The 72,089-nt window shown below is 38.0% G+C and overlaps 2 protein-coding genes across 2 annotated transcripts; both read left to right on the top strand.

Annotated features, from left to right (window-relative positions):
* The first annotated feature begins 22,609 nt into the window (after positions 1 to 22,609).
* On the top strand, positions 22,610 to 37,152 carry LOC139743429 (sodium-dependent serotonin transporter-like). The gene is made up of 12 exons (XM_071653914.1): positions 22,610 to 23,243; positions 28,496 to 28,630; positions 29,271 to 29,481; positions 30,229 to 30,367; positions 31,689 to 31,823; positions 32,492 to 32,595; positions 33,607 to 33,731; positions 34,380 to 34,492; positions 34,800 to 34,931; positions 35,692 to 35,892; positions 36,420 to 36,587; positions 37,084 to 37,152. The coding sequence occupies exons 1-12, from the start codon at positions 22,610 to 22,612 to the stop codon at positions 37,150 to 37,152; spliced, it is 2,166 nt and encodes a 721-aa protein (XP_071510015.1).
* Positions 37,153 to 50,881: 13,729 nt separating this feature from the next.
* LOC139743425 (pescadillo homolog) lies at positions 50,882 to 68,990 on the top strand. The gene is made up of 14 exons (XM_071653910.1): positions 50,882 to 50,902; positions 52,324 to 52,403; positions 53,839 to 53,992; positions 54,734 to 54,843; positions 55,817 to 55,988; positions 56,755 to 56,844; positions 57,367 to 57,483; positions 58,041 to 58,229; positions 58,630 to 58,763; positions 60,515 to 60,640; positions 61,217 to 61,389; positions 61,861 to 62,087; positions 67,263 to 67,430; positions 68,910 to 68,990. Exons 1-14 carry the CDS (start codon positions 50,882 to 50,884, stop codon positions 68,988 to 68,990), a joined length of 1,842 nt encoding a protein of 613 aa, XP_071510011.1.
* Positions 68,991 to 72,089: the final 3,099 nt, after the last annotated feature.

The following is a 72,089-nucleotide window of genomic DNA, read 5'->3' as shown; positions in this document are numbered from 1 at the left end:
GCACCAAATATCAATGTTCTGACATTTTGAGGTCATTGGCCTCATCATAGGTCATCTGAGGTCATCAGAGGTCAAAGGTAGAAATCTGACTCGAAAGGCTCAGTGGAACATTGAGGCAATTCCTCTTACAAAAATTAGTTTTTAGTACATAATTATCGTGTTTCAGTTATGAGTGACGCATTAAAATATCAATTTTTTGACATTTTGAGGTCATTGACCTCTGAAGGTCATCAGAGGTCAAAGATAGAAACCTGTCAGGGCTCTGTGGAATATAAAGACAATTTCACTGTGACAAAAATTAAGTTTTAGTACATCATTACTGTGTTTTATCATTAACCAATGATGCAAAATATCAATTTTCTGACATTTTGAGGTCATTGACCTCTGGAGGTCATCAGAGGTCAAAGGTAGAAACCTGTCAGGGCTCTGTGGAACATAAAGACAATTTCACTGTGACAAATATTAAGTTTTAGTACATCATTACTGTGTTTATCATTAACCAATGACGCAAAATATCAATTTTTTTAGATTTTGAGGTCATTGACCTCTAGAGGTCATCAGAGGTCAATTCAGACTTACCTCCCGATCTTAAAATTAATCTTATAGCATGTACTAACAATGGTGAAAGTTTCATGCTTTAGTCAAATTTTGCACAATTCTTCGGCTTATCTGCTCTACTATGAACAGAATTTTAAAAAGAAAAAAAAAGATGTCATCCGCAAGAGAGTACAGTTAAAATATGTTAGCAATAAGGGAGGGGTGAATTGCCAAAATGTCTAAAATCAGTTTTTATAAATTTCGATCAAAATACTTTAGAAGAGATATGGGACGATGATGATAAACATCGCTTAATAAGACCTCCATTATGCACGTGCAATTGACAAATCAATTTGTTTTGTAAAATGTGTCAAACTTGAAGAAAAAGGAAAGAATCTAAGTGCCTTATCTTACTTTCATTTTTTTTTTCATAAGGCTCTCACTATTTTGTTTGGCTTTAGCTCACTCCATCAAAGTCTGTCCTATAGCATGGAGTAAGGATTCCCTCTTACCATTTTTTAAAATCAAACAATGGGTTCATGATAAATCTAGGTCGCTCTGAGTTGATTCTTTAAAAAGAAAAAAAAGATGTCAGTTGAGACGTTTGTCTTGAAAATGTTGATTCTAATCATGTTTGATGTTTTCCTGAATGCATAACATGTTTACCCATAATAGCTAAACACATGTTCTTGGGTTGCGCTATAACGTCTCTGTGTCGAACGGAATTTCCATCAAATAACATGGTACTAGTGTTTGCAGCTGTATAGTGATGGTCGTCTGGGTTGAGTCAGAGAAGGAATATAATAGTTTTCGATTTCACAGCATAATGTTCCCTTTTAGTCTGATATCCCATAGCGTTTCCCATTCACTATCACTATTTCTAATAAAAGCAACGTTGCACTGAAATGGTTCTTTGCAACACATCACAATAGTAAATACTTTAAGAGCAAATTGTGTTCAAATAAATGCAAGGATAATTCAGGCAGTTCTCACAATCATAGGGTATGCAGAAGACTGAAGGACACACGCACTGAATGACTTTCCTGCAAATTTATTCCATTATAACAATTCCATTGTAAATATGTTTAATCCCCACCCCACCTGCACAACACACACGCATTCTTCGAATTTACTTCAAATGTATACGTAAGTGTACACTACACAATTCATACTCAGATGGGACGTTTTTATAATTGTCACAAAAAGAGGAAATTTAGTTATCGTCGTGACAAGCGAGGTCGTATGGCTGGCATAAGGTCCTCATATTGACATCAAAATGGCAATCACGTCTTTGATGCTTATAAAAACGCCAACAAAAAACCAAGCACGACATGACACGAGTAACACGAAGGGAAATCCCACCACAAACTCATCCCTCTACCAGCTCCAACGTTCGACCCCGATGGTCAGTGCAGACATAATTACAATAGTCCAGCGGATATAGAGCACATATAGGGTGAATCATGCACATTATGGTAAAAGCACCATACTTGGTACACATGTACATGATGCCAATACAAGTCATTTCTGATATGGAAGCCATTCTGATTCTGCCTGTGGCGGCCGTGGCGGCCATTTTTCAAAATGGCCGCCATGTGATATAGCAATGATGTGTATTTTGGAAACTTCAAGTCCGATTGTCGTGATTCTTGTACCAATGTATAGGTTTTGAGGGTCAAGGATTCCAATAAAACAATTTGTGAGAGGATAAAACCATGGTAACCTACTTATTAGCGGCCATTTTGAAAAAAGGCATGGCTGCCTCTCTACATTCTATTCATATATCTTTAAAACCAATGGATGCATCTTCATGATTCTGGTACAAAAATATGTTTTTGAGGTTCAATTATTTATATGGATACATCTTTTCGTGTATACAACCATCACATCCGATATGTTTTGGCTGCCATTTTAAAACATGGCCACCGCAATACTATACTGTACGTCTTTGAAACTAATTGGGTCAATGATTTTGAACAAGCATTTGCTGATCTGAATAGAACTAACACATCTCGTTTTCAGGTCCATTTTGATAAATATGACTGCGACACTACATCGAGTATATACACACACACACACACACACACACGCACACACACACACATTATATACAGTGTGGCATAGAATTAATGGAAACGCAAGTTTTCGCAAATAATTTGCACATTTGCATTACTTTATGCAAAAATGAATGACATAAAGTTATAGAGAATTTATCTAGAAGAAGAATGACACCAAAATCATCCGATTTGGTTGAGTAGTATTTATTCTACAGATGTTTTTGTAAAGACGGGTTGAGCGTAAATTTCTTAGCTCAATTCAACAAATTTCAGCGTCGAACAAAAGCCACTGCCTTGGGAGACTAACAAAGAATTGAGGCCGCACATCACAATGTGGAATGCTTGAATAGGATTATTGTCGAAAATTCACCTTCAATTGTTGGGTAGTCTCCGTTGCTGAACTTTGATAAAATAAAGTAAAAAATTAATGATCAACAAAAACATGTCTAGAAAGAAAAGAACTCAACCAAATTGGACAATTTCGTTTTGCTTTCGAAAAAAACATTCCTTTCCGTTTTCTGAGGGGCCACCATATATAATTATTATTATATATATATATATATATATACACCCTCACTTGCCATATGTATTGTCCCATTGACAAGAATCGTTCACCTTTTATTGGTAAATGAACCTCCTTTGTTGTTGCGACGTTTAGTTCTTTATTTTTCATTGATTGTTGTTGATTGATCATACCTCTATCACATTCACTATTCAAGTATAGGTATTGAACATCACATAAGTACAATTGTTACATAACTGGAATACTATAAAGATAATTATGTTGAATATCAGTTAGGTAGAGTAAATGGTGAGAATGGAATAGAAGACTTTCCCCCCAATTTTGGATGCATAGACAGGAGAGCACAATAAGTGTAATGTCATAGTTTCCAGCCACAAAAACATGATTATTGCAGTCTAATAAGACCTATTGATTTCTAAAGTTCTCAGGTCTTTTTCATTATTTCATAGTATGACCTTGTCAAAACTGTTACACAAAATTATAAGGAATCACATTAAGGAATCGAATGAGCTCTGACAATCCAAAACAATTATTGTTCCTGATCATCCATTGATGAGCAGTGATGAACGTTAATGCATAATTATGTAGATGCAGGTGCGCTTTGGAGAATGTCTTCAGTATTTCTACTGGTGCTGATGGTAAGTAGAAAGATCGATATACTGAATATTTCATTCTGCAGTTTTATCTTCCAATAATTATGAATCCCAACATTTGTATTTCTTTGAGGTTTTCCTTAAATTCATAGATTAGCATAATTTTTTTTTGTAGTTTATATTTTGGATGGGTGCTGTTATGTTATAAAATTGCGTTGAAACGCCCACTGTCCATTTACCTGAAGAAGTTGCTTTTGAATTATGAAACCTTAATCCTTATTCCATATGAGAATGGCAAATGCATGAAATATATATTTGTATAGTTTCTTTGGGGTTAGGGTAGGGTGAAATTCAGTTCAAGAGGCTAAAATCATTGATAAAAATTAATGCATATAGATCAACTATAACAAGTAATGTATTCAGAGTAGAACTACACACAGAAACAGATGATTTGATTTTTCCTTGTTCTTGTTCTTTACAAATTACTGTACATCAAAAGGTAAAATTCACAACCACAAATCCATTTAACGAAAATGTTTGTCACATTTCTAGAAAAAATGTACACATAATTTTTTTGCTTTACGTCTGTGAAGCACATTTACATAAAATGTTATCTTTTTAAGTAATTGGTAATTGGGTTTATTTGTAGAATAACATGGCTTCAAAAGCAAAGCTCATTTCAACCGAGACAAACCAGCTCCCAGGAAAGAAACAGATTGGACCAAGTACATCATATTCATATGTCAAGATGATGACACAAAAAACCTATCATGTCCAGCTTTGTCTAAAAGAAATGATGTTGGTATAGGATACAAAACTTTGGCAGAAGATCTGATTTGTTTTCATGAGGCTGATTCTTTACCCACTACGCTGCAAATTACAATTAGATGTAAACCTATAAAGATGTATTGTATACTACCTATTGTATTTACTTTATCGTTTGATGTATAAGATTCAGTGTAGTTGTAAGTATCAGAACAGCCTGGTCAATCATGAATTTTACAGGCATACATAATTGTAGTATGTTTACATTTTATGTAAGTGACCCAATAAGCTTTAGAAGTTTTCTCACACTTAGTGTCATATTTCCAAAGGAAACAGATGTACTATATTGGTTGGAAACTATGATTTTCATTCCATGGTCCAGGGACCAGAGAAAGCGAGAGTCTATATTTCTAGAAACTGTATAGTCGTGAGAAATATGTACTTCAGGCAGGAAATTGTGAAGATCACAGGCATACATAATTGTAGTGTGTTTACATTTTATGTAAGTGACCCAATAAGCTTTAGAAGTTTTCTCACACTTAGTGTCATATTTCCAAAGGAAACAGATGTACTATATTGGTTGGAAACTATGATTTTCATTCCATGGTCCAGGGACCAGAGAAAGCGAGAGTCTATATTTCTAGAAACTGTATAATCGTGAGAAATATGTACTTCAGACATGAAATTGTGAAGATCATGTTTTTCACATACACTGTACACACATAAATCCTATAAAGGAAGTTGAGCATATTTTCCAAAATGCTTCCAAAGTTAACTATGCCCAGATGTTCCACATTAGAATACTTAAAATGAGTGAATAAGTAATTGTTGAACTCTAAAACAAACGTTTACACCAGAATCAATCCACAATGGATATCCCGCTTTCATAACACTCGTACGCTATATAACTGGAGGGAGGCCATATTTATCAAATGGCCGCCAAAACAAAGGATGTGATGAACCTATTCACTTTGCTAAAACATCATTAAATTGAAAACCTTCACCCCAAAACTATACTTTTACACTTGAATCGTGATTATATATGTTTTGAGTTCGAAGGTATACAATATTCATTTTCTGTTGTATGGCAGCCATATGCATTGAAATGGCCGCCAAAACGTAGGATGAAGCGATTCATATTCACTTACAGTTGAATTTATGGGAGTCCTTGACCCCAAAAACATATAAGTTGGTACCAGAGTCATGACCCTTTGTCCATACGTTTTAAGGATATGTTTTTATCTAACATGGTGGCCATATTTTTTTCAAAATGGCCACCAATAAGTAGGTTGCCATGGTTTTATCCTCTCAAAAATTATTTTATTGGAATCCTTGACCCTCAAAACCTATACTTTGGTACAAGAATCACGACAATCGGACTTATAGTTTCCAAAATACACATCATTGCTATATCACATGGCGGCCATTTTGAAAAATGGCCGCCACGGCCGCCAAAGGGAGAATCAGAGTGGCTTCCATATCAGAAATGACTTATATTGGCATCATGTACATGTGTACCAAGTATGGTGCTTTTACCATAAAGTGCATGATTTTTTCTATATCCGCTGGACTACAATGGCAAAAGAAATCCCCAGGTCTTTATGCAAAAATGGGTATCATACAATACCATACATTAATGATTAGGACAGGTTCTTGAGAAGAGAAATGCTGCAGAGACTGCATGCTCTGGAAGGTTCATAGTTGTTATGATTGCTGTTTTCAGTAATACTGTTATTGTTGATATTGATACTGTTATAAGTTGTTTTATTATTATCATTATTATTATCATTATTATTATTATTATTATTATTATTATTATTATCATTATTATTATCATTATTATCATTATTATTATCATTATTATCATTATTATTATTATTATTATTATTATTATTATCATCATCATTGATATTATCAATATCATTATTGCTGTTATTATTTCTATCATTTTTATTATTGCTTCAATACTATCAAAATAATTGTTATTATTGTTACCATTGATGTTGGCATTTTAACTGTACTAACTGTACTAAGTGAGATGTCAGGTGTATAATCTTCCTCAATCTCATTCTACTCTACAAGCGATAACTGATTGACATTGAAAATCCTTAAAAACTTTTGAGAGAAAATTAATGTTTCCGATAACAATCGAAAAAAAAAAACACCCTTACAAATGCCAGAACTTACAACCAAGAAGTTTGTTATCTTTATTATCTGTTTATTTGTTCTTTCTTTCTGTTAATCATAGCATGTATGTGTGTTGTCATTGGAGGTTCTAAACTTTGCATACAAGTCCAGCGCCAGGCAGCGATACGTTGGTTTCTTTTGACGTCACAAGGTCTTCGTGGCTTTTTCGGAAGTTGTAAATTGGCAACACTAGCCAAACAGTATTTGCTTTCTGGCAAGGAACTTACATTCCGTTTTAATTGCTTCCTTTCCGTCAGCATAGGAAATTGCCTTCACTGAATTGAATTCATGATAAAACATTGAATGAATTAATGAATTGCGACTCCTTCATCAACGTTTAGACCCAGCATTTATGAGTCTCTTCCGACTTGGCTCACTTAATCATAAACTTAATCTGCTAAAGTCATGTAGAAGTTTGGCGGCTTTTCTGTGAGACCCGGAACTAACATTTACCGGTATAACTTGCAAAAGTTGCTGTGAGGAAGGTAAATGAGTGGCAGTCGGTATGACGATTGAAGAGTTGACGTTATGATGTGAATAAGTACTCACTGAGATGATACTGTTGAATGTCGTAAGAGGACGCCTGTAATCATTTCTTGTCTGTCTTTGTTTTTCTTTGTTGTTTTTTTTTCTTTGTGGGAGCTGGGCGCCTTTGAATGTTTCTACAGATAAATGGCGCTATACAAATGCTGTTTCATCATCATCATCATCATCATCATGTTCGCTGGGGGTTCGTATGTGTGTGTGTGTGTGTGTTTTGTTTTGTTTTGTTTTGTTCCTTCTTTTTGCTTTTCAGTTTAGGTCTTTCAGAAATAATGATACGGCAGGAGGGGGTTTAAAGGTGGACCTATACCTATACGCAATCATTAAGGAACTTCGGAACTGCCATTTCGCCTCTTTTCTCTCTATATCCATTTCTTATACCTCTCTCCCTCATTATCTCTCTCCTCTCCCCCCCCCCCCCCCCCACTCTCTCATTCTCTCTCTCACTCTCTCTCTCTTCATCTCTTTCTCCTTCCTCCTAGTTTTCCTTTCCTCCTTCCTTTTCTCTGTCTTTCTCGTCATCCCTCTCTCACACCCTCTTTACTCTCCAGGACAACGAAGTTCATCGAGAGAAAGCGGCCGACCTTGGAGGTGAGGGAGCCTCTGAGACGATGAAAGATGCCGGAACTGGCCCGTCTCTGCTCCGAGGAGGACCTGGCAAGAACACTGCAGCCTCCTCAATACGAAACACAATACTTCCATCTCAGAGAACTGCGCGCGCGTTTTTTCGCCGAAAGATCATTGTACAAGACATTCCGCGAGTACTAGTACTATAGTACTACTCTTGGGCACAAACGTTCTTCCAGACCAAAACAAAAATAAACGGAAAAGAAATCAGCCAAACGTCGAACCTAGGATATGAAGTACGTTTTCAAGAAGTACAACTCCTATGACAATTCCTTGTATTGCAGAATTATCATGAGCAATTTATGAGTTGAACATCTTCAGCTTTCTGCGATGATAAACTATTCAATGCTGATGACTGAGTTCATGACACAGGATGTTGGCATGTGCTCACTGTGTGTATTCGGTCAATTGTGAGTAAATTTTCCACATTGTTTAAACATGTTCAATGTGTAATATCCTTTCCCAGCAATTGTTCATTTCTCTCTTTTTTGCCATTCTATCAGATGTGGAAATAATCAAAATAAAAGTGAATGACGTGAGTGATAGAATTAATAGCCGCAGTATAGTAATAATGATTATTGCACTCATAATCATCATCATTAACGATACTATCACAAGTTCGCATAATCATTGTAGTTCTCTTTAGTATAATGTTCTCACTGTATTTCTCATTAATGTTTTTTTTTTTTCAAATCAAAAGACACTTTCCCCCTGTTTCTCTTCTTTCTTTATTTTTTTTTGCGAGCGAGTCTCTTGGAGCACTATGCTTTCCTATGTTCATATATAATCATAATCATCATCATCATCATCATCATCATCATCATCATCATCATCATCACTAACATCACCACCACACTGTTAAAACAGGATATAAATGTCAATCAGGTGAAACCTCATCATTATTATCATTCTACACTATACAAAATAATTCCTGTAATTTCCAAACGTGGCATTCCGTGCGATGATTTTAACATTATTACTGTTTCGTAGTCATTATCATTTTACTTTTGATTTCTTCATTTGTATTTTGAAGTAAACAAAAACAAAGAAAACGGTTTTTCGAGTCTCCCTAATATTCCTTTGATATTCACATGCCCACTGGTTGCCGTTTGCAATCTGTGAGTGGGGGAAAACATCACACGAAATTCAATATGGCAAGGGTATGAGAAATACATGACAAAGTGTACATACCTTGGGGACCGAAGACTTCGTTTACTGTCAAATTTGTTGATAATGACAACCCTTGATGTTGGGCACAGGGAATGTATGTTTATTCCAAGGAGAGTGTGGGGGTCCAAGCCGGATCTCCGCAGAAATAGTCCATCAAAAGAACGAAGACTATAGGGGTAATGTACCATAATTCTTTCAGATCATTATCGAATATACAAGGAGCATCTTCACCGACTCCGTAGCGGGAAAAGTGCGTGCAAGTCGTATAATATGTTTGTGCGTAACGCTTGATATGACCCAACGCTGTGTGGTTGATAACAGGTGACACTAACCATACTAACCATTGCTTCCCTTCACAATCCTACCCCCCCCCCCCCACCGCCACCACTGTCCAGTAAATATTATGTAATAACCAATATAAAGAGTGATTATCTCGCGTCGACGAACATTGCGGAGATTTTTTTTTTGTCACATTTTCTTCAAGATGTAAATTCAGTTCAATTCAATTTAATTTCGGGTTTATTGCAAATCAAAAGAGAACATAACAGTAAGTACGCAGACTTAGAGCGCCATGCGTACAGAGTAGAAATACATGTATGATTACAGAACATTCACAGTTAAAGAAAAATCAAAATGCAAAACAAACCAAAAAATCAAAATGTTAAAAAAAATCAATTCATACCAATCTCATAATAGTTTAACATATTTTTCCTTATCCGCCTTAACAAAAGTCATTTGATATTTCCTAAGATCACCTTTACACCCTTTTTACTTTAATTTCAATTCGGTCGACTGAGAGCATCCCTTGCTTACACTGTAAAAACATCGGTGTTAGATTTAACACCACAGGTGTTAAGTCTAACACCGATCAAACTTCAATAAAGGACCACACCCACAGGTGTTAAAAATGCACTGTGATGGTGTTGAAAAGTGTTCACCTGACACTTCGTGGTGTTAATTTGACACTGTACCTGGTGTTATTTTGACACTGTACTGGTGTTAATTAAAAAATGACACCACATGGTGTTGATTTGATATTTGTTGGTGTTAATATCTATGGTTTAACACCCGTCCAGCTTCAATAAGAGACCACACCAGCTGGTGTTACTTTGGTGTAAATTTATTTTCACATTTTTTTCAAAAATCTAGTATTTTAATGTAAAATTCTTGATCGTCTTGTTTAAATTAAAGATCAACAAGAAGTGCAGTTACTAAGAAACTCTTCAAAAAACAGTTAGAATTTGGAAATGACACCTGGAGGTGTTAATTTAACACCATAAATGAGCACCGAAAATTTAACACCAGCTCGGTGTTCACTATTTAACACCGGACTTTTTGCAGTGTATATTCCGATTATTTGCACCAAACTGTTTAAAAACTATCCAAACTTGCTGAGATGAAGGGATATCAGTCAGTTCCTTCCCTTCCTCCGCAGCAGTAATTCAATTGGCATGAGAAGTACAGAAACGGCGAGCTATTTTGATTTCCCTTTTTCTAGTCTGACGATAGAGAGCAGCAGACTGGACGACGTGCCGCTCGGAAGTGAACGTCTGGATGCATGGCCAAAGGCAAACTTGTGGTAACCCCTGGCAACTGCGCAAATTCTTCGTGCAGAAAAGTGTTTGAGCGGTAGCACTGGATTTCTGTGGATCCCGAAGAAGAAAAAAAAAAGAAAAGAAAAATACATTAACCACAGCTCATGGCATTCCAAGAAGCAAGCATTATTTTGTGTTGTTGTTGTTGTTGTTGTTGTTGTTGTTGTTGTTGTTGTTGTTGTTGTTGTTGTTGTTACTGGTGCTGCTGCTGCTGTTGCTGGTGATATATTCTTTATTCTTTTAACGTGACAATTAATGTTAGAGTCAGCTTTTTTGTTTGTTTGTTTGTTTGTTTGTTTGTTTGTTGGAAACGTGGTCAGGAAAGTATGATTAAAAATATATGTTATATATATATATAGCGAAAACTTTCCTTCCTTGTTTCAATATAATATATATATATATGTATATGTATACATATATATATATATATATATATATATATATATATATATATATATATATATATATATATATATATATATATATATATACTAGCAATAAATTTAATGCCTGGTCGTTTCAAGTCTCGCGTAGCGCCAAACCTATATCTCACAGTGGATATTCCTCCCAGAATGAAAAGTTCTGCTGCACCCATAATAATTTGCGCCCAATAACCTTCGTAGGAAGAAGTCCGCTGTGGTATTGTAATATTCATAACTTTGTTCCATATCCATGAAGTTTATCGAGAGAGATTCAAGACGTTGCCATTAGCGAACATAGAGGGCGATCTCCTATTACGACCGAGTTGTTGCATGTCATAACAGAAGTGAAATATGTATATTCCATGCAGAGACTTGTGTAAGCTGACACAAAAGTGATGATAACAAAGAGCTTCTACAATAAACAGATTTTTTTTTTTTTTTGATGATGATCAAACTGATGAGCGTCACAGCAGATTTTGTGACTGGTTGTCTGTTCATACTTTTGACGGTTTAAATATTTGAGACTCTTTAATCACTATCTCCTTATCTCAAAGGTAACTTAATAGATTGTCAAAAGTTTAGTGTTCTCTTTTAATCTTAAACCCAACTGGCTGTTGCTTGGAATCAAGGCAGGAACAGGTCTAACAAACCGATACGAATTGAAAGCAAGGATGCCCAGCGTATTTGTTCGGGAGGGAATTTGAACCAGAACCTATCAAAAGAAAACCAGGTTGGACGGAAGAACAATCACAGATACCGGATACCAGGAAAAGTCGGTCGAGGTTTTAAGAATACAAAGGTTCAACGAACGTCTAATCCAGCCCTTTTATACCTTTAAAATTGTTAGGCGAAAGTTTTTCAAAAAGCAATTCTTTATCAATTTTGCCGGACCCTGGTCAAAATTTAGGATGTATCCTGATGAATCAGATGAGTTCATCGAATGTGCGACTCAGTTTTCAAGGCAAACATACGACTCACTGTTACTCCCCTTTGTTTCGACCAACAGGTGCAGATAGGGGTGAGAAGAATAGTGTGAAAGATGTTGCAGGGCATCGAACACTGTCGAATACACAGGCTTGACAGGTGAATTAGAGATTATTTTCATGTCACACTCGTGAGCCAAGCAGTTATGCAAACACATACACACATCATCTACACGCACACATCATCTACACACACACACACACACACACACACACACACACACACACACACACACACACACACACACACACACACACACACACACACACCATAGTACACACACACATGACAACACAAGCACACACAGAAACAAAAAACGCACACAGTGATGATAGTACACGCATACCACAATACAATCTGTCAGTGTCGAAAGCAATTATCAGTTTCTTTCTCTTACTTTTTAATTGTCGTTCCTTCGATTTGATTCCGGTGACACTTTCAAGACTGACCGCTGTCTACGTTTTTATTTGTTTTTCAACGAAAACATACAAAACAGAAACAATTCTGACCGGAAGTGAACAGCTCAACAAAATGACAACAAAGAGACAGACGAGACCTCGACCCTAACCTTGAACCGGAAGTAGACGGACGCCGTCACGTCCTCTAGGTGTAAAAGGTCATCTGCCTTGACCTTGTGACTGAGTTCATCGCTCCTTCCACTTTCAACGTACCTTAGTTTTTATTCATCAATTCGTTTCCGCCATGTTTTTACTCGGGACCTGATGAAACTGATATAAATCTACTGATAAGTCCGTTATTCCGACAGATTACTACTTATGCTTGGAATCTTTGGAGCAGAGGAAAAATTCTTCTCATCGACTGAATTCAAGGACACTTCGCAGGGAGAAATCTAAACAGACGATGAGGATTACAGCGAATCTCAACAGACTATCACCTTTTTTCCCCACCAGAGGTGTGTTGTAAGTAATAATGCAATTTGCATTAATTTTGCATTTCTTTTACTTTTCATTCCTATTACCAGGGCTCCACACTAACTTTTTTTTTGGTGGCCCGATGGGGCCACAATAATCATCAATTTCAAATTTTTGGTGGCCCGAGAGAAAAATTTGGTGGCCCGAAAAAAACATTAAAAAACATTAAATGTCCTGTTTGTTTGTTTTTAATGAGTCACACACTCACTGCATGCATTTATGCATTTCCGGCGCAAAAAGTTACGAATTTGTTGATATACTTTTCAAAAAATGTTGGTGGCCCGAGGCGGGCCACCAGATATGCCCTTTTTTGAAATTTGGTGGCCCGACTTTCATTTTTGGTGGCCCCGGGCCACCGGGCCACCGTTAGTGTCGAGCCCTGCTATTACATTGCTTTTGTATATTTTTTCAGTGACAATTTCTCATTGTAAAGGAAGGTAAAGTTTGTATATTTTGTTTCGTTTGTTTTCATCATTCGCAATAGTTACTGAAAGAATGAAGATTATTTTCTTATTGCTTTCCAGTAAGTGTTGGTTATTCTACCCAATGATTACTCACTTTGATTGATACTTTCACTGACTGATTTTTTGTTTTGTTTACTCATGTATTCGTTTGTCGTTGCTGTTAGTGTTGTTGTTGTTGTTGCTGCTGTTGTCGTTGTTGTTGTTGCCGTTCTTTGAATAATATCCCTATACGGTATAATGGGTCAAAGTATTCGCGAACCATATTTTTTTTTCTCCTGTTCCATAATAATAAGTATGGCTTCTTCATTAAATCTGGTGTTACAAGACCAGCGTAGCTCAGAATAATGCTTGAAGTAGCATTTGATATTCCTTTTTCGCAATCAAAATTTTTTGGAGTTTGGTATTTCCAGATAACACAGAAATCATCTAGACGATTCATGGGAAATCAATAGCGTTCATGCATTGGGCTTCTCAAAACTTATTCTGTAGAGATTCTATCATTTATATACGGTTTCTTTCCCTCTGCGGGCGTGAATGTGTGTGTGCGTGCGTGTGCGTGTGCGTGTGTGTGTGTGTGTGTGTGTGTGTGTGTGTGTGTGTGTGTGTGTGTGTGTGTTTCATTGATTATGATAAGAGAAATAAATTCCTATTTTAATGGGTTTAATAAACAGCGTATTTCACGGCTGAAAAAGAAAATAATGAGAGTGTCGGCGTACTTCACACTCCAAAACCTATAAACGATATTTACGTTATGATAGTCACTTTGTTATAGTGACAAATTTTTATTAACAATAAGTCAAATAAACTGTTTCTTCTTTCGTTTGAATGAAGAAAAGTTTGTTAGTGCACGCAACAAACATGCCCAAGATTTCAAGACACGTGAACAATGTTTTCGCTCGTTCCCAAGAGTCTTGTGTTGAAATAGATATCAAAATTATGGTTGCCCAGGCACCGCTATTGTGCACCACCGAGCCAATCACGCGTTTCGTTTAGAACAGCTATATGTTATTTCATAGCCACATAAATCATGTGTATTGTAAAATGATTCATTCTCGATACTAAACGAGATGAAGACAGCATTATAGTAGCTGGCTGTGCGACACACCCCTCATGCTTGAGCATTTTGCGACTCGAGGAAGAAAACGACGGGAATTTCCACTTTATGGGGCAGCATTCTTTCATTTATTGCGGCTGGTCGTTACAAGGTAAAATAAAGCGAACTTTCATTTTCGTATAATTGTTGATGGTCCTCAAGAATCACAAGCGCAGTGTACTCTATAGAAGAACATATAGGACAGATATCATCTACTACTAGTATACAATGATAATAAGGCAGCATTGATAACTCGGACTCTTTCCGTTTCAAGCGGCTTGATCACGTCGGCTTAATTCAAGGTAATGAATGCTTTGTCATATATTTCGCCTGCACTAGGCTAGAAAGTTCGATCTGATGTTTGTCAGAAATTCTTAATCAGTTTCTTAGGCTCTTTCCTTTTTTTTTTCCTTGTACGGCTTCCTTCCTCGTCCTGTTTGTGCATTGATTGGCCAAATGCGAATACTGAAACACTCTTTTTAAGCAGTAATCATTGTCACCACTGTGGTTTAAAATCATCAATACTGCTGCTCTTATACAGTTTGTATATTTTGTGCTCTGTTTGCAGTTCCGTTGTTCGTTTGCTTGATTGTGTATGTTCATGTTATTGGAGTACTTTACATGCGAAAATACCCATACGCGGGATCGATCAAACTTTCTTGTCTACATTAGATGCGAACGAAAAAAGTCCCGATGTGAATATGAATATTAGTTCTCATTGCTGTTAATTTAGCTCTTGTTGTTGCTGTTGTACACCATATTAACCATTTGCTCTGAGAATCCCTTAGACATTACAGCCGTGAAAACTTATATCAGCAATTTGTTTTCCAAATTCCAAAGCCCGAAAATTATTTCAAATTCGAAACGTTTCTGATTTAAAAGGTCATCATTCTTACAACGTGATTTTTTTTCTCTTTTCTTTTTGTGCAATAGGATTGTGTTTAAATGCTTTATCTCCATTTGACCAGTTGAATCTCGAGTTACAATTCGATTTATTCAATACTTTGATTTTATGGAGGCCTCCATTCAATTCAATTCTATTTATTTTCATTCTTTTTTTCCAACAAAACATAACATAGGATAAATCCTCATTTGCCTGTTATTTCCCAATTTTGTCCCCCTCCCTTTTCATGTGTGTAATTTTGTTTTCGTTTTTTTCTTGGTTATTATTATGTGTTTGTTTGTCTGCCTGTTCGTTTGCTTTGTGTGTGTGTGTGTGTGTGTGTGTGTGTGTGTGTGTGCATGTGTGTGTGCGTGTGTGTGTGTGTGTGTGTGTGTGTGTGTATGTGCGTGTGTGTGTGTGTGTGTGTGTGTGTGTGTGTGTGTGTGTGCGTGTGTGTGTGTTTATAAGGGTGGATAAAGTGGGATGAATAGCATATCATTTTGACAGTTTAAAGCTGTTTGAATTTGGTAATGCCGAAATCTGTAACATCAGCGTTTGGATCACTCTATATTATAGGCCTTTCAAGGTGACGGGTCGTATCAAATAGAACGTTCGGTTATTTTGTGATAGTTTTTGGTCCGTGTTATCCCATGTGACTGCGCAAAGACTCTGGCATTTGCTCGCATCAATTAGAAGATGACAGAGGAGTTGACACGTATCTTAGGTTCCGGCCATCAACTCTGGCTATCTTTGTCACCAAAAATTGACAGTTCCGCCATGTTTTCTGTTATGACGGGGAGAGAGCATTTCCTTCAAATTATACAAGGTGTTATGTCAGAGTAAGTGACTAGATACATGTACCTCACAGCATAATACCATATGAACGCACTCGATACTGAACAGTTGATACCAAGAGTTCCCTAAGCTTTTATCTTGCAGTAATTTTAGTCGACGTTTTTTTTTTCCGTACGCGTTGTGCAAAAGCATAAGAACCTCCGTCCTTCACGGTAACTTCTATTTTGTGCTCCCTCCAACGTGAGTCTGTTCTCGACTCTTTCTGGACAGATCAGTATTCGCAAACACATGAAATACCCCTATCTTTCTATCGCTTATCTTTTTTTTTTCTCTCTCTCGCTCTCTTGTTTGTTTTTTATTAAAATGCTTAAACTGAAAACTTGCTCTATTTCATGTATAGCCTCTTGTAGATTGTGCTTTGTAAGATACTGTCTAGTCATAGCGATAAGTCATTATGACGTAACATTGCAGGGTAAATTGTATTCACAGCACCATACTTCCTTAATCATTCGCTGATGTGTTATGATACACACTAAGACATGCGATTTCAGGGGAAAGAATCGAGTTCAGTGATCACCTATATCAGAGAGCCATCCGTCATAGGACCCTGATATTTCGGTTTAAGAAGTGAATGAATTTACTTTAGCTTCGAATGCTTGATATCAGAGTCTAGTATGAATACCAGTGCAATCAACATTATCTTTTAGATAGACCTGGAAAGCAAGTGTAACGGATATTACTTTCCTCTTGTTTTTCGATTTATCATGCATGGTTCTCTTTAATTGTCGCGTCAACTTCCCACCGGCGTTTTCCAAATTGCTTTGTGAAGCGGTTGTGATCCTCTCTTGTTGCCAATTTGAACTGAGAGAAAAGATTATTTTCTGGCTCTTGGTTGTGAAAACATATTTGATTATTCGTTTATGTTTATCTATTTTTTGAGTTTGATCTGCATACTATTTTCTTGTTCCCTTACAATAAAAAAAAAACCGTACGTGCCCTATGATTATGGATTCGTGATAAAGCGTTGCCGCTGCTTTATGTACCCGTTGTCACTGTTAGTATTTGTTCAGGCATATAGGGATGATGTTATGTTATGCTATAATAATTTTGTTATGTTGGCGAGTGTACAAATCACACTCTGAGTATATTAGTGAGTCATCAAAACAGTTATAGAATAAGTTCGTTGCCCTTACTTCAACCAGGCCTCCCCTTTCTCGATCACAGAAGACGATTTCCTCTCCACTGCAGACAGCAACAAAAAGTAACAGCTGCCGTTATACGATTTAAATTGGCAAGACAATTCAATTTTGGTAAAACCCCCTCCCGCTTCCACTCCCCCTCTATCTATCTATCTGTCTATCTCTTTATCTATCTGTCTATCTATTTATCTATCTGTCTATCTATCTATCTATCTATCTATTTATCTATCTGTCTGTCTATCTATCTATCTATCTATCTGTTTATCTATTTGTCTATCTGTCTATCTATCTATCTATCTATCTATCTGTCTATTATCCATCTGTCTATCTATTTATCTGTCTGTCTATCTATTTATCTATCTGTCTATCTATTTATCTATCTGTCTATCTATCTATCTATCTGTCTATCTATTTATCTATCTGTCTATCTATCTGTCTATCTATTTACTGGTATCTATCTGTCTATCTATCTATCTATCTATCTGTCTATCTATTTATCTATCTGTATATCTATCTTTCTATCTGTCTATTTATCTATCTGTCAACCTATTTATCTATCTGTCTATCTATTTATCTATCTGTCTATCTATTTATCTATCTGTCTATCTATTCATCTATCTGTCTATCTATATATCAATCTGTCTATTTATCTATCTGTCTATCTCTTTATCTATCTATTTATCTATCTGTCTATCTATCTATCTGTATATCTATTTATCTATCTGTCTATCTATTTATCTATCTGTCTATCTATTTATCTATCAGTCTATTTATCTATCTGTCTATTTATCTATCTATCTGTCTATCTATTTATCTATCTATTTATCTATTTATCTATCTGTCTATTTATCTATCCGTCTATCTATTTATCTATCTGTCTATTTATCTATCTATCTGTATATCTATTCATCTATCTATTTATTCATCTGTCTATTTATCTATCTGTCTATTTATCTATCTGTCTATCTATTTATCTATCTGTATATCTATTTATCTATCTGTATATCTATTTATCTATCTGTCTATCTATCTATCTGTCTATCTATTTATCTATCTGTATATCTATTTATCTATCTGTCTATTTATCTATCTGTCTACCTATTTATCTATCTGTCTATCTATTTATCTATCTGTCTATTTATCTATTTATCTGTCTATCTATTTATCAGTCTATCCATTTATCTATCTGTCTATCTATTTATCTATCTGTCTATCTATTTATCTATTTATCTATCTATCTATCTGTCTATCTATTTATCTATCTGTCTATCTATTTATCTATCAGTCTATCTATTTATCTATCTGTCTATTTATCTATCTATCTGTCTATCTATTTATCTATCTGTCTATTTATCTATCTGTCTATCTATTTATCTGTCTATCTATTTATCTATCTGTCTATCTATTTATCTATCTGTCTATTTATCTATCTTTCTATCTATTTATCTATCTGTCTATCTATTTATCTATCTGTCTATCTATTTATCTATCTATCTATATATTTATCTATCTGCCTATCTATTTATCTATCTGTCTATTATTTATTTTTTTGTCTATTAATTTTATCCCTGTTTCTGACTTCTACGAACTAGACCCCAACACTTGGTACTACTGAATGTATATCTCCTAATGATTCATAGGTATACAGTAATTACTGCCGATATTAAGGAAGAGCTCTAATCCAGTATTACCTCCAACAACTTTGATGCATATACCTCTCTCTACAAGACAATTGAATGATCTACCTCTCACTTGAATTTCGTTCAACCGGCTATTTCTTTGTCATGAAATCATCACAATTTGTAAAAACTGCGGAAGTGGTTGAAACGAAGAATGCCAGAATTCCACACGAGAGATCACCAAGAAATCCTCTTACTCACTGGGTGGAAAGCTTCTTTTATAGGATAATATAAAAGAAGCTTTAAGTTTTTACACATTTTAAAGTTAAAGAATCATCTAAAAACTTCGTACGCAGCATAATTCATTTTCCTTTTTTTTTTTTACTTTTGATTTTCAAAGTTGTTGTTGCTTCGTTATTCTCACTACTCTTTCTTCATCAGCGAGCCCGTGCTTCTGTGCCTCCAGTGCCCTGGTTATGACCCACCATTTTCCTCTCCTCTCCCCTCCTCCCCCCCCCCCCCCCCCTTGTCCACCTTGGACTTACTACCTTCTTCACTACTATATCTTTCTATCCTCCTTAATTTTTTCCTTACAAGAGAGCCGCCATGTGTTTGTTAATGTGCGTCCGTATGCGTGCTTATATGTGTGTATTACTCTTGTCTGTTTTTTTGTGTTTTTTTTTGCTACCACTTAAGGAAATTTGTTGTTGCTTTTTTGCATTTTTTTTTCTTTATGAGGGGACTGCATTCTACAAGCTCTGCTTTTTAGCAGTCCCCTCCATTTCCAGCAATGCATGCATTGCATCCATCCATTATGCATTTACCACAGTGACGTTACAGATATTTGTATCTCTGTTGATAATTTACTATTTTTCTTACAATGTTATTCTGTTCATCGTATTGTGGTACTGATTTCATGACGTCTGTGTATATGAGTGTTTCTTTGTATTTCTTATTTGTTTGTTGGAAGTGAAATAAAATCAACCTGAAAGACAGGGTCGTTTTCCCCATTCACTCAGATGTTGAATAGTAAACGCATTCATTAATTGTTGTGGCACTACTCAGATATTTAATGTGGACAGTAGAGATGGGAAAGCAAAAGGTATTGCTTGTAGACGCGAGTGGAAACTTTGGGCAAAATCAGACTTACACAAAAGGGGAAATTCCTCCCTTTTCCTCTATCAACAGTCTGAAAATATTGTTATACATCTCAGACCGAAATGCCCGGTTCTAAAGCTCTACGATACGCCTGAAGAAGAATTCTGATGTTGTCGTCGTAGTTTATGTGCCATATACCTGAGAATGACATGTTTTCTGTGGTTGATGATATTCTCAAATCATCATTGTTATTTTTGTTATCATTATTGTTATCATTATTATTATCATCATCATTATTGTTATTATCATTGTTATTATTCTTATTATCATTATCATTATTATTATTATTATCTTTATTATTATTATCATCATTATTATCATTATCAACGTTTAATCTAAGTAGTTATATGGGTTATACACGAACAATTTTTAGTATTTTAGAAAACCCCCTACTTCTCAGAGCCTTTGACGAGGAGATGGCTGACGCATTGAAACAGGTGAGAAGATCTGTAATTTGATGTTCCGTTAATCACATGACTGACCATTTTCTTGCTATTTGTCAACATGCTTGTATGATACATTCGGAATGTCATGCGTCGAATTCATCAAATTATATATACTTCTTGTCTTTAACCGTCTAATTTCTTTTAATTTCTTTTTTCGGCAGAATTCTGACTCTTGTTGGCATCAGTTGCGGATTCCTTTATTCTGCATGGGGACAACAGACATGGATCATTATACACTAAATGTTACCATACCAGGTTATGGCATATGGTCGGAAGGAAATCACATTTTGTTCATGGGTCCTCTCAAAATATCCTCGTGGGTATTATTTTTCTTTTCTTTTCTATCCTTCAAAACAAAGGACGCCATAATGTATCCATTTTACAAACGCAAAGTTATAGATTAACATTCGTTGTCACACAAAGCAATGGGAAGTGATCTGCAAATACATATTAATTATACTCTCAATAACATGATTCCGAATTAAATGATTCAAATGCCCATAGAACGCCATGTGAATTGCCAGAGGCAGTCGAACATCCGTATCATTTGTTATGACTTACCCTTTTTGAAAAAAATGTTAATAACATGACAACGATTGATAAGTATATTCTCTTAGCTATATGCCATCTGTTGTCGATATTATATTTTGAGAAATTAGATTATTTTCTAGTGGAGAAATTGTAATGTCACTGCAAATTATTCTTTAACGGAAACTCCGCAAATTTATGTGCAAAACGAGTATCATAGTACTCAATCTGAAGACCAAGTTATTGTCGTCGTTCAGTGTGGAAAGCCAACAGGTGTCATTGGGAGGCCGTCATCCGTAACACGCATAATGCACTATCACAGTCGATGAATATACACCCCTGCAAAAGGATTTTACTAAAGGTTGATACGCATGGCATTGTTCCAGTTTAACTAATCATGTCTAAGTTTTGAGTGGCGCAAAAGACAGTCGGGCCATTTTGACACTAGCCAATATTGTAACCCTGGCCTTAATTTCGAATGTGTTGTGGGATGGAATGCTCTGTCACTAACTAGAGAAATGCCAGTAAGGCATTTGATGAGCGTCAACATTTGCACATGAGCTGTACAGATGGCAAGCTTGCCAAAAAATGATTCAGCAATTCGAACCCCATCTATACTCCATGTCTTTTTGCATCTTGAAAACCACAGAATCTTTCTTCTCTCTTTACGATATCTCTCTCTCTCCCTTTCCCCTTTCCCTTCCTCCCTGTCTTTCATTCTGTCATACGTCATGTGGTATTCGCGTTAATTAGGCCTACCAACTTACAAGATCTGTAGTCATTTCCTCTGCCCTAATCAAACAAATGTCCTCTTTTCTTGGTAACGGAAAATATTTCGCAGCTTGTCGGTCAAGAAGTGAAAAGCTCGAACAGGCGCGTTGTGTTGCATTTCGGCTGCTCAGCTCTGCCCAGGCAAGTGAAGTATTCATGAGATTCGTTGTGTCATTCGTTCGGCCACAATCTCATCATTAATTTGTGGCAAAGTGAAGTCGAACAAAAGTCAAACGGGATCTAGACACGCAGGCAATGTGACCATCGCATGTCACCCCCATCGCATGGTTGGTTAGTAAGTTGTCATTGCCTAGTAAGTACGAACGTTTTTTTTTTCCCCACTTTTTGTACCTCTAAGTCCCTTTCAAGTTCTTAACGTCGATATCAAGACTTGTTCATCGATAAGAAGATAGGAGAATATCTCTAATTGGTCATTAGTAAAATGAAGCACGGGGAAAATTACAACGGTATATAGATGAAGAAGAGAATGTACTCCCGGCTTCTGCGTATCGGGTTGCGAAATAACAATCAATGAAACCATTAGAGATCCTCTCTTTTTCCCTCTTTCCCTCTCTCTCTTTCTAACTCGATGCAGTACTACTTATTTTATTTCATTTTTTACAGGACACGCAAAAACGCCCCCGCGGAGTCATCATCAACATTCTCTTCTCGTCCATTCAGATTATCTAATTGGTGGATGAGTCTTCTCCTCGGTATCATGGATAACAAGGCTTTTCAAGTAGATCGTCATGGCAACTCCGAGAGGACAAAAAGAGGAAAGGTGTGGCCAGAGCAAGCGTACAGACCTTGGGATGTCACCGCGTCGTCGACAGCAAGACTATCATCAGCGCGTGTCGCAGACGACACTTCATTAACCAAAGGCGCGAACTTTGCCACTTCTGCAGCAGTGAGCTCGAAATCGACCTCGCCGGGCCCCCAGTCAATCAAGTTGGTGAAGATGGAGACGATGGAGACACCTCTGTGCTCGCCCAGCGAGTCGACGAGCCCTTTCCAATTCGACCACGCCAACGGTGGAAGTATGACGGGGAAAAACTGGCCGCAGACGCGCAAGGAAAAGCAAGTGTTAGTCGCCGAGATCCCGGCCTCCGATTTGGAGCCGGACGACTCGCCGAAACACGCCCGCGGGAATGGCCACTGTGTGCGTGTTGCCAACGGGAAGGCGAGCAGCGGGAATGCCGTACAGAGTCCACAAGCACGCCAGGACCAGGACAAGGACCAGGAGCGAGAGACTTGGAGCTCTAAAACCGATTTCTTGCTCTCCGTCGTTGGCTTTGCAGTGGACTTGGGCAACATTTGGAGATTTCCCTACATCTGTTACAAAAATGGCGGAGGTAAGAAAGCTTCACAGTCAGATTAATGAACATTAGTAACTTCCCTTACAGTAAAGTGAGACGTTAGTTCTTATTGGTTTTCGAGTTAAGGCTATTTTTCGGCAATGAAAATAATTTTACTTCGCATTAAATCGATAAACCAAAAGCAACATTGCACTGAAAATTTCAAGGGTATGCGTTTCATGGGTTTGGGTGATGTTAAATATACGTGAAGAATGTCACAAACTGTTGATTTTTACGGTGAAAATCAAAAGGACATTCCGCATGTGACGTCACGTGTGTGTTCTTTTTGGACATAAAGAATTCACCAATTTGCCTCTTTGCAACAAAAGAGAATATACACAGTTCGATAACTCGCAATTTTCGAAAATAAAAAAGAGGTTAAGAAGAAGAAAAATAACCGATTTTGAAAAATTTTGTGTGCCTAAAATAAAAGAATAGGCATGTAACACGAGAGACAACATTATTATTGTACGGAACAAAACGATGGCTACCTTCTGATTTTGATTTTCTTAGAATTCTTTGATGCTATAGTGGATGATTGACGGTCGAGATGTCAATACGTTCTCACCAATCGTCCCATGTATTTGTTTGCTTTTGTCTGTCGGGTTTTTTTTTCAAGGGATTTCATCTCCTGGAGTAATCAGTTCTTTGTATGAAAGGACAGATGATAGAAACATTTATTCAAGCAACTGGAATTGAAACAGATACTGAAATTTATCGATATCTGATTTAAAATTGTCACTGTGTCAGTTGTTTTCCTCCGCAATTCACAATTCAAGTTTATGTATCAAGAAATCAGTATAAATGTAAAGTTTAATACCACTCGAATTTTTGACGTCTATTACATTATTGTCTGCCGGTTGAAATCTTTTCATAGGCAGCTTTTATGATTGATCATAAATGTATTAGTTCAAGCTATCAAGGAGTTTGTTTTCGGATTTTGGCAACACAGAATAACAGTTTCGAAAGAGAAAAGTCATTTGTACAGTAGGTATTAGTGTGGAGAATACACTTTCATATCAAACAAGTTTTTTTTTTTTTTTGGTTTTTGTTTTTGTTTTCGTTTTTTGTTTTTTGTTTTTTGCTAGAAGTTACATTTTCCATGTGCGTGATTAAAATACCTCCTACGGCACTGAGACCTGCTTTCCAGAAACAACCACCTGATTAATGTGAATGTTGCATAATATACCGCGGTCAACAAGAAACAGGTTCACGAGTTTGGTTGAAGATTAGCTGGGGTGACTTTGAATCTCTTTCCACTGTAGTAACCTTCGCGCGTGCCAAACGCAATGATGAATAGGAGCATTTTGAGAAACACATTCTTCATCGATTTGACATAAGTGCCACAATAAGCAACAGTGCCAATCATATCATTGGCTTTCTCCCTTTTAGCGAGAAGAATGATAGAAGTGCAGTAGTTAGTCATGTAATTCTTCTTGCTCTACATGACAAAGTAAAACAAAGCTAATTGGCGAAGTAATTCGAAAAGTTGCTGCTTCCTTCATGAAGCATGTAGCAGTGAAATAAAGTATTTCGAAATTCCACTTTGCGCATTTGATAGCGAAACCGTAATAAAAAGTCAGAAAATTTTGCCGTAACAGGCATGTAGGTTATCAAATTCACTGAGATAATCATATATGATACAATGATTATTCACGTAATCCGTACAATAGTGCTTGCCAACGCAGCTGACAGCAATAAGATGTGCATTAAAGCTATAGTATTTGGCAATAATGACACTCTTTGAATACATTAAATGGCAAAGCAATAAATGGATGGTCCCCGTGCACTGGTCACCTACTGGTTTACGAAAGTGTATTCTTTGCTTAAACATGAATTCTATAAACTGTTACATCGGGCAAGCCTATACATAATGTCGCTTTTGAAATGAGTGAAGTGCCTAACGAACTGAGTAAAAGAAAGGTAAATTTTCCGAAATGTGCACGTGTGTTAATCAAGAAATTGCCTATTCTATAAGATTATGACAATATGGAGAAAGCGCAAACTTATTATACAGGTTTTCCTTTTTAATATGATCCATGCAGAACATGCTATAATCATATTAATGTGTCTGACCCGTTTTAAGTTGCACAGTCACGCGTGCTGTTACTCTGTTTCGGATTTCCCCGCTCTTTATCTCGATGTATTATGAGAACTTCAAAATTGTTATCGTCACTTCTCAAAGAATCACAAATACATGCCAATTGCATGGTATCACATGGTGTCATATGGTATGCCAGTTGTGTGAAGATCATTCGATTATAAATCTATTTAACAAGATTGTCTAAAAGACATGTTAATGGGAGTGCATCCATCAGCATACGGGGTCTGCATATGGGCCTATTCAAATCTTGCAGGATACAGATATCTTCTTTGGAGGACAGAAAAATCCCGTTTCCGGTGTTTTTTTTTTTTTCGAAACTGTGTGATTAGATTGCGAGAAATTCAAAATGAATTTAATTCTAAAAGAATAGGCCGTCGCAAAATGTTGAAAGTTATTGTCTTAATATTGGTGTTTATATGTATACAATCATCATTGAAACTTGGAACGATGTTTTCTGTTTCAAACTTTCCGAACTCACCACATGGATAATAGCAGGGTGGAATGCTCTTTGTATTATCTTTAACCTGTTGAATGGGCTGCTCCTATCATCTCGTAGTTTTTTAATGTTTTATTTTTATTGGCTTTTACCCAATGTACCGACAGAAATCGGCAATGTCGTGTACTATTATACTCGCAGAGATATAGGCCTACTGACTCGGGAGATTTACATATTATAGTGTGGAGGCATTGAAATAAAGAGAGTGTTCGTGTTGAAATAGATCTGACAATGACCAGGCAAACCCTAGATTGCTTGAACATGCAAGGGTCCACAGCTCGGATTACAGTGATATTTTATTAGCAGGAGGATTAAATTTTTATTTTTCAGCCTTCTATCGTATAAATATGCCCACTTTGCAGCACACCTTTCGCAAGAGGTTGTCCATACACAAACTTAAGGGGTATTTTATAAATTTGACAAAAAGTGCGCAAATCAGAATAGGACATTCTATTTATCTTGTTTGTCATGCAAGGAAAACACGTTAAGCAAAATGGTGACTGAAAACAAATAAATTAAGTTTTCAATAAATCAGCATTTCTTCATCAGCCATCATGCACCGATTAAAGTCAATCTTGCAATTAGCGTCCCTTTCAATTATGTATCTTCATCGTCACTGTAATGATGTTGATAGTTGGTGTTATATATAGTACATGATGCTGTAGCTAACTGAGCTTTCATCTGGCTTACGCTCAATGTCGAAATTGCGTGTAGTTTCCACGAAGGGGTATTCATTGATTATCCCTTGTGGGATACGAGTAGGCCTACTGTCCGTGGTAATGACACGATAAGTTACGCTATCATGCGTTACGGAGCGACGGAGATTCTGTATGAGTCCTGAATAATGATAACATATAGTAAGAAAATCCCGGGGGATTAATAACTGTCTTCTTTTTGCAAACACTTTGGTAATGATACTGGGAAAGCCGGATTAAACACCGACACAAGCACGATCGATTCGACCCAACAGTAATGACTTCTGTTCTTCTGTTCTATGTGAACGCATAATTCAGCTGTATGCCAGTTAGACATGAGCCTTGCAATCAACACAATCGTGCCATTAAGCCATCCGATCATTCAATTGATCCATTAATGCTGGTATGTGGGTGTCCCTTCCATGAGGTTTTCATAAAAAACACGCATTTTCAAATGATTGCCTCTTATTTGGTGCATAAAATGTACAATACCAAGTTTATTCAATGCATAACGCCATAAATTATGCGTACTTTCTAAATAATCATTAATCTTATTCCTTGGCTTTTCATAGGAGGGAAAAGCTCTCAGGAAAAAAAAAAGATAAAGAAGAAACGTGAATTATATAATTCAGAATTAATCTTAGTGATAAGTATCAGAATGGACTGTGAGGCCCACTTTTGTTTGTTGATTCCACAGTATAAGGAATATTTAAAATTAAAACTGTCAAACTGATATTGTATCCCCTCCAGCATTATGCGATTGTATTCGTTCATTAGTTTTCAAAGGATGACCATTTTGCTCAGCTTGATTGAAAAAAAAAAAGGTGGATTTATTTAGGTAAGAGCGTCATGAATACTTGTTTACATGACACACACAAACTTTAAAAATCGCATAATCTGTAGACCAAACTTGAAATATCCTCAAGCAAATGCACAGTTGAAATTAAGTACCTCTTTGTTATTTGTGTTAATGAATGTATGGTTTTCTAGGAACTCACGAAAACACATTTTACATATCATATAGAGGGAGTCAAAAAGCAGAGAACAGGTATAGGTCTAATAGCAAGAAGCTGATACCAATACTTACGTTATCATGATGTTCACAACACCATGGATTTTGCCTGTTGCACTTCGTAATTTTTTTTTTGTCAAATCTAATTCAGTGGTTTGTCTATTTCCATCAAAAAAAAATACATGATACAAAGCTGTACATTTGTCAGTGTGACTTGCATCCAGCTGGGAAGGACAGTTCATTTAGCACAATAAAATTATAAAACTGATTATGCACGAATTGAATTGTAACACACACAAAAAGAGGACACAATGCCCACTTTGTCATTGTAACAAAAAAGAAGAAGTAATCATAACGATGGAAAAGAGTTTTCTGTCCTGAAAAGAAAACAACAGCAATACCAATAAGATGTATTTATGTTAATGAAGAAGGTTCGTGATTCCAAATTTTTGACAATCCGACATTGAAATACGATTCGTCATTCCGAATGTTTGTTCAATCGGAAAATGAAATAATGTTCACTATTCCGAAGGTTCGTTAATTGAAAAATGAAATAAGTGTTATGATTCCGAAGGTAAGTTATTTCGCACCTTTTCCTCAGTATAGGACCTATATACGAACCTTATTTCAAAAATATAAAAGCACCTTCGGAATACCGTCACACATGTTCAGAGACATGGTGCATGTTCCATTGGAGATGGGATACTATTGGATGAAAACTCATGTTTTGATACATGTTAGAATAATTTGTATCGATTTAAATAGGGTTCGAAATTTCGAACCCTATTCAAATTTGGAATTATCAAAAATCTTGGTATAAGGAATTTGCGTCTTTTGGCATGACGAATCTGGGTTTATATTCGGATCAACGAATCTTCGGAATAACGAATATCACCCTATTTGCCTGCTCATCGTATACTTCTTGTGGGGCATTGTTGGCAGGTGCATTTCTGATACCCTACACCTTGATGGCAGTCTTCGGCGGGATTCCGCTTCTCTACATGGAGATGGCCCTCGGCCAATACCAGAGGACTGGCTGCATCACCGTTTGGAGGAGAATCTGTCCGATCATGGAAGGTAAAAAAATCAATGCCGATTATGACGAGTTGTATGACAAACCCACTGGGGGGGGGGGGGGGGCAAAGCGATGGTCTAACGAAACCTAGTTCTAACAAGGCCAATGCCAATCTTATAAAAGTAATACGAAATGAAAATCGACTGATATACGTCTTGGTATGTATTAAGGTCTATAATACCGGCTTATCATTTTATTGTTCTCATTCAAAAACGTATATAGTTCAATCCCTTTTGACCAAAGTGTCATTTCAAATAGAAGAAGATATTTATGTGGTCAGTTATTAACAATAAGCATAATTTTGCATAATTGCATGTTTACCATTCTCACTACCTATGCTGCCACAAGTTGACTAGGACGAGAATGTATAAATCCTCAAACTATTATACTTTCAGGTGTTTTCTTCGGAATTCAACTTGTCAGCATGATGTGAAATAACACCCAGATCATAATCATGTCCTGAAGTTTTGTGTTAATAACTTTTATTTGTATATTTATTTATTTATTTATCTATCTATTTATTTATCTATTTATTTATTTATTTATTTATTTATTTATTCATTCATTCATTCATTCATTCATTCATTCATTCATTCATTCATTTATTCATTCATTTATTTTCTTGGTATGTGATACTGGAAGGACTGGGTTATGCAATCTGTATCATGAATTTCTTCGTGGGTCTTTACTACTCGACCATCATTGCTTGGGCGGTGTACTATCTCATCGCCTCGTTCGCCCGTACCCTGCCATGGACCACGTGTGGTAACCCGTGGAACACGGATTCCTGCGCCGACCCGTTCGGCGGAAATTACACCAACAAGAGCGTCACACCAGCCACTGAATTCTTCGAGTAAGTGACTTGCGCATTATGAAATGCATTCGTATGAGCATAAGTATGTTTGTTTAACCTCCTAAGTGCCACATTTTTCCTGTCCACAGACATGTATGCGAAATTTGCGCAGATTTAACTCATCAGCACAGAAATGGTTAAACAACAACGCAAATCCCATGAGGCATAAATACTCAATGTACCAGGAAAGGGGCAGATTTGGCAGAGATGGTTTAAATCAAGTGTTCAGTGAGACGCAATTATCCTGGAAAGGGAAACTGATAATGAAACTTAATCAAATTTTATTAAATCGCATAGAAGAACAATCAAAGTCAAATTTAATCAAATCAATTCGACCAGATTCGAGCCAAACTAAATCAGATCAAGTGGAATTCGATCGGCCGAAAATAAAGACTATTCATATCAGATCGAAACAAATCGAATCAAATCGAGTCGACAAAACTGAATCAAATTTTATCAAATCGCATAGAAAAACAACCAAAGTCAAATATAATCAAATCAATTCGACCAGATTCGAGCCAAACTAAATCAGATCAAATGGAATTCGATGGGCCAAAAATAAAAACTATTCATATCAAATCGAATCAAATTGAGTCGACCCAAATTATTTGTGATTACATTAACTCATATTTGACAAACTGCAATGAAGCGGAATGTAATGCCAATGCAATATCTGTCTGGTCTCGTCAATGCATTATGGTGCCATGCTCTCCTATAGTCCCAGTTTTCGGTTGTCTCTCTGCCTAGGCGTCGGGTTCTGGGTTTCCACCAGTCGACCGGGATCGATGACGTCGGTGGAGTCAAGTGGGACTTGGCTCTCTGTCTCCTGCTCCTCTTCATCGTCGTCTTCTTCAGCATTCTGAAGGGGATCAAAGCCTCCGGAAAGGTATCTTGCCCTCATCATCACCATCGTAGAATAATAATTACGAAAGCAAAATAGTGGCTGTGTCGTGAATTTGCTTTGTTAGTTTCTTTTCTCTGAGGGTAGCAATGATATTATTGTCAAGTCTTTACGTTCACAATTCTTCTACGCCAGGTGGGAGAGAGGATTCAAATCCCTGGTCAAATCATTGTCAAATAAATCAGAAATCTTGAGGAGAAAGATAATTCAATGATACCCTTATCCCCCATATACAGCCTACACTAACACTCCCACCCCCCTGCGCGCGCACACACACACACATAATTTCTCAGATAATTATTTGGAAAATTGGTAATACGATTTATAATTTGTTAATGAAATTAATTTACACATCGATTGTCCTTCTTTGAATCATGTACTTGTAATCTGCTTACTGATATTCCATGTGATATTACTGAAAATAATTTTGATTTATGTACGAAATTGTGTTGGAAGAAAAATAAATCAAACAAACAAACAAACAAACAAACACACGCACGCACACACACGCACACACACTCAAACACATGCACACTCAAACACACATATAAACATATATACATAATCATCATTTCTAAGGGATATTCGTTTCAGTTTAAGTCTAGCTGATTATGTTTGTGCTGTAGCATGGGATATAGGAAAATGTGGCTACAAACTTTGAGGACTTAAAGGACAAGTTCACCTTCATAAACATAAGGATTGAGAGAATGTAGCAATATTAGTAGAACACATTGAAAGTTTGAGGAAAATCAGACAATCCGTTCAAAAGTTATGAATTTTTGAAGTTTTTGTGCAGTACCCGCTGGATGAGAAGACTACTGCAGTGTATGAATAACTTAGATGTCACATGCGTACAACAATATAAGGAAAATATAAAGAGAATTTCACAAAATTCCATCTTTTGAAAAAAGTACACATTCCCCTGACTCGTTACCGATAAATGTTATGGGTAATATTATTCCCCCTGCCTTTAGAAAGAGGCAAGTCAAGTGCTCTTTTATTATGCGAAAAAAGTGAAAATATGTTGAATTTTCTTTTATATTTTCTTTATACTAATGTACGCATATGACTCACAAGCTGTAGTAGTCTCCTCATCCAGCGGTTCCAACACAAAAATTTAAAAAATTCATAACTTTTGCATCGATTGTCCAATTTTCCTCAAACTTTCACTGATGTGTTCTACTAATATTGTTGCATTTTCTCAATCCTTATGTTTATGAAGGTGAACTTGTCCTTTAATCCTTCAAGAGATAAAGGTTTTATACTTTACCTTGTTTGCGCATTATGTGTTGTCTAATTCATACAGGTTGTCTGGGTTACAGCCACTCTGCCTTACATCTGTCTTCTCGTCCTCCTGATACGCGGTGCGTCGCTAGAGGGCTCATTTCGCGGTATCGTCTTCTATCTCACTCCGCGGTGGCATCTGTTGCGTAATGCGAACGTGAGTGTTCAAATTACACTTCCACGCATGCGTAAAAGATATCATATCATGCCGCTGAATGTTTCTGATGAATATCTATCATTTTACCTGGCCTGAATTTATTTTCCGCTTTGTTAAAAATCGTCAGCATCTAATTTGCCGATTTTGCAAGGCTTAGAACTTTTCTTCTTTAAATTTATTTTGCCTCTATTGCACTCAAAAGACAAGGTCTCAAACAAAAACAGTCAAATCAATGTCCAATCTTCTGTAGTGGAATGTAAGCAATACCGATAAAAGACGCATCATCTTTTTTTAAGAGCATTAACATCAGAGTCATCAGAACATTTTATCATTTCGGAGGAACTCGATGTAAACAGGTCCTTGAGACAACAAGATTTAATCACTGCATACAGTGAACTCCCGTTATAACGAAGTCCTCGGGACAGGCAGTTTTCTTTTGTTTTATCGAAATTTCGTTATAACCGAACAAATTCAATAAATAATAAAGAACAAAGAGCGGACAATTTTGAGGCCTGAATTTTTACTTCGTTGTAACCGAAATTTCCTTATAACTATGTTCGTTATAACCGGAGTGCACTGTATAGATATTTTGTCTTGAGAGAAACTCCCCTTTTATTTATCGAGTCTCAGTGGAGTACTTCCTTTTTATACTTTGCTCTGGACTATAGGTTTGGGGAGACGCAGCAGCGCAAGTCTTTTTCTCCCTCGGTCCTGGTTTCGGCGTCATTCTTGCCTTCTCCAGCTACAACAAACTTCAAAATAACTGCTTCAAGTAAGCCTTAACATTTAACATTTACCCGGAAGTAAAAAAAAAAAAACAAAAAAAAAAAAACAACACACACACACACACACAAAATACATTTATTGAGATCTGCGGGCATGTAGTCTAGGCCTTTGTGTGTACACCTATAGCGAGTTCAGATAAACCTAGAACATTATTTATCCATTCTACGATGGTGTCTGATGTAGATTGTACGGTGCACGTTACGAGTTCGACACCCACGAATCGTACAGCCCACGAGTCATACAGTCCATTAGTTCGACACTAAGCAATTAAAGCCAACTATTCCGACACTAGGCAAACAAGGCACACGAGATCGACACGAAGCAAACTAGGCCCAACTAGAGACCGACATATCAACCCCCGTGATGTAATGTCGAAGTCGTTCGTCGTTTTTACCTTCTGTCGAGCTAGTGGGCCTTGTTTGCTTGGTGTCGAACTCGTGGGCATTGCTGACCTACGTAGTGTCAGACTCATGTACTTTAGTTGCCTATAAAAAGTGTCAAAATCATGGGCTGTATGAATGGTGGGCTGTATGACTCATGAACCTTTTTTTCGATGTCGAACTCGTGGGCCGTATGACTCGTGGGTGTCGGTCTCGTGTGATGGTCCAGGTTGTACAGGCAGAAAGCCTATCGCTATACTCTTTTTTATTTCTCGACACGGTTAATCGAGTTTTACAAAAGGAAAATACAACAGATACAAGAGAGCCACGTCAACAAAACATTTATGTCGCCTTATTCAAACAGCCTTAGCTTTCCTAGCAGATGAAATATCGATTGACGAAATAGCAGCCAAGCATGTGATCATGTACATTTTTGTAACTCTTGGTTTATTTCACTATCCAGCGCTTCACTGTTAAAACATTATTGTCTTTTTCCTATGTTGACTTTGTGAGTAGGTCTATAATAAATGCGCCATAATCTACTTTATCTGATAGGATGTTTCATTTTCATCATTTCAGTCTTCGTTAATCACCACTCCATGCTGCTTTCATTTCAGGGACGCGATCGTCGTCAGCGGAATCAACTGCTTGACGAGCTTCTTCGCTGGCTTCGCCATCTTTTCCGTCCTCGGCTTCATGGCCGAACAGCAAGGCAAACCCGTCGAGGAGGTCACCCCCGATGGTAGGGATTCTTGAAGACAGTGGGACTACCTGTAATTAATCAACAACAATGTGGGAAAAATGTATCACACCTTCCTGTTGTGTTAAGCATTTTCCTTTCTTTATTGTCCTGTGCTTTTAATACATGTAGGCCTATGTGTAAAGTATTCGTATTTCATTTGCTGATGTATTTCCTGATCAAATGAATAATATTAACGATTATTATGAAAAAAAATAATTAAAAAGATATTGATAATGTATATTCAACTTTAAGTTAAAGACAACCAAATTCAGTCTTTACGAAAGGTATTTTGCTGAATGTGCCTCGTTCCGTTCAAAGTTTTGATGATATCTGACTGCGATAAACATGAAATTTTCAGTGAAGTCTGGTTCGTCATTTTTTTCCTGCTAATTAGGTAGGTCATTGGAAGAATAATTTATTTAGGATTAGCATTATTCCCAACACCCCCTCAAAAAAAGAAGAAGATAATTGTCATTCTTGTTACTCTTATGTGTGTTATGTATCAGCGATACCATCATAAGCATTCCTCTCTACTGTATTTTTGTACCATATTTCTGTCCAGCAATTATCATTAACCATATTGATGATAATAGGTTCTTGACAGAAGAAAAAAGTAAGAATCTTTTACGGATCTTTCCCTTCATGCAGGACCCGGGCTCATTTTCATTGCTATCCCCGAAGCCATTTCCCAGTTGCCTGGTTCGACGTGGTGGGCCATAATCTTTTTCGTCATGATTATTTCCCTAGGTTTAGATAGCACGGTAAGAAACGACACCAGTCTCCTTCGGTGGTTCAGCGTACTAATCTATACTTAATGCAGTGCTGATTACCGTTGATGAATACCCTTGCATTTGAGAACGCCTTCTGAACATGTAATGTATCTCAAACCTTTTCTGTGTTTATGGTCGTTATCAAAATATTGCTGAAGTGATGGTGCTTTTAGAAGAAGGAAATATCTCACAATGTTTTGTTGTTGTTGATGATACTTTAATGAATAACAAGAATGTGCAGTGATGATTATTGTTCGGGTTGCCATGGTGACGATTTCGATCTGCTTCAATTCTGCAGTTCGGCGGATTGGAATCGATATTGACAGCGTGGTGTGATCGAAACCCGAAGGTGATCGGCAAGCATCGGGAAATATTCGTGGCCCTTGTCGTCAGTTCGATATTTCTAGCAGCGCTCTCAACGGTGACTTACGTGAGTGAGCCGTTGCGTGTATATCTCTAAAGAAATCCGACAGTTGTAATGCTTGGGATTATTTATAAGGTTACGCTGTTGTGTGTCTAAAGATATCAGCGGAAAACATGCCAAGGCACTACAATCGCAAAACGTGATATTCTGCAGACCGAGAAATATGTCATTGATGTACGCCTTTGTTTCTATGGAAACAAGCTCAGCTCGTAGCAAAAAGGAGCCAAAGGCCGAACATTACTATCGCAAACAACTTGACATTGGTCCTCGTTGACTATAATGATCAGCAGACGGTCACAAGTTGATGTACAAGCAAGTGAAGTTTCTTTGCCGCATATGCGATATACGTTGAACATCAGGGTTTGTACAAAGCTTTTCCACACCATTTTGATGGGCAGAGATAAATCAGATAGCAATAACATGTAGATTCACGCCATTAGTATCTCACTATTATTCGAGTTTTATCTTAAAAAAAGAACAACCCTTGTGTAATGACCGTGTTCTTAATTGCTGTTGTCTTCTTGCACACTGAAACGTAGCTCTTCATGTACGCTATTGCATTGATCATGCCATTTTAATATTACACTTTCTCTGCACTTTTTTTCTTGCACACCAGACAATGATCTATCAATGAATTTTCAGTTTTGGCAGACCCAGGCATTGCCAGGCCTGTTGTGTTAATTCTTTTGTTGATGAGTGTTCGTGTCTACCAGTGCTGCCATTTTATATACACATCGGTCTATTTCTGATTTCTTTTACCGGGCAGGGTGGGCAGTATGTCATTGAGCTCGTCGACCATTTCGGCGGCGGTGGTACGCTGCTCTTCGTCGTAATTCTGGAGTCGGTTTCCGTAACGTGGTTCTACGGCCTGGGCAATTTCACCAACGACGTCCGCACCATTCTTGGCTACACGCCGAGCCTCTACTGGCAGCTTTGCTGGCGCTTCCTCAGTCCAGCCATGCTCCTGGTGAGTTTCGAAGTCAGTGCCCCGTATTTATGACGATGATGATAACAACATTGACAACAACAACAGCAACAATGATACTGATGATAGAAGAAGTAGTAGTAGCAGTAATCCGTAGTTATAGTAGTAGTAGTAGTAGTAATAATAATAATAATAACGATAATAATAATGATAATAATATTATAATAATAATAATTATTATTATTATTATCATCATCATCATCATTATTGTCATCATTATCATTGTTATCACTTTTATCATTATCATTATTATTCTAGTGATAATGATTATGATGATAATAATAATAACTATAGGAAGAAAACTTAAATCAGGAAATCATGATCTGCATAGTAGGAACACTAAACTGTCATTTAATTAATTGGCACGGCACTATAATTATCCCGTTAAACTTTCTAGCTGTTTCACTTTATTACGTAACACGAGTGTGTGTTTTGGGTGGCATGCGTCTGGACACGTGACTGTATCGTCCAATAAGAAATCATGAATCATCCCTTTCCTCCCACGGCAGTTCATCGTCGTGTTCGGAATCGTGAACAGCGGCCCGCTCACGTTCGCTGGAAAGCCGTACCCGCCTTGGGCCAACGGGCTGGGTTGGTGTCTGACATCAACCGCCATGATATGCGTGCCGGCTTTCGCTCTTTACAAATTTTGCATCACTCCAGGGACTCTTAGACAGGTTAGAGCTTACAAAAAAAAAAATATTGTATTTAACCTGTCAACTGCACTGAACCCAATTTCTTTGGTTTGATGAAATAGATTTTTTAATACACTTTTTTTTTTAGTAATGTTAATATTTGCTGTACTGTAGGTGTTTCGTAAGTTGGTTGAAAAAGTTTTCATCTGACAATAATTATTGAAAGAATTTCATTTGATTTTATTTCATTTATTTTGCATGTCCAAAAAACAAACAAACAAACAAACACAGTCATGAGCACAACGTAAGTGTATATACAAAGTATTTCAATCATTGAATTTACCCGATCAGCTCGTGAATTGTTATAATGTATGATAAAGTAACATTTAGCAGCTATGTGAACAGAATAGAATAAAACTTTTAAAGTTGGCAAAGGAAGAAAAAAAAGAGAAATATCTAATATCAACTTGAATAGGAGGTGTATAGAAATCTGCTGATTATGATGTTTACATCGGTATGTCTTGTCTGTCTTTCACAGCGTTTGGTGAAGATTACGCGGCCGGAAGAGCACCCTGATCACAAAGTCTCCTGCGCCAGCGACGTTTGACGTGCGTCAAGTCTTGGAGACGACGACTTTGGATTGAACTCCAGAGTTTGAAGAAAAACACACAAAACAAAACAAAAATATAGAAATTTGAAACATAAAAAAACTGTGTGAGGTCAATGCATGTCAAGTCGAAATATACACTGGTGACATTCCCTAATCGGATATCAACAGTTGGACTCAATATATTTCATTTCATTCATTTGTGTAAGTTGTCGGCAGTTTGCCTTGCATAGAATGACAGACTGGTAATTTGGATTAACTCTCTCTCTCTCTCTGTTCCATTGGTGACTTCTCCGTATTCAGTACCAATGACAAATGTGAGATGGTGTCGAAAGGGTTAAGTGCAATGAGAACTTTGCTTTGCTATGTGAGGAGCGAATTAAGGCTGGATGAAATCGAGTGAATGAATTAACAAGCAATTGAGTTTTTATATAATTATGGAGGGGACTATTCGTGGGAAGTATTTCTTACAACGAATCCATTCAGTGGAACAATACATCACAATCAATGAAAACATGACTCAGAGACGCAATGAAAATGATAAGTGATTTGTATTCACCATCAGGGAGTCGTATTTATTCATTAAAAATGTATCAATTTATCTTTAAACAAACTATTTTCTTTTGCATGTGTGTTTTGATTGAAATTATTTTCCTGCGAATATTCAATATTTGACATAAATTGCTGAATCTCAATTGCATCATCAAACGATACGTATATGGCGGAGCAGGGAATTTAATTTGGTGAACTAGATTTCTTTTTCGTTGCACAACTGTCAGTCACACTGATTTCCTCACGGGGAAACAAGCAAAACAAAAACAAAAAACATTACCGTAGATAATAATGACTGAGAAATGAAGCAAGATGCAAAGCGTTTTTTAAGCATTTCTGTCGATCCCAAGCGTATAGAGGCATCCTTGATAAGTGATAAAGTATATAGCGGTGAATCATTGTCGTTTAGTCGTCATTTATCAAGTTTTAATCATTGTGTCGTGTTTTTTTTACCAGTCGTGACAAGTGGATTTATATTTAGTCGAAGTTGTGTATTTTGTTTTACTTTAAATTTACTCAGTGGTGCTGAATCTTTAAGTGTGCGAGTACTATTATGCATTTGCTTCTAAGCGTTTAAAAAGTTCAGAGTATTTGTATTGTTATTTTGAGAACCTATATTCTATTGTCTTTTGTTTTGGAGAGTTTTAGGACATTTGATTCTTTTTTATTCTTTTTTTTTGTTTAGCCAATGGAATTGTGATATTTATAGATTGACGTGTATAAGAATGAGGCCAAAAGTTTGTCAAAATGATGTTGTTGTCGTGTTTGTTTGGCTGTTTATTTATTTTGAGGGATGGGAGGGGGTCTTTGATATCTTCATAATACAGTACTAATTGTTATACCATCTCAAGAAAGAGTGTAGGAAGTTTCGATAGTGCAAGTACGTGGCAGAATCGTCTGGCTCGAGCCAGAAGACTATGTTGACCACACTTCAAAAACGTCGATGTTAGATTTAACACCATGGGTGTTAAATCTAACACCGATCAAGTGTCAATAGAGGACCACACCGAAATGTGTAGAAAGTATGTTGTGATAGTGTTAAAAAGTGTTCACCTGGGACTTCGTGGTGTTATTTGACACTGTAGCTGGTGGTATTTATTACACTGAGCTGGTGTTAATTCAACAATGACACCGCATGGTGTTGATTTGATATTGCTGGTGTTAATGTCAATGGTATAACACCTGACCAGTGTCAATAGGAGACCCCACCAACTGGTGTTACTGTGGTGTAAATGTATTCACACATTTACAAAAAAATGAAGTACTTTATCAGAAAGTTCTTGGTCGTCTTGTTGAAGTTCAAACTCAACAAGAAGAAGAGTAACTAAGTAACTATTCTCAAAACAGTTTCATACTTTGAAGTGACACCCGGAGGTGCTAACCTCACACCACAAATGAGCATCGGAAATTTAACACCAGCTCGGTGTTTCATATTTAACACCGGAATTTTTGCATTACATTCAGATTCAATATGTAAGATATTGATATGATAGCTAGAGATTATCAAAACAAAAGGGATGGAGATGTGCTAGGACAGATTTTTATTACTGAGTAGTTGTATCCCTCTGACAGTTTTTCCCAAACATAATTGTTCAAAATATAGATCAGCCAGTTGCGATCTTACAATTACATTTGTACAGAGGAAGATAGCTGCATGTAGAATAGCATATACTGGTTTTGAGGCTTTATGGCAGGCATGATTGTGAGCAATGTGACGCGAATTGTGATTTAAAATATGAAATGTTAATATCAAAATGTATTAATATGATGCTTGAGAAATGATGCACATGAAAGTCAGCTAGAATCTTCTTTCTAGGAATACTTTAAAATTCATGAATGCTACGAGAGTGTGTAAAGTATCCTCGGTGTAAGTTGTATTTGCATAAATTTTGTATCAGTTTACCTATCTATAAAGGATGTATGAATGTACAGTTGGCATTAATTTGTCTGTTATGTTTTTCCACTTGTGATATAATGCTGCAGATATAACCTGATCCTCCACGTTATCAACAAACTAGAATCACCAATTGATTGTCTGTTACTGACGGGTGTATTCTTCGGATAAACAAATCTGCATATTTATGTTTCTTTCTTATATTTGTGTATTCCTCATCGGAATTTACTTGTAGTGCTGCGTTTATGACGTATTTCACTTTTGCATATAAGAACACCTAATGGCTACCTACATAGTATATGACAGTGTATAGCAATTCCGAGTCAAATTGTACGGCTGTTAGATGTATTTAATTTTTCAGATATTTGTAATTATGTTTGTAGTGTAAGTATATATCTGCCATCTTACCCGCACTTGGATGTACTGAAATGTTATTTGATACAGAAATAATTTATGGAAGGCAAGATTGGCAGTTCCGAGAAAAATTTAACAACCTAACATGAATGCAGAAATTTAAACGCACGATTCAAATTCATGACTTGATGTCCTAAAAAATGTCGTGGTATTTTAATGTTTGCTTGTTTTTTTTTCTTAATGTTTTTAGGCGATTGTTGCAATGTAAATGGTAGAATTACTTATGTAATTCACTACATGGCTTGCATAGAAAAAAAAAAATTCTCTTTCTGAACATTTTCCTGAATTTTGTTTGGCCTCCATCCGATCCCCTGCTGGCTGCACTTGGATAAACGTCTGTTTGAATACAATGTTCAAATATAAGAAATTGAGAATTCGGCAGGTCTCATAAGATGGAGTTTTGAAAATCTGTTTGTTTGTTTGTTTTTAACCTTTGTGTTTATGCTGCGTTCCTCTTACCAGGCATAGGCATAACATAGTTACCTAACTGCAATATTTCATGGAGGTGACATTGACGTGCTCCATATACCTGAAAGCTATGAAGAAGCGATTTTAATAGATTTCGATGCGATCTGTAAAGATTGTCAATCTGCTTTGTTAATATTCAACATCAAAGTTCATGTTTCTGTAACTCAGACAAAAATTCCACATTAGCGGTCCAACAAAGATGATATGTAAGCCTTGCTTATTTTCTGAAGTCCCCACGAAGAACCGAGCATCTATAGTAATTATATGAGATCATTTTTATACGTCCTAAAATTGGCAAGAGCATAGTTATTGTGTGTCTTGGATATATCAATTTTCATCATGAAAATCATCCTTGAATCAAAGTAAGGAATTAAAGTTTAAAAAGCGAACTTTTCCTCACACTATTCTATTTGTTGATTTTGGAAATGAATAAGAATTAATGAAATAATCAGTGAAAGTTTGAGGAAAATCGGATGATCAGTCCCAAAATGCTTTGTAACGAGGGAATTTTAAAGTAGTCCATGAGCCTTTCTTTCTATATAAGAAAGTGCACAAAAAGAATATTTGATGTCACAGTAGTAGAACTATTAATACACAAAATATAAAATGGACTGAAAAAAAAGTATGTAGGCCTACATGGATGTATATATATTGTTACGAATTTGCCCATGTAATCACTTAACAATGTGGTCTTCATGTTTTATGATCATGTGTATGCGATCACACGTGCACGATCGCGAATGTTTATAAACACTACCAGTTATGTAATCTCCTTTTGAGTCATTCGTTTTGAACCGCAGCCTTACACACTTCGCCCAGGTTGAGTTTAATGTTATGAATATATTAAGCTGGGCGTGCCTGACGGAGTTTTCCATGTATGTAATAATGTTCATGTTAAAAATACATTGGTCGTGTCAGTCGACAATCAGACTCCGGTTAGAGAGGACCGTTATAACTTTCTCAACGTCCCGTCCATGGTTTTGGGAGAAACTGCTCTCCCTGAGACAAGTATCCTGCGGACTGAGTTAAAGTGCTAAATAGCAGGATAATCCAGGAGGTTCCAACCTGCTTCTAGCCCGTTTCCCTTCGACGACGACAGCTTCGATAAGTTTTCGTTGACTTGGCCAGGCGAACCACCAGGCGGTCTGGAGCCAACGCCCACCTGTGACTGCTACACGGCAACTAGTGGGAGCCACGCCAAGGTCGATCCAGGGCGTCGAGACTGTGTGAGTGGCAACGCGCACCTGGCGGCCAACGCCCTTCTGCCCGGCGTAGTCGCGGAGCTGCAAGCTGACCTGAGTGAGATAGCGTCGCCTGCTGATTCGACGACGTCCCCGTGCATCGACGACGACGCGTTCTCCACGTGATATGATAGCGTCTGGCGTCGCCTCCCCGTCACGTCGCAGATGAGTTGGGCCCCGACGTTGGTTCTGTTAGGGTAAAACCCTGGCCAGGTATCACATAATCTGCCTTTGAGTTATCTTTTGTTGAAACGATCCGATCTAACATTCAATTGTTATGGTTAATTTCGCTGTAATATTTTGAACAATTATCATTATTCCGGTTGGAAACTGATTGTTAAGTAAATTCTTAATAAAGCTCCGGAAGATTTGTTCATTTCAATTCACTGTGACCGCCTTGCATTCATTTGTGTGATCTTGACCGTAACAAAGTGGGGGCTTGTCCGGGAAGGCCGAATTTCGCAAGCCTTATACAGTATATTACACTGTCCAATTAAGTCTATATAGGCTTGTTCTTGTGCTCTCGTTGTTTTAAAGTTGCAAAGTTTGCAGTCAAGCTCTCATTGCTGTGTTAATTGTGGAGTAGACTGAACCATGTCTAGGGAATTTTCAGTGCAGGATTTTGGACGGTGATGTTTCTTTGCCAAAGATTAAACAGTTGAGAAATTCTGAATAGAAAGAGGTGACATGTCACTATTGTTCCAAGAAGGGACATGTTAAGACTCAATGTTGGAAGCTACAACGGGATAGTAAAAAAGCAGGGTGCCAAACCCGTACTTGCAGTTTTAGGAAAAAGAACTTGTGCTGCTATTTTTGTGCATGACCGTCTTGAAATAGTGTATAGAAATATTAACCCTGGAAGTGTAGATAACATGTCTGAGTGTTACCATGGCTTCTTGTCAAAGGGTATGGTTTCTTGGCAGTCTGATGACGGTTCAGTGCAGTCGGTGAGAATCCTGTGGGACACCGGAGCAGCACAGTCTCTCCTTGTAGGTGACGTGAATAATTGCCTGCTGATGGTTCATCTTGTGCTAGTGCACTGATACAGGGTATTGTGTGGAACCTACGTTTCTGTACCTTTGTATAGGATTCACTTGAAGAGTGACTTAGTCACTGGAGTTGTTATGGTTGGTGTGGTTCCCGGTCTACCCATGGATGGGGCTGATTTGTTGATGGGGAACGATTTGGCTGGGAGAAAGGTCTCAGTCTCACCAATTGTGTCAAGTGATCCGGTAGTTGACCATGAAACTGAAAAGTTGCTTGAAGAATTCCCGGATGTATTTCCTGTTTGTGTGGTGACAAGGTCACAGTCAGGTCAGGCGAAGCAAGACGAGGCAGATGATTTTGGGTCTGTAGATGACCCTGTTCGGTTGGCAGACACGTTTTCTGCTAACTTCGATGATGTTTCTGCTCAGTCTAGTGATGACAAGTGTCGTCGTTCCTCCCTGATTGCAGCGCAGCAAAAAGATCCAACACTTGAACGTTGGCTTCGTACTGTTGTTACTGTTACTGAGATTGAAGCTGCTAGTATGCCGGAGTGCTTCCACAGGAGATCCGGTGGGTTGATGAGGAAGGGGCGGCCCCCCTGATGGACCGGCTAGTGTAAGCTGGTCAGTGGTATAGCGAATAGTGTTGCCAGTGTACTATCGTAGGGAGGTACATTGTACTGAGAGTAGCTCAGGAAATTCCCATGGGAGGTCACGTTGGCATTAGGAAAACTCAAGCAGGAGTGTAGTTTCTCGTTAAAGCACGTAGTAGGATGGGAATGTTCATTTTTGTGGGGTGTAAACGTCTCAAGTTTTAGACACACGGTTAGCTTCCTTCCCGCCATTTCCTATTTTTTGTGAGTGAAAAAAGAAGAAGAGATAATTGAAATCATGAGAAATATTAGGTTGTGTTGCATTCCAAACTGGAAGGATTGAAATGAATTTCAAAGGATGGAGAAACGATGCTCAAATGTTGTTTTTTTTTTGTGTGGAAGGACACGATACCAACAAAAGTATTTTGTAAGGGAGACATAAATAAGCTCCTTTTGAAATATTATGGTGTTTCCCTTTAACAGGAAACGTTTACAGTAACTACTCCCCAAACTGTTACCGGTATTTGTATGAACGCATTATGTGCAAACATGAAAGAAGTTTATGATACAGGTCTGTCACAATACAGACAGAATGCCAAACTTATAGCAAAGCGAAGAGATGATGTTGTGAAACACATGCGATAATGTTCCCGTGTTATCATAATCTGAACTGGTTAAATAATGTGTATTTTGTGTGCATCTATAAAGCCATATTGTGAGTAGTTGCCCTATATATATATAGTGAGTGGATACCCTAAGAAGTTCAGAAATAGCCGATGTTTGTTATTTGTTACAAATTATGCACGATGATGAAGTTGAAATTTGTAACGTGTTTTGATATAACGAAAATATTATTTTATAGCAACGAAAATATTACTTCAGAGCAATATTTTCTCTCTTAGGGGTGGGGGTGTTACGAATTTGCCCATGTAATCACTTAACAATGTGGTCTTCATGTTTTATGATCATGTGTATGCGATCACACGTGCACGATCGCGAATGTTTATAAACACTACCAGTTATGTAATCTCCTTTTGAGTCATTCGTTTTGAACCGCAGCCTTACACACTTCGCCCAGGTTGAGTTTAATGTTATGAATATATTAAGCTGGGCGTGCCTGACGGAATTTTCCATGTATGTAATAATGTTCATGTTAAAAATACATTGGTCGTGTCAGTCGACAATCAGACTCCGGTTAGAGAGGACCGTTATAACTTTCTCAACGTCCCGTCCATGGTTTTGGGAGAAACTGCTCTCCCTGAGACAAGTATCCTGCGGACTGAGTTAAAGTGCTAAATAGCAGGATAATCCAGGAGGTTCCAACCTGCTTCTAGCCCGTTTCCCTTCGACGACGACAGCTTCGATAAGTTTTCGTTGACTTGGCCAGGCGAACCACCAGGCGGTCTGGAGCCAACGCCCACCTGTGACTGCTACACGGCAACTAGTGGGAGCCACGCCAAGGTCGATCCAGGGCGTCGAGACTGTGTGAGTGGCAACGCGCACCTGGCGGCCAACGCCCTTCTGCCCGGCGTAGTCGCGGAGCTGCAAGCTGACCTGAGTGAGATAGCGTCGCCTGCTGATTCGACGACGTCCCTGTGCATCGACGACGACGCGTTCTCCACGTGATATGATAGCGTCTGGCGTCGCCTCCCCGTCACGTCGCAGATGAGTTGGGCCCCGACGTTGGTTCTGTTAGGGTAAAACCCTGGCCAGGTATCACATAATCTGCCTTTGAGTTATCTTTTGTTGAAACGATCCGATCTAACATTCAATTGTTATGGTTAATTTCGCTGTAATATTTTGAACAATTATCATTATTCCGGTTGGAAACTGATTGTTAAGTAAATTCTTAATAAAGCTCCGGAAGATTTGTTCATTTCAATTCACTGTGACCGCCTTGCATTCATTTGTGTGATCTTGACCGTAACAATATATATATATATATATATATATATATATATATATATATGTTTATCTATTTATTTGTACACCTCGAGAATACTTACCATAGCTACTCAAGAAGGCAAGGAGATTATTCTTTGCCTTCCATAATCCCTGTAAATTGTAACAAAAAAAAAATAATGTGTACGGATCATGAAAAAATCGATTAAATTCAATTGCTTATCAAATTTTGTTTGCATTAGGAAAAGAGTACAATGTACATTATACAAAGAATACAAGAAAAATAAGCAATTCATAATAAAAAATACTACTCTTATGTTGTTAGTAAAAATCTATTGTCATTTCTGTTTATACTTTAACTAAGATAGAGATTACTTCGATTTACTAGAGATTGTCATGATGAAAGTGGATATATTCAAGGTAGACACTGCTAACTTTGCTCAATAAAACAGTGATTTAGTATCATCATTATAGATTCTTAAAGTGGGTTTGCAAAATAACTTAGGCCTATAATCATCTTTGTTGGACCGATAATGTGAGATGATTTGTGCGAGTTTCAGACACCTGAACTTTGATTTTAAGAAACAATATTGACAATGCATTTTTTTACTCTTACTCTCTGTGAGTAAGATCGTGTTCTTTGCAGAATGAGACAAAACGGCTTATCAAATGTACGGGCGGTTGCCCTCGAGAGATCTCGACAAAACAAGAATAGTTCTTGCGCTTGAAATTATCAAGACTTTGCAACAAGTTTTTGCTGTAAGATGTTCTGTATATATACTGTATTTTATATGTATTCAATCTCACGTTTACTGATCTCCTTAGTATTTTCAATTTCACAATAGAGTGTCAATGTGTTTCGAATAATCCAATTGATTTTCTTGCAATGAATATTTATAATGGTCACGTTGTTCTCTGATTTGTAGAGTGGTGCACAATTAGTCCTCCAGGTACTTTTTTTGTGCAATTAAAGCTGGTTATATTAAGACGGAGGGAAACGATACGTTCGTGTGATGTTTTTGTCTGATGTGTTTCATAGATCTTCAGTAAGACGCAACTTGCGCCCATAATCAACTGGTGCAAGTCACGTGTCCGACCCACGAGTCATACAGCCCACGAGCTCGACACTAGGCAAGTAAGGCCCAAGAGTTCGACATCGGGCAGACAACGCCATGAGTCCCGACGGGTTCATCCCACGAGACCGACACCTATATGCACGAGTCATACAACCCATGACTTCGACACTGAAATGAGGTCCCTGAGTCATACAGCCCACGAGTCATGCAGCCCATGAGTTCGACACTAGGTAGATTAGCCCACGAGTTCGACAGATACAACACGGGTCTTAATGTGTCGGTCTCGTGGGCCTTATTTGCCTAGTGTCAATCTCATACACTGTCTGACTCGTGGGCTGTATGTATGACTCATGGAAATTTTTTCATTGTCCAGCTTCGTGGGTTGTATGACTCGTGGGTGTCGGACTCGTGGGATGACCCCTGATCAATGATCACAGCGTACATGGCACAAAATGACTTAACAACAAAACGACTGACTGCCATGGCCGTTGTCTCCCACCAACCTGCAAAATGTGCTGGTGTAAAAGGAAAAGGTCAGAAGAAAGGTTTTGAATGCAGAGAAGCTTCTATATCATGCTGAACTGTGGAAAACGCTATCCTATAAAAACAAGGGGGAGATAAAAGAGACATAATCACCTCTTGTTTGAGTGCAACTTGCTTTCATCACACTAGTGAGGCGAAAGACAAACTTGTAGACACATAACAGACACACAAAACACACACATTCCATATAACATATATACAGCGTGTCCCAGAAAAAAACGAAACCGAGTTTCATTGCAATTCTTTGCGATCATAATCACATATTTGCTTTATGAGTTGTACATGGATTGAAAGATACACTTCTCTTCGTTCATTCGATGCACAACACGTTGTTCATAATTCATGCATGACTGAGTTAGAACAAGAGACAGTGGTGCTACTAAAATATCATTTGCACGAGCAAATGACAACTTTGAATTAATTTTTCAGACATTTCCAGCAATCTTTTGCAAAAGATAGAATCATAGCTTTAATATCCATTCTTTTTCCTTTCGTATGATATCCCATGCGTAAAAAAATGATCAACGCCTGCTTGAGAAAACTTAATTTGAAAACATCCTTACATTTTACCCAGATAGATAGATAGTAAAAAAGGAGCAGTTAGCTTTCCCGACTCCTGCCCGACTTTGCAGATAACAATGGCCTTCATGCTTCAATGAATTTCCACAAACATGAAGGGAGGGGGTAAAAGGGAATGTTACAGACGATTCGGTTGTGAATAGGGTCCTAAATTAGCACGTGATCATTCAAGCTTGCCTGACCATGCAGATAACTGCAGAGCAAAGGGTGTTCATCAGAGGAATGTTTGGGAAGGTAAGGGTGGGAGTAACGGACCGAAAAAATACCTTCCGAGCCCCCCTCCCCCTCCAAAAAAAAAAAAAGGACAACTTTCTGCCCTGCAGTTGCACCTTTGAAATGTTAGAAGCGCAAGTTCAGTGATAAATAAGGTGATGTACCCTCTCTTTCTGCTTCGCCACCCCCTTCAAAAACTTCAAAACCCTGTCAGTGATGAAGGACTAACCACACGTGAGGGAAATGTAGGGAGGAATGAAAACAGTTAATACGTTTGAGGTATAAAATCATCAAAATGTGTATCATTGTTGTAATGTTGATTTCCCGTAGCCATTGGACTGCGTGCAGCCTGAGAATACTCGCGATATTAGTATTCAATCATTATAAATAATTATGTCTCATAGCCTATTCTAAATACATGACAACAAAAGGCTGTCCGTCTCATACAGCATTCTCTGTAAATACCCCCCCCCCCCCCCCGAACAACATTCACTGTAGCACTGCGGTTATTTTGTGTGAATTCAATAGTGCAGATGAGCCCATTGTCTAATGCTAAGACGGGAGTGCTGAGTGATTGTTTTTTTCGCTTATTCGTAGAATTGGTAGAAATGAAGCATGCTTTCATACAGATTTTTCTCAAACATACGTTATTCATTTGACGCGTAAGGTCTCATATGAAAGAAGAAAATATGGATATTTGGGTTATGAACTTTGTTTTTCGAAAACGTAACGTTATAAGTCTGAAAAAATCACTTAAAGTCACCATTTGCGCGTGCAAATAAAACTTTGATAGCACCACTTTTCATTGTTCTAACTCGGTCATGCATGAACAATGAACATTAAGTTGTACATCAAATGAAAGAAGAAGGGTTTATCTTTCCATTGATGTATATCTCATAGAGAAAATGTATGATTTCGATAGTAAAAAGTTGCATGGAAACCCGGTTTCGTTTTTTCTGGGACACGCTGTATATATGTATCCATGTACTCTGTAAAAAAATCCAGTGAAAATATTCACTCTTAAAGGAGTGGATACAAAAAAGAGTAAATTTAGAGTGAAATTGGAGTAAATTTTGAGTGAAAATGTTCATTTTCACTCATTTTGGAGTGACCTCAGGGATCACTCGAAGATTTTGGAGTGATCCCTGAGATCACTCCAAAACGAGTGAAAATGAACATTTTCACTCAAAATTTACTCCAGTTTCACTCTAAATTCACTCTTTTTTGTATTTACTCCTTTAATGGTGAACATTTTTTTTAGAGAGTATATAATATGAATAAAGTTATTCATTTTTATTTATATATATTATTATGCGTGCGTGTGTGTGCAGTACAGCGAATCAACATAAGCTTGAAAAAATAGGTACATAAATGAAATGTTTAGAATATTAATACTGACGTGCATGTCAGTGTGAAGATACAGTGTAGGCCTATAATGATATTATCATTTGAGTTTGGTTTTAAACATCATTCTCAGAGACTCCAACTCTCCCGTTTTCGACGGGAGATCTCCCGCCGAAAACCCATTTTTGCGAAATTTCCCGTTCTCCCGCTTGAGATTTAATTTCTCCCGCCCTGGCTCTTTGTCTCCCGTTGGAAAGGATTTCTTATCGTATGTTGAAAAAAAATAAGCCTTCGATAGCACCAGAGAGCATCTAAAACCCTAGGAATTTGGCGCTTCGCACACATCAACTTTGAGTCTCCGTTTGCTAGGGGTTTCAGGCGGGAGAATATCCAGATCAAAAGGTGTTTTGGGTTGGAGTCTCTGCATTCTATTCATCATCAAGTAAGAAGTATATAGTAAGGCTTCCATATGCACAAACTTATGTAATGCATTTAATTAAGAAATAGAAGAAAACCCCCTAAATTCTGAAATTTTCTTATTTACCGATCAAAGTCATTTGAATATCTAACATATAAATCTAGAAAAAAAAAGAGAGAGATTTGAAAACCCTTCCCCCCAGCTGCGTACGGCCTTGGTCGAGTTTGCATGGGTCCATACTTCCTTGGGCATTATACTGGCTGTCAAGATACCTCGCCCAGCTGTTCATTCGGAGTCAATTCCATTCAATTCAATTCAATTCAATTCAATTCAATTCAATTCAATTCAATTCAATTCAATTCAATTCAATTCAATTCAATTCAATTCAATTCAATTCAATTCAATTCAATTCAATTCAATTCAATTCAATTCAATTCAATTCAATTAATTCAATTCAATTCAATTCAATTCAATTCAATTCAATCCAATTCAATTTGATTCAATCCAATTCAATTCGGTTCAAACGAATTCAATTCAATTCAGTTTATTTCCATTTTTTTCCAAAAAAAACCATATATCACAGAACAAATCAGGAATAATATCATAGGCATACCTGCAAAATACAAAGTTATGTTTAGAGGAAAAAAAAGAAAGACATGGCATGTCCACTATTATAAAGCATGCTTGTATATTGTGAAACACTCAAAAGATTCTACGCGAATTCAAATACAAATTCTACAAATACTTGGCACAAAAAAAAAATATTTAAAACAAGACTGAACGAAACATGAGAAACGCAACAACATGACATGTCTGTGGGTATATACGAAGCAAAAAACAGAATAAAATGAAAGAAAAGCAAGAAAAAAAGAAAGAAAGAAAGAAAGAAAGAGAATGCCTGCACCCTGAGTTAGGACTATCAACCATAAACGTCGACGAAGTAGGAGTGGGTGGGCGATTCAACCTGTCAATCTTATTTATATGGATTTTGATTTCTTTTTTTACATTAGTTTGAAATCCCTATAAAAGAAACAGAAACTCTGCTGTTGCATGTGGAGATTTGGGAAGAGGTTTTCACTGTTTTCTTTGTTATTGTTGTCGAGAGGGGGAGGCGTTGTTGCTCGACCCCTTGAATCCTTCACCTCCCCCCCCCCCCCCCCCCCCCTCCCCCTCCCCGCGCCGGAGTAGCAGGTGCAGGACGTGTAATGATCTCGCCGAGCATACAATAAGTACTAGTAATACACAAAGTAAGTGTACATTGTACCAGTACCTTTAAAATTGCGAATGAAGTAACGGGACTGGATTAGAGACTAACTCCTGAGGCTCTGAGTTATACTAGTAGTTGTGCGTGCATCTGTGTGCATACCGTATACGTACAAATCAATGCTGTACCTGTTCCTACATACACACTACATCACACAACACGTGGTTTATCATCGGAGAGATAACATACACGTTGTGTGAGAGTGCTCTTTGCGCTGGGTAAGAAAGTCATACTTCCCTGCAATGGGAAAAGAAAAGAAAAAGGTAAGTTTGACATAATCATGCTTAATCTTCCACGTCCGACATTGCCTTGCTTGTGAGCAACTGTAAAAATAACCGTTGACAGTGCATGTACTGTGAGGGAATGATGTGTCCGTGACTTAGTTCCACTTAAGTTGCTAGTCCCGTATATTCTTTTTGATGTAACGTTGGTGTCTAGTTTAAAGTAAGAACGCGAAAGAATACAAACCTGTAACGTTAGGTAGCTGTGTGTACGATGTAACTTTCCGTTCGTGTTATGATATTAATAATATAATCGGCAAAATCGTGAAATAGGCCCCACCGCAGTGCGCGTGCACCTGTGCGTTAGCAAGCAAGGGTAGGTCCTAGGGTTAAGGTTAGGGTTTAGGGTTAGGTGGGGTTGTATTTATGGTTAAATTGGCCGTTAAATTAGTCGAGGGACATTAGGGAGTCCTTCCCAGAAGAAAGGGAAGACGAAAGATGCTATGCTGTGGAAATCGGCCCCACCGCTGTATCAATTTCGCGTAAACGCCATTTGGTGGGGCCGCATTCACGAGTATTAAACTGTGGAAGGAAGCCCCATCGCCGTGCTTACCTACCGATGAACGCCACACGGTGGGGCTGAATTCACAAATAGGCGAGCCGCCGTAGTATTAGTACGGACACGCAGTGGTGGGGCCTATTTCACGAGTATGCCATATTATAATCATCATCATCATCATCATCATCATCATCAACATCAACACAATACTGTTGGCTAGGTTTCTAGACCGTGACCGACCACCTGGATCTAGATGTAGAGTCTAGGAATAGCTGCGCCACACGCTATGCGGAGACATGTTCGTAGAGACACGTTCGTAGAGACACATGGTCAATAGTCAATGTCATGGACAAGTGATGGCATTTATACATCAATTACTATAAATGTAGTACATGTGGGGAGCCTAGATACCGAGATCTAATGGATACAGGTCTCAGAACTCCTATAATTTTACATTTCTGCATAGATATCTAGTAAGAGTTCGTCATGACATGCACCCCTTTTTTTCTTTATTATGCACTTCTTCATAATTTAATTATGTTGCCTCACCTCGAAAAACTGATAGATAAATTTATGTCTAGTCCTACACATGTCATGAATAAAGTAGTGACTTAAAGCCCACCCCCCCCCCCATAATTTGACCACAACTCGTAACGCTGTCCAAAATTCAACCGGCTAGTTCGACTGCTACAATTACATATCTGTAGCTGTAAGAAACACGCTTTTGCATGCTGTCGAACCTTGGGCTTGGTGCGGGTGCTGTAATATCGTGATGAGTGCTATAGCATGAAATTTGTATGAGCATTGACTATTGTGCATCGGATGTGAGTACTCAATTGTCAATTTTCTTCCATTTGCTTCTTTAACCCTGTATGTTTGTCCTTCTTCTCTTGACATCATTCAGTTCAAGAGTGGCATTGCCACAAGTTACATCACTAGAGCATCAGCTGTCAAGAGGCTGCAGTTAAATCTGGTCAATTTCAGGTAAAGATGACCCTTACATTGCACCAGTTACCGGTACCTGCCTGTAAAGTGTTAGCTCTTTCTTGCCTTGTAATGTAATAGTGTATTAAACAAGTATGAATTAGTGAAGAAGTTGTTTTTATATTTTGTATCAGTACTATACCAGAATATCTTATGCTTGCCTTATTCCATGCCATAAGGTTTTGTCTCTTACTGATTCTGAATCTGAAAGGTTAATATAAAAGCAACTTAATGAAATGTTAAAGAGCAAACAATTCTAAGAGGAATTTAGTTTATTTGATGAAAAAATGTTTTTGAAGTGGCTGTGATATTCAAAACAAGGTAAAACAAAAAATTGATCCTAACAAAACTTGGATCCCACATTTTGTTAGGATTGCTTTCTTTGGGATATCTCAGTCATTTCATAACCAGTTTTCATCAAATACACTTTGAATTCCTCTTACCATTGTATGCTCTTTCATATTTCTTGAAGGTTTCTCAGTGTCTCAAAATATCATAAAAAAAAGAATGTTGGAAATCAGAAGCCCAATGTCAACCATAATTGTACCATTGACATTTTGCAGCAATGTCGAAGAGGGTGTGCAGTGGACAGCTATAATGTATGGTGAAGTCAGCTTGGTGTGTGAAAGAGCTGAACTTTCTCAGTCTGTCAAATTTCATTAATTTTTAATTTGTGCTATTTTTTTAAAACAAATCACCTTAGGCAAGGTTTTTTTATACCTCCTATGATCTTTTTATCAACTATGTAAATACTGCAGCCTGCATTTGCATGAAAATGATGGATCACTGAGGTATCAATGAAAAAAAAAGTCTTGTAGCTACTGGAATACATTTGCTTTTAGTCTTTTCTACTACATATAGGTACTGCCAGTGCTATGTACTTTTCATAATTGCCTCTTTTATCTTGAGATCATCAAGGAGGTAAAACATTCATCCTGGGAGACAAGTGTGTTTGTGTATGCCAAGAAGACAGACACCCAAAGTTTCCAACACTACAGGCTTCTTTTATATCAGATCCACAATGTGAGAAGTGAAGATCAGGAGCACATGGAACTTTGCTGAGGATAAACTGTGAATGAAAGTTTATTGCAACTGATTATCAAATTGCCCTACACCAATATAAGCACTGAAGTGATCAGTGTTTTAGTAGTAGCAATGACAAAAGAAATCAAGGGCATATACTCGAACAATGCCTTTTATAAGACTAGATTCTTTTTGTGTGTGTGTGTGGCATCATTGCAATTTGTTAGTTGGCATGAATAAGCATCAAAATAAGCAAGGAAAAGTTCATTTTTTGGTGCCTTTGACATGATTCTACTCTTACAATGTCAGTTGTGTGAGTCAATGAAGTAGAGCAGTATATCATCTGCATTTGCCATTGTTCAATGGTATTGGGGCTGATCTATACTTTGCATTCATTTATGCCCTCAACCAGGCGGCTGTGTATCCTAAAGGGTATCTATCCTGTGGAACCCAAGAGCATCAAAAAGGCCGGCAAGGGTCAGCGGGTTCACCGGACTTACTTCAGGTTTAAGGACATCCAGTTCCTCGCCCATGAGCCTATCGTTCGGAAGTTCCGAGAACACAAGGTGAGTTTCGGTAATTTCTGCATCAGAGCTGATCTATGGGGTTGGGATTTCTGGCTACAATGTACAATGTAAGTCGTATCTATTATTCACAAGGTTTGTGTTGTAGTACATGTATTGAGATATTGAGAAATGGTAGAATGAGAACGTTATCATGAAGTCATTGAATCTTTTCAAGCAACTGAGTTTCAATACAGCTAAGAAGTGATTTTTGTCAGAAAAATTTGTGTGATAGTGCATTGATTGCATTGCCAAAATCACTTTATGAGCTCTTCTTCATTGAGCATGGCAAGCACACCTAAGAATGAGAAATGATCGTGCTCTATCTCCATTTATTGACATTTGATGTGAAATGTGTGATGACTTTTGTAAAAGTCTTGCTGTGTACAGAGTAAACACTTCTGTATTCTGTTCATTCAAATTCTCAAGAGCAAATTACCAGAGTTCAAAAGCATTTATATACTGTTATGAACACTTTGGAAAGTGAATTACATTGCCCAAAGGATGAATACATTTTTTCCCTGTGACTTTCTGAACGTTATTAAGATTTGGTGAACAAGAAGAAGTGCAGTTCTTCATGTAGATAATCTGGAAGACTAGATGGATAGAATCATAGCAAAATCTAGAATTCCATTCATATGATAATTCACCCTGATTGCCATGCTTGATTGATGTCATTGTACCACTGTGGGAAGAACTTCATTTTCCTCAACCCATGTCGCCATTGTTATTTTCTATTCCAAGGTATTTGTGAGAAAGGTGAGGAAAGCCAAGGCAAAGAAAGAATGGGACTCTGTGAACAGACTGTACAGGAATGAACCAAAATACAGATTGGACCACATCGTCAGAGAGAGGTATGGCATGAATATGGTGATGATTACATGTTTATTGATATCAGTATGAATATTTCGCAGCTTCTCTACAAATGCATTTTAGTTGCACATTACGTATATTTAAAGTCATGAAGGTATGAGAATTTGAAGTATTGGTATGTAATGTATTTCCATAAAAAGAACAAACAAAAAAAGAACTCGAGACCCCACATTAATTTTGTGTTTTGAATTAGTCCTTAGAAGTTTATTGGATAGAATTTAACCCGTTGAAGACAAGTCCCAAGAATACTCTGGCTGGTGTTTATGGGAAATGCGTGTTATAGTAAAATTAGTCCGTCCTCAACAGGTTAATTTTATGGAGCAAACATACATTTGTATCCTATGTCACATTTTGAAGGTTACTCTTCTATTGAAATGGATGTTTCACCACAGGATTTTTCATCAAAACAGCATTGATATGTGTGCCTTGGTGTTGTGCTGCAAATACATGTATGCTAATAGATTACACAGGTGTTAATCTGTGGAGTGTTTCAAAGTCTAGTTGTGGCAGTTTCATTTCAGCTGCACTTTTAATGGCTCAGTCCAGATGTTCATGTGCCAACAAAATCAGAGTTAATGAAGTATCCTCTACTCTTTTTTCTTCTCTTCTTTTTCTTCATTTTCTTCCTCCTTTACCCCAGTCTTTATTCTCTTCCTTCTCTTTGTTCTTCATCTTTGTCTTCTTTCTTCTTTAAAAATTGTGGAGTGCAACCTAGAGAGTTTCGGGGTTGTTTGGTCCCTTGGAGGCACTTTGGACTACCAGCATTGTTTGATGTATGATCTCCCAAAGTCATGAGATGATTTCTAGATGTCATTGTTGCGGTCTGTTGTCACAAGAATGCACTTTGGTAGAGAATTAGACTCATATTGGGCATAGCATGTGATTATGTATAGTAGTAACCATTAATTCATCAGATTCCACTTTTCTGTTTCCCCATCATGTCCCTCACTCCAGGTATCCTACGTTTGTTGACGCTCTACGCGACATAGATGACCCCCTGACCCTCTGTTCCTTGTTCAGCACATTCAGAAAGAATGCCAAAGTTCAGAGTGAGGTCATACCTCTGTGCAGACGTCTCATCGTGGAGTTCATGAACTATGTCATCGCGTCACGGTCATTACAAAAGGTAGCTTTTGTTAGCAACTTTATCAGTGTTTAGCCCTTGCTGAGTTTTCTTCGCCAATTAGCAGAGATGTCTAGAATTTTTTTGACAATTGATAGAGATTTAATACCAAATCCTCCTAATCCCTATTATGCTCCCATGACTGCCTTCATAGACTGAGGTACATTGTGAGGCATAGTGGGCCTGTTAATCTGCAACTATGTGTAGGTCAAGTTTGGATGGTTTATTGAATGCTGATGAAAGGAGTTATTAAACTACTATGCTATTGGTGCCTATTCTCATGAAGGGATTGCAAGATTATTTTGACCCCCAAATCTGATGGTACTTCTATTAATTGCGCATTCTCTGTTCTGTCTCCATCTTTTGAGCAGAATTTGCTCCACAATGTAAAAGGTTTGGTCATTTTACCGAGTTACATTTTTTTCTTCTTCTAATAATTGTGTCAGTGCTGGATGGCTTTTGAATGACAATAGTTAATGGTGATCACTCAATGCGTTCATACTCAAAAGTTGTTATTGATGTTTGTGCGTTATGATCCATTTTGCTGAAGATGGTCATCCTGTCAGTGAAGGAAATATACTGTGCATTGGGATTTATGGAAATCTGATCATTTGTCTGTGCATTTCCGGAATACTTTCACCACTGTAGATAGGCAGAGCTTATTCTGTAGCAGGGATTAAAGGCCCATATCAACAGAGATGGTCATCTGTTTTTAAATGCATTGTGTATGTGAAAGTTTCTTGACAAGGTTTCTTTCTTTACTCTACAGGTGTTCCTGTCCATCAAAGGTATCTACTTCCAGGTTGAAGTTCAGGGACAGACAATAACATGGATCATCCCGTACAACTTTGGATATCAAGTAAGTTGACTCCATTCTCTGTCTTTTTACTTCTCTAAACATCTTCAGACCACTTGTGGCCTTTGAAATCTTTTATTTCTGTTATTTCTTTATATTTGTTATATAGAGAATGGATATGAATAATGTTAACGAGGGTCATTCACAATACTTGTAGGTTATGTCCAAATTGTGTTTACTCTTTGCACTGATTGTTTTGTGAGAAGGAAGGACCTACGCTCCATTTTCTCAAGCAAACATTTTGACAATGGTTACAAATACAGGACCAAGAGGGTCTGCCACTGGACTTGGTACTATGAATTCCTGTCATATTGCTATCAGAATTTATCAAGAAGACTCATCTAGTGATATGTTATAGGAGATACGATAGCTTGTTCCTCACAATATATACCTCAGCATTGTTGAAACATAAGATAGGAAATAATTATGTGATCTGTGACTGAAAGGGTTAATTAATCATAGTGAGTTTCTAATATGACCATCTCTTCCATTGCTTTTTCCTTCTGATTAATTCCTGTTGCCCAGGTCCCAGGGGATGTAGATTTGAAGATCATGTCAACATTCACAGAGTTCTACACTACCCTTCTCGGCTTCATCAACTTCAAGCTCTACCACAGTCTCAACCTGCGCTACCCACCACAGGTCGGTTACGTTGCAAGGGTATCTTTCCTTGCCTCTTGCCCCTTGCCCCCTCTTCCTGTTTCCCCTCCCTTGTAAAAAAGATTTTCTAAGATGAACATTTTCCATGAAAGCCTCTGGTGGAACCTGAATCAATTTAGGATCAAGTGTTACTGAATTTATGCTAGACCTATCTAGTGTTTTACTTCTGAGGTGATAACATGACCCCCCCCCCCCCCCCCCCCCCCCTTGAACACTTCTTTCCCATACATACTGCAAATTAAGTTTGTGGGTACGTGTGTAGTGACTTTAATAGTGAATGTGCAAATTGACAACTTTGCCACGTTTTAGAGTTACAGTGCACTCTCGTTATAATGAACACAGTTACAACGAAGTAAAATTTAGGGCCGCAACATTATCAACTCTATGTATTTTTGTTGTTTATTCATTCGGTTATAATGAAATTTCGATATAATGAAAGAAAATTTCCGTTCCCGACGACTTCGTTATGATGGGAGTCCACTGTAATGCATATACTCTCTCTCTCTCATAATGTTTGCCCCCCCCCCCCATAATTGCAGCTGTCTGTTTTGGGTCCAAGCACGAAATCAGAAGCGGAACAAGACCAGGAGCAGGATGAGGAGATGGCGGAAGACCTCATCTCCTCCTTCGCCCACGACCTGTCAAAGGTCGATCATGGGGTGAGGTCAGACGGGGAGGACGATGAGGAGCATGATGAGGATCAGGAGGAGGTCCTCATTGCAGGAGGGGTGAGGAACCACATTTCTTTTTATCTTTTTACCTTTTTGTCATCCATTTTCTGGTAGAAGAATAGACCCATTTTGGTGTGGTCTCAATATGGTACGTGATAATTTTGATTCAGCAAGTCCCTAAAACCACTTCTTTGTGTGTGTCTGGTTTGAAAACTCCTTACTCCATATTAGTGTTTATGACCAAATTGCTATTCAAAAATAAATTCAGCATTTCATGTTTTTCTGTCACCCACGAATACATTTCAATATACATTTAGAGATACTTGCAGTTGTTGTACATCTTTGATTTTAGTTGTAAAACAAAGAAGTGCTAGGGTGTTTGTATACATATATCCACTATGAATTTTTCAATATCTCAAATATATCTCCTGGAAAATGTATCTCATCTTACCATCAGACAGTTGACGAAGAAACGGTGAAGAAGGCGCGAGAGGAGAGAGAGAAGACGAAGCGATTCAAGAAGCTCTTCGAAGGGTGCAAGTTCTTTCTCTCGAGGGAGGTGCCGCGCGAGGCCATCACGTTTGTCATCAGGTCAGTTGGTCATGTGATCTGGCCATACATACTTTTTTTTTTTTTCGCTCGAAAATCAGAGAGATTTTTGCCTAAATCTATGAAGTTCCTGCTTAACCAGTGTTCCTTGATGATCCTGTATCAGTGCCTTCATAATATTTACCTCCACCCCCATCCCGAGATTGCAAGCTTCGAGAGTCATGGAGTTGAGATCCGTAGGGGCAGTGATGTTAACAATGCCCAGAATAAAAGTAGTCCATATTTGTTTTGTATACTTGGCTAGATTAAATGAAATCTTACTTGGTTGATCATGATCATGCTAGCCAGTTTACCTTTGCATTGCAGTCCCATCAAACAAGGGTCACCTTTTGCACTGAAGAAGCCAAGCACTTACAGTACATTTACATACACATCACTATGCACCAAACAAGGGCAGTTTAATACTATGGGACGGTTTAGTGCTGTGGGGAAGTTTGGGTACTATGCAGTAGTACATTAGTACTATTTGTTAAACAGTTGAAGGCAGTCGTTCAATGTTATGCCCTTGATTTCAAGCAGGCAAACTCCAGGGTTCATCAAATGAGGTGTATAAAGAGAAAGATAGCATTTGAAGAAAGAGTCCTCCGCAGGAAGTCATACTATACATTTGTTTACCGAAATGAAAGGAATTTTGTGAGACTTCCATGCAAGTAACCTAATTTCAAGGAATACTACAGAGAAGCAATGGGACTGCTGAAGGAGGAAGCCCTATCTGATTTTTATGGCCACATCAACCGTTGATAGTAAAACAACAAGGAAGAAGGCGATGTGTCACGCCCACACTGGACTCGTTATTTGTACCTTCTGAAGCTGCACAAGTGTAATTACCAAGCTTGTAATCAAAATAGCCCCCAGATACTGCTGATTCCCTCTGCTGAGGAGAATTCACAACATGAAGCCACTGCTGTCAACCTAGAATTGGTAAACCCACCAGGCTTGTAGGGGTTCAAAACTGTGTGATTTCACATTGTGTTGGATTCTCTCCAAACCTTGAAAGACATGTCAGACAACAAGATTTCAAAGTCACCCAAAACTCATCTGCATTTGATAGTCTTGGTTGTAATCCAAAGAACACAGAACAAAGCAGAATTCTTTTTACATTTTACTTCACATTCATTTCATTTCACTTATGTACATCTACTACAGGCTGATGAGATAACGTAATTGTTATCCTGTTCGAAAAACAGCCAGCACAGAATCTCTCATGTGAATTATTAATTTGTATGTACACCGGATATGATAGAAGTCACTCTTCTACTGCCAAACACTATAAAACATTCTCATTGTGCTATCTGTTTAGCATCATACTTTGGTTAGTTTCACAACAATTTACCATCATCAAGATTTAACAATCATTGTTACATTGTAAAGCCTGTTGTAAGAACATATTTTGTGCCTTTTTAAGTTTTCCTCTTACAGTACCTCAGTATTTTTAACCAATTTAAGGATCAGATATGAATGTAGCAAAATTTAGGGTCTTGATAATCCTGCAACCAATATTAGTGTATATTCAAACTAGGGCTAAAAAAATTACACAGAAGCTTTCATTTCACCATGTGAAATGCTAGCTATGAATAGATATCGATGATGATAAAAAGATGCCACATCACTCCTTGTAAATGAAATATTTGGGACTAGATTGGATTAAAAAACCGAATGTACTATTAGGCAGCTGGGTGTAAAGAGTGGTCATCTGTTATTGTTTTCAATTCCTCCTTTGAACTAACTTACAGATGCTTTGGTGGTCGAGTGTCTTGGGACAAGACGATGTACATGGGGGCGACCTACGATGTCGACGACGAATCCATCACGCATCAGATAGTGGATAGACCGCAGCAGGAGAAGCAGTTTTTATCCAGGTGAGAGAGAAGAGAGCAAATTAAAAACAGATTTTTTGAATAAATCTAGCTGCGAAAAAAAAGGGGGGGGGGGGGGAGAGCAAGGCCTTCTACAGGAGTGCGTTGCTAGAGTGAAGTGAAATTCTGTGCAGACTTCCCTCACAACCGAGTCTTTTTGGCAGGCTTAAAAGCTTGACGTGAGGCAAAACACCCTATGTTTGAAGTCTACCCTCTACAGATTAAAATGCAGTGATTCAGAAAACATATATTGGATTGCCTGTTGTCAATTTAACATATACGGAAAGACAGTCTGTAGATTTGAATATCGCTTATATCACCCTTTTATGTCCTTCAAACCTTAAAGAGATTTATCAAAAATGAATTTTCAGTTTATATGATTTTTGTATTCAGTAATTTTTCCAGTATCATTCCCATTGGGTAAAAAGAAGTAAAGTTTTGGAGTCTTTTCTGCCTTTCCTTTCTGCAGTCTTTATAATCAATACCAGTAGAGAAAATAAACTTTATACATTGCAAAGTTTAGAGTCTTCCCCTACCTCCCCCCCCCCCCCCCCCCCTTTCCTCATCTCCACACACCAGGTACTACGTCCAGCCCCAGTGGGTCTTTGACAGTGTGAATGCCAGGACCCTGCTCCCCATGGAGGACTACTTCCCCGGTGCCTCCCTGCCTCCCCACCTCTCCCCCTTTGTGGAGGAGAAGGAAGGGGAATACCTGCCACCGGAGAGGATGGCATCTCTCACCAAGGCAGAAGGTGAGTAGCATCTTAGTTGCTTCTTATACTTGTTGTTGACCCGTTGAGGATGGGCTGATTTTGCTACAACATGCATTTCCCATAGACACCTGCTCGAGTATACTCAGGACTCCTCCTCTTCAGGTTAAGATTGAGTATACTCTTTGTTAATCATAAAGTGCCGATATTGGAAATATGTTAAGATTCAGTAACAACGCACTCTGCTTGCAGTGCTCAAACCCCCCCCCCCAAAAAAAAAAAAATAAAAAAATAAAAAAAAATAATAATAATAATAAATTAAAAAATTAAAAAATAGAGCTTTGTCAATGACGAATGGGAGTGTCTGAGATAACTTGTGTGCAGGAGATAAAAGAAAATGTATATTTTGCATTTGAAATATTTTTGAAAGTGTGAAGACAAGTCAAATTTACATGTGCATAGAATATTTGTGAAATCAATCATTTTTTATCATTTGTGATTCGGTAACCGTAGACAACAAGGATGAAGAGGAGGATGAAGGGAAATCAGGAGAGGAAGAGGAGGAGGAGGAGATCATTGGTGAGAGCGAGAACGAGGACGATTTGGACAAGGAGAATGATGACGACGATGAAGATGACGATGATGATGATGAGGATGATGAGGAGGAGAGGGCAGAACACACTCTGGGAGAGGTGGAGAAGAGGAGATTACAGCAACTCAGGAAGGAGAAGGAGAAGCAGGTGAGTGTACTTATAGCCAGAATGGCAGACAACCACACATGACCTCTATAAAAATGGAGAAGTATTTTGACGAGGGCTCAAAAGGCCACTGCACACACACCACACGACTTTTCCATTATTCACTGGTTGTACAAACTACTGTAAAAGTGGAAAATTTCGCAGTGTTGAAATTTTTGCGCATTTCGCGCAACCTGAAACTAGCGCGAAAATAAAAGCACACGAATATTTTTGCTTCCCATATGTTCCAGTAGTTGATACCTTGATTCGCGCGAAAATATCCACTTTTACAGTAGCAATTGGAAGTGTGTCGTCACCGGCCCTGCCAGTTTCCAGTTGTGCAACTGGGTCACACTGCCAGTCATGAAAGATTTGACTTTTCAGATTTTCGTGACTGATCAGGGAACTGTCAGCCTATCTCCCTGCAGTATTGTGTAGTGATGTCATGCTTTGAGAAAAGTAAAGAGCGCATGCTATGTGGTCTAATCATATTGTTTGTGCGGTGTTGAGTTGCGAAACTGGTTGTGTGACCCAGCTTGCCTCCAGAGTTGTGGGACCGGTTGGATCGTGTAGCATTCGATGGGCTGTAGATAGACAGATATTTCTGTCTTCAAGTGATGTGTATCTTGCATTGGGTCTGGAGAATCTTCTCAAAGTCAAAGCAGATAAGGAGACAATTTCACTAAATGAAATATCTGTAGAACATCAAGAGATAAACCTGGTCCAGAAGGCCTGGAGAATAGGGTTAACTTTACTACATCTCAGTGATGGGTTATGGGGATGTGTGCTTTGCAGAAAGATGATGAAATTCATTTTACATTTTCACTACTTCTGTCAAGAAGTTCCCATTTAGAGAGAGGAAGACACATGGGGTCGACTATGGAGCGAATTAATCAACTTTTTATGGAATTAGCTGATTTTCCTCCAACTTTCATTGAGTGTTTCAATAATGGGTATCTTTCTGCGTTTACTGAATTCAAAAGAACAATTTCTAAAGTCTTCCCCTTGAACTGCTTTTTACCTCCGCCAAGGGGGGAGGTTATGTTTTCGTTACCGTTGGTTTGTTTATTTGTTTGTTTGTTTGTTAGTTAGTTAGTTTGTCTGTGTGCAAAATAACTAAAAAAGTAGTTCACGAATTTGGATGAAACTTACGGGAAAGGTTGAGAATGACACAAGTAACAAATGATGAAATTTTGGTAGTGATCCGAGAATTTTGGGGGAATTTATGAAGGATTTTTGATATTTTGACAGGTAGGGTCAATGAACTTGGAAGTTCAAGCTGCGCATTTTTGAGGTATTAAACGCACACTAAAGTGTGTGCTCTAGTTTCTGCTGGCGCGAGGCGCGCCACGCCGCAAAGGGATTATGACGTAAGAAAGGCTTCTATATTGGGAAATTGCGCCATTTTTCAGCATGTATGCCTATGGGCGGAAATCACTGCTCTCTATGGAAAAGCGCAAATAGCTTTTCCCCAGTGGCGCAGAGGAGAAAAATTCTCTTTGGAGAGCAAGATCATCGGTGAAAAGTACCTGCTTGGCAGAGGTCTGCGCTCTCAGAGTGCTTTTCTAGTATATAAAGTGATTGAGTGTATATGTGGTGAGTGTGTGTGTATGTATGTGTGTGTGTGTGTGCAAATATGTTTTGTTCTTGAGCTTTATCAAATTTCCAGTTTCTTAATACACCTTCCTTGGACATCCATGTTGTTTGTTTCCAGCGGCCAATTTTGTGTGACCTTTTCCCTGACGTAGGGATTACCATGGCCTCTGGAGAAGTAATCCAGAGAAGATTTTCAGATTTGACATTGGATGTGATAGTTTTTTTCTGCGCAGCATCTATTATGAGGTCAGAGGATGTTGTTTACAGGTTGGACGATGTGCAGATTTGGATGATGAGTAGGCGATACTTTCAATAACATGTCCCTCACTTGGCCACGAAAACCCTCTCGCATTATCGTAATTAAAGGTAGAGTCGAGTTGAGGATCTTCAAGGCCGGCTTGTTGTTTGTGTCTCCACATAGACTCCTGTCGGAGATATTGATCACCTCCTTGAATCTTGTTTGCATCAGCAACCCTAGACGTGATGAAGTTTGATGAAGTGAAGCACTTTTTGACGCTCCCCTGGAATTCATCATTGCAAGAGTTCTCTTTTTTTTTTCTGTTTAATAGCAATATTCCTCGAGAGTGAAACTGTCCAATCAAATCTTTCTTTGACCTCCTGGCAACTCTTGTGCTTTTTGCAGTTTGATGTGTGCTATTTGAAAGGTAGAATGACTGCATTTTGTTAAAGAGCCCCCCAAAATTCTCTTTTTATTTTCATGAAAATGAAGATTATGCTCAATTGGTTGTATGATTTATAATCTCCGCCAAGAAAGTTATGCTGGTTGTTGTCATTTCTTTATTTGATCGCCTATTAGTAATATTGTTTTGAAGATTTTGGAATGGATCCTTAATGAAATTTGAACACAGGTCCCCTGTGATAAAAGGAACAAGTGAATGCTTTTGTATGGTAATCGAGATGATAATCCAGATCCAGATTTTTTTAAGGATGCATATACAGTTTGATGGCAGTGGTGAATGTCTGGCTGTATGTATGCTTCTAGTTGTCACAGTGTTCTTAGTTTATAGCATGCATGTACTACAGGTCTTGAATGCTTTCATCGAACAGGCAAATGTGATCATTCTGGTACAGAGTTCTGTCCTTGGCAAGGTCTTCATCCTCCTCTGGTAGACCCAGTACTTGTGTTTTTATTAAAAGGGACCCCAGGCTCTCATTTCTTAACCCATTTAGGACGGGCTGATTTTGCTATACACACATTTCCCATAGACACCTGCCCATGTATACCGAGTACTAGTCTTCAACGAATTAAGCCATGCAAACATAATTAGGATTTACATATTTGAGTGAGTCTGTGCTGAGCAATGTTGTGTGTTGTCATGTCATCCCCTCTAGTGTGAGAGAGTCACAACCTATGCACATACAAGATCCCACTTCATTCATTCACTGCAAAGAGCATGGTGCATAACAAAATGAAGTGGTATGCCCATAGTACAGTATGAATGGACACCATGAAAGACCAGCTAACGCAGCTGAATATGGGCTATCCAGCCTTCTTGAACAGATGGAAAATGAAAAGCAAAACATATATGTGGACAGTTGCCCTTGCTTGTGGAAAGATTCTTATAGACCAGGAAACCACTCACTGTTATTTTACATTGATTTGATGGCCACACAGATCATTAAGTTGAAGGTAAAGGAGGCTGCATGGAGATTGTCTATACCTGCTCTGCAGCCAATGCTTTATATGTCTCATGCAATGCAGATGTTGTAAGATTTAAAGGGGCATTCCAAATGGCTATATATAATTTCACGTCATGTGGTACATAAATTGATAGTGCCTTGTATGGATTTGTACAATTTATTGTGGCCACTGAGCAGATAAACCACTACTCTGAAAAACCCAAAACATAATATACTGAACAAGGATGACAACATAGGAGGCTCACATATTCCAGTAGCAATGTACTCCCATTACAATCTTTAGGGCGATGAGTTGGCTCAGTCGGTAGCGCATCTACCTCACGATCCTAAGGGCCCAGGTTCGAACAATGTTGAGCAATGTTGTGTGTAATCATACCGTCCCCTCTAGCAAGAGGCAAAACACTCTGTCCCTCGGACAGGACATAAAATGGAGGTCCTGTGTATGAGAGAGTCACAACTCATGCACGTAAAAGATCCCGCTTCATTCATTCATCGCAAAGAGCAGGGTGTTTAACCCGGTGAAGTGGTCCCACCTCACATCCAACTGGACCCCATGGAAGACCAGCTTAGTGTAGCTGAATATGGGCTATCCAGCCATCTTCTCAGATGGAAATGAACAAACAAACAAACAAACAAACAATACCACTTGCACAACAATTTAACCTGTGTATAATTTAGGCATGCTTTCTTCTTTTGTTCTGCTTTCTTGAGCCCCCAATCATGCATTCTGTCATCATCCTAGTGATTTGCTATGAATTTTGAAAACATTCTTATTCCTCATCCCAGTCGCTATAAATTCTGCACACAACTTTATACCTAGTACAGTGGAAACTCGATATAACGAGATGGTCGGGACCGAGTCATTTTCCTCGTTATAGCCGATATCTCGTTATATCAGTAGGCATAAAAGAAGGCATAAAATAAAGACATTAATTTGCACATGTGGGACTACCCATCATATTTCAATCAGTACTGATAACTTGATATTGTTTGTGAGGGAATTACTCACCTTTATGGGTAAGAAGATGTTTTTCGCCAAGGAAATCCGGCATTCCAATATCAAGAATGTGTTTCTCATTAATTGTAGATGTTTGAATTTGTAAATTCATATAGCTTGCGATTGTATCAAGATCGTCTGTGGATTGGTATGTGGTTATCGTATGGGTGTGTGTTGTGTGGAAAGCTTGAATATGGTCTGCACAATGCTGTGTGTGTATGTGACACATTCTGTATGTACATTATGACTGCGTGTGTGTGTGAAGACGGGGAATTCCCTAAGTAGAAGGCCAATCACGGCATCAGATTGCCTCACACCTGCTAAACGTCATTCGATGATGTCATGTATACACATGGCCGTCCCACCACATTTTCTGCATACAGTGTGCATGCACACACACACTTCACACGTACAACATGCAGTGCTAGCTGGAGTGCACGGAAGAAAATGATTATGTGTGTACAAGACAGTTTTTGGCGCATCAAGCTTTACAATCTCGGAAGATGATAGCACAGGCGAAGTAAAGCTTTACCGAAGGCATTTTGCTTTACTTCGCTATAGCAGGTTTGATTTACTATGTTTTTCTTTGTTTGGAAGTCACAAAATCTATCTCGTTATAGCAGTTATTTCGTTATAGCCGATCTCGCTATAAGAGTAGCATTTTACATAGACTTGTTTGGAAGGAAATTTGGGACCGAGAAAATTTCCTCGTTATAACCGATATCTCGTTATAGCAGTGTTCGTTATACCGAGTTTCCCCTGTAGAACCAAGTTATTAGATGTTCAAATGCAAAAGTCTGAAAGTCATCCAGAAGTCGTACTTAAACATGAAAATGACAATGTTCTTTGCTTGAAGAAAGATTTATATAGACCAGGAATGGCCACTCAATGTTCTCTTCTGCATTGATTTGGTGGCCACCTAGATCAGTAAGCTGAAGGTGACAGAGGGAGCAGTGGAGATGGTCGACGCCTCCTTCGAGGCCCAGAAGACGGCACGGCAGGAGAGACGTCTCCAGGAGATGATGATCCCCAAGAAGAGGAAGCGACTGTACGAGAGACTCATGAAGAAGAAGAAAGAGAAGGCCAAGGAGGTTTGTGTATTTTTCGGTTCCGTGACATTTGCTCCTGCGACAATTGCTCCCATGAAATATCTGATGATGATGATGATGATGATGATGATGAAACAGCATTTGTATGGTGCCATTTATCTGTAAAAACATTCAAAATCTGGACACTAAGCCAAACATAAATTCTACCCACAAATATAACCCTAACCCTAATCCTTATCCTCACATCAAACTAAACCTGAAACCCTATCACAACCCTTACCATAACCCCGAGTCCTTGGAGAAAATAAGACTGGAGCAATTTTCATAGGAGCAAATGTTGTTTCACCTTATTTTTCAGCCTTTGTAATCAATGCCATGTGTCATTGATGCATGTTGTGAATCTGCATTGTGTCCATTATGATGTACATGTACATTGTACTATAATCTTATGGCATGTGTAGGTTACTGATGCATCTTACGCCATGCATGGCACACTGTTTGCTTGTATGAATTGTTCACCCCTCCACTGCTGTGTCTGTGCATCATCACAGCTTGAAGAGTTTACCTCACAGAAAAGGATAATTTGCTTTCACTTTGAATGATTTCATGGTTTTTGGTAAAGCAGTAAAATAAAAGGTGTACAAGGTAAACAATGAAGTTTTCTGTCACTTTGGTGAATATCTGGATGTTTTAAGAGCCCATGAATGTCTTCATTGCATGATTATAAGGTGGTCAGCTTCACATTTGGTCCTTTGTGACTGTGATATTACTAAAATGGTCCTCCATTTTTGTTTTTACCAGAAAATGATTAATATTAGCAACAGTTTCATTGAAAATAGACAACAACAAAAAGATTTTCTGACTGTTTATTATGTGAAACCTTTAAACCTGTAACATAAGGGAGCAACTGCTCCCATGTAGAATTGTTGGCACTCCAATATTTTGTATATTTTTCGTGTATCACAAAATTGTACTGGCAGCCTTGAAGGAAAGCTAATTCTAGCAGACAGGCTGCTACTGTTGATGACAGTAGTCAAGCTCTAAAGGCCAGTGAATACTTAGTTGTGTACATGAATTTTCATCTGCATGCAGTAGCTACAAATTTAATTTCTTATTACAAACATTTTCAGTGCTGGAATTTCATGTCATGTTGTCCTACGTAACCCCTACTTTGCACAGGTAGTCTTGTGACTGCAGTTGGAGAGATATATAATCAGAAAATAGCATTCAACACAGACATACTAAAGCTTTTCGACATGCACTCATCAGAGTAAAATCGCAGGAATGAACAGAAAGCCAGAAACGAAACAAACGAAACAAAACGAAGCTTTAGTATGTCTGTGTTGAATGCTACAATGTATTTTCCGATTTTGCAGTACCAAGCACTTTGCAATATTCAGAGATATATAACTAGGCATAACAGGTAGATTCTAAACCAGCAAGTTGGCAAACTTTGACCTGTCTTCTCTTGACATCATAGCCATTTTATTTGATGCCCTGTCCCTTTTCTCAATCCCATAGGTTCGCAAGCTCAAGGAAAAACGTCTGAAGCATGACATGGAGCAGAAAGCAAAGAAGAAAAAAGTGAAGGCGGGAAAATAAGACAAACTTTGACATCACATATGAACAGAAAGGACTGTGATGTATTTTTATGTGACTTCCTGGACTCCAAAGAGCAATATCTTCAGACCTCATTTGTGACACAGCCAGATTTTTGATGACACAAGTTCTGTACTTGAGTGGACATCAATCATGCTAAGAGTGGACAGACTTGTTGGATGGACACTTGCTGTGGAGCCCATAAGTAAACAAGCATGCCTAGACCATTGGCCTTGGTCCTCGACTCTTGATCCAAAGTCTCTATCAGGTTTCAGGTTCAAGGGAGGTAGTTAAAACTCGCCTCGTACAGGTTTCAATTGTATCACCTATCAACACAGGCGACTCCCGTCACAACAAAGTCCTCAGGACTGGCAGTTTTCTTGCGGTATATCAAAATATTGTCATAGCCAAACAGTGATTATAAAGATATATACAAAATGTAGATGGTACTTTTGGGACCTGAGTTTTTAACGAGAATTTCATTATAACCGTGTTCATTATAATAGGAGCGCACTGCACACTGCTGCTGTGGAACCCAAGTAAACAAGCATGCCTAGACCTTTGACCTTGGTACTAGTCTCTTGATCCTACATCTTGATCAGGTTTCAGGTTTAAGGGAGATAGTAAAAACTTGCCTTGTACATGTTACAACTGTATCACAATATGAATGTGATGTGATGTTTTGGTGAGTTGCGAATTTGAATTGAAGCAGTGAATACGAAGCAGTAGTGTGGTTTCATTCCAGGGGGCTTACAGCATTGTAGTAACAATGATAAAAATTCCTGCACCATTGATTTATAATTCAAAGTAGTGCTCTGAGTGCAAGTTTTAGCTCTATTTGGATCATTTTGCTTTTTAATTGTTCAAAACATATCATTAATAATGATATTGAGAAAAGAGATCATTGATATTATGGAATTGATATTTTATGTAGTACGTTATTTTTAAGATTAAATTCAATTCATTTAGTATGAAACACCAGGTTTGGTTTTGTTTTGTTTTTTGTTTTTTCTGGCAAGGGACGAGGGCTGTTGAATACCAACTGAAGCTTATTATAATACAGTACCCTGTGCCCCTTTAAATATTTGTGTCTCATGCATTTTGTCTGCAGGTCAGTGTTTGAAAACAAAGCGAATACAACATCGCTTTAAGTACATCATGTCAAATGACTGGTAGAATAGATTCTCATTCAAGTACAGTGGAAACTCGGTATAACGAGATCCTTGGGGACCAAGACAATTTGTTCTTTGGATCTCATGTCATCGAGTTTCCACTGTATTGTCACTGGCAGGATGTTTTGCCTAGATTGTAAAATATCCCGTTCCCCCATACACGGTGCTTTATTGTGCCGTCGTCCAAATCATTCCATTGCCTGCCTGGCACTAGGGCCCTTTTGATAGGCTTGCAGGCTTGAAAATCACAATAAAAACATTGGTCACATCGTATGGAAGAGCTTTCCAAAGTCTGTCAAATTTATTCACCAACAGAAATTTTATGTGGGGATGAAATTTCATGCTAGGGCCCTTCTATTGGGCAGACGATACAATGGACTCCCATTATAATGAAGTCCTCGGGACCGGCAAATTTCTTTCCTGATATCGAAATTTTGTTATAGCCGAACAAGTCAACAATAAAAGACAAAGAGAAGATAATGTTGCGGCCTTAATTTCTATTTCGTTGGAACCGGAATTTCGTTATAACCATTTCCGTTATAATCGGAGTGCACTATACGTCATATTTTGTTTTTTATCCTTGGGTACTACCAGTACAGGGGAAACTCGGTATAACGAACACTGCTATAACGAGATATCGGTTATAACGAGGAAATTTTCTCGGTCCCAAATTTCCTTCCACACAAGTCTATGTAAAATGCTACTCTTATAGCGAGATCGGCTATAATGAAATAACTGCTATAACGAGATAAATTTAGTGACTTCCAAACAAAGAAAAACATAGTAAATCAAACCTGCTATAGCGAGGTAAAGCAAAATGCCTTCGGTAAAGCTTTACTTCGCCTGTGCTATCATCTTCCGAGATTGTAAAGCTTGATGCGCCAAAAACTGTCTTGTACACACATAATCATTTTCTTCAGTGCACCAGCTAGCACTGCATGTTGTACGTGTGAAGTGTGTGTGTGCACGCACACTGTAAAATGTGGTGGGACGGCCATACATGACATCATCATGACGTTTAGCAGGTGTGAGGCAATCTGATGCTGTGATTGGCCTTCTACTTAGGGAATTCCCCGTCTTCACACACACGCAGTCATAATGTACATACAGAATGTGTCACATACATACACAGCATTGTGCAGACCATATTAAAGCTTTCCACACAACACACACCCGTACAATATAACCACATACCACTCCACAGACGATCTTGATACAATCGCAAGCTATATAAATTTACAAATTCAAACATCTACAATTAATAAGAATCACATTCTTGATATTGGATTTCCTTGGCGAAAAACATCTTCTTACCCATAAAGGTGAGTAATTCCCTCACACACAATATCAAGTTATCAGTATTGATTGAAATATGATGGGTAGTCCCACATGTGCAAATTAATGTCTTTATTTTATGCCTTCTTTTATGCCTACTGATATAACGAGATATCGGCTATAACGAGGAAAATGACTCGGTCCCGACCATCTCGTTATATCGAGTTTCCACTGTAGTTGTACTGCAGTCAGTCTCTGATGCATAGTTTACTCACCAGAATCAAGTCCAGTGAAATTCACTTTATGTATAGAAGCCTAAATAAATTAAATCATCCAAACCTGTATATTTGTCCTGTGGAAGATGAACTTTGAAAATGTGTAATGTATATGTAATACCACTTATGTATCAGTGAATACATGCACATGATTCTCATGAATGTATCCCACGTGTCTTTAATACACAACTCTTCACTTACTCCTTTCTTAGATATACTTCAGCTACTTCCATCCTCTCATTTTCAGCAAAGACATAAAAAAATAGCCCATGTGACTACAAGTTTCACATTATTAAAAAAAAAGGAAAAGAATTTATTCATTGTAGTGCAAATTTTCGTACTTGGTTTTATCAAACAGTTAACAATTCTTGCTACAGGAA

This window comes from Diadema antillarum, unplaced genomic scaffold (assembly GCF_040938485.1).
Source record: "Diadema antillarum isolate AM-2024a unplaced genomic scaffold, OU_Dant_1.0 seq00001079_RagTag, whole genome shotgun sequence".
Taxonomy (NCBI): Eukaryota; Metazoa; Echinodermata; class Echinoidea; order Diadematoida; family Diadematidae; genus Diadema; species Diadema antillarum.
This window is presented reverse-complemented; position numbering and strand designations above follow the sequence as displayed.

Coding starts and splice junctions, on each gene's coding strand:
- LOC139743429 (XM_071653914.1), top strand. CDS start 22,610: ATGGATAACAAGGCTTTTCAAGTAGATCGTCATGGCAACTCCGAGAGG. Junction 30,368..31,688: donor GGATCAAAGCCTCCGGAAAG/GTATCTTGCCCT, acceptor TAATTCATACAG/GTTGTCTGGGTTACAGCCAC. Junction 35,893..36,419: donor TCAGTCCAGCCATGCTCCTG/GTGAGTTTCGAA, acceptor CTCCCACGGCAG/TTCATCGTCGTGTTCGGAAT.
- LOC139743425 (XM_071653910.1), top strand. CDS start 50,882: ATGGGAAAAGAAAAGAAAAAG. Junction 54,844..55,816: donor GACCACATCGTCAGAGAGAG/GTATGGCATGAA, acceptor CCCTCACTCCAG/GTATCCTACGTTTGTTGACG. Junction 58,764..60,514: donor GCCATCACGTTTGTCATCAG/GTCAGTTGGTCA, acceptor ACTAACTTACAG/ATGCTTTGGTGGTCGAGTGT.